This window comes from Anomaloglossus baeobatrachus, unplaced genomic scaffold (assembly GCF_048569485.1).
Source record: "Anomaloglossus baeobatrachus isolate aAnoBae1 unplaced genomic scaffold, aAnoBae1.hap1 Scaffold_2449, whole genome shotgun sequence".
Lineage (NCBI taxonomy): Eukaryota > Metazoa > Chordata > Amphibia > Anura > Aromobatidae > Anomaloglossus > Anomaloglossus baeobatrachus.
The window spans coordinates 41,478-102,425 of NW_027442065.1; the positions used below are offsets into that span (position 1 = coordinate 41,478).

The window sequence follows — 60,948 nt, forward strand, 5'->3', positions numbered from 1 at the left end:
AGCTCTTAGCACTGGTGTGGGCCATCACCGAGCGATTCCGCCATTATCTGGCGGCAGCCAAGTTCACCGCTTATACAGACAATAACCAGCTAACCCATCTGGATACAGCTAAGCTGGGTGCATTGGAGCAGCGGTGGGTGGCCAGGTTGGCTAACTATGACTTCACCATCAAGTACCGAGCTGGCCGCAAAAATGCTAACGCAGACACACTCTCCCGGATGCCTCACCTGTTGGGAGAGGGGCCGGACGAGGATGACCTCGAGGAAATCGAGTTGCCCGCGTTCCACCGGCCGCCAGCCGAGAAGTTGCATGTCTATCAACAACAAGTGAACTTAGATCCGCTGCCCAGCCAAGGGTGGCAAGAAGCCCAGGATCAGGCACCTGCTGTCCGCTTGGTCAAGACCCTGGTGGAACAAGGCTCCGCCGGAATAGACCCTTCCGCCCCCGCCGAGGCCCAACGACTGTGGAAGGAACGAGCCCGGCTGTATCTGCACCAGGGGAAGCTGTATCGCGAATTGATTAACCCGAAGACCCACGAGAAGGTCCGCCAGCTGGTGATCCCCCAGGCTAACGTGCCCACTGTGCTGCAGGCATACCATGACGGTGCCGGGCACTTTGGGTGGAAGAAGCTGGAGATGCTGTTGAGGGAGCGATTCTATTGGAGCGGGATGCGGGAGTCTGTGGAGGCCTGGTGCCGAGAATGTGGTCCCTGTGCACTGAGAAGGGACGAAGCCAGCCAGAAGGCCCCTTTGTGCCCAATCATTACGCATCAGCCACTGGAGCTGGTCGCCCTCGACCACGTGAAGCTCACCCCTAGCCGAAGTGGGTACACCTACTCTCTGACCATTGTAGACCACTATTCAAGATTCATGGTGGTTGTCCCAGTCAAGGACCTGACCGGCCGTACTGCCGCTAGAGCATTCCAGGCCTATTTCTGTCGGCCACACGGGTACCCGGAGAGGGTGCTTACTGACCGGGGCCCGGTTTTTGAAGCAGAGGTGTTTCAAGAATTCTGCCAGTTGTACGGCTGCAAGAAAATTCGGACCACGCCTTACTATGCCCAGACCAATGGCATGTGCGAGAAGATGAACCATCTGGTCCTGGGTATCCTCAAGACATTACCGCTGGAAGAGCGGAACCTGTGGCCAGAAAAGCTACCCGACCTGGTCAATATGTACAATAACATCCCTTCCAGCTCTACTAAATGTACACCGGCGTACCTGATGAGAGCTCGGCCCGGCCGGCTGCCAGTAGACCTAGACATGGGTTTGGAAGCCCCAGAAGCCCTCCCTTCGACTGCTGGATGGGACGCTCGGCGAAGGGCGCAGTACCGGCAGGTTCAAGAATACGTAGAAAAGAACTTGTGCCGGAGTCGGGGACAGCAGGAGCAGTGCTTCAACAGGAAGGCCCTTGCGGGTCCCTTTCAGCCTGGTGATGTAGTACTGAAGCGAAAGAGAAGAACCCATAAGCTGGATGATCAATGGGAGAAGACCCCGTATGTCATACAACCCACTGAATGGGAGAATGGGAAGGTCTACCAGATCAGTCGTGACCAAGGGAAGACTCTAGCCACGGTTTCCAGGGACCACCTGAAGAGGTGCCCACCACCGTTAAGGGTGGCAACTGAAGTCCCGGTTCTCAGACCGGTAGGGGAGAAAGAAAAGGAGGTAATCCACACCATGATGGGCGATTTCCCGGCAGATTGGCCTACGCAGAACGGCGCCGTGATTCTTCCAGTGATACTATTCCCACAACCCCTGGAGGAGAAAGAGATGTAAGTAGTCGCCAATGAACCAGCGCCCAGGGATGCACCTGTACCTAGCCCCCCTAGGTCTCCGCCTGCCGCACACGATGTATGGGAAGAGGAACCGGTTGTCTCCTCTGTCCCCTCACTTGTTACCACTAACATTGGGCCCCGTAGGTCCACACGTTCCAACCTAGGCAGGCCCCCGCTTAGGTACAGGGAAACCGACATTTAGGGGTGCAGACCATTGATTGTGTACATATGCGAGTGAATGAAAGCTAATCAACCGTTATTTACCTGATTGACACCGTGATTGAACCGGCCGTTGCCGGCAAGTTGTCCCCGTAGGGACCCTTTGTTACCGTTGGCATGAGGAACTCTTCATGGACATGCCTGAGAACTTGCAGGGCACCCACGAACTAGTGGGATTGTAAATAGTTTGAAACCTGCTTGCGGTTACCGCCTCCGGAGAGGCAGATTTGGAGGATGGGCATGGAGGGAAGAGATCGCCCAGGCCCGCCACTACCGCAACCGGTGGCGACCCTCCGGGGGTCAGGGGTCCCCCATGGACGTGGGGTCCCCTGAAGAGACCGTAGGGTGCGAGATACCGTACCCGTTCCCGCTCAGGCAGCCTGGATCTGGACTGGGGTCAAGGGGTGCTGCCCATTTTCTTAGGGACAGCATCAGGGCCAGGTTGCTTGGGTGGGAGAGCGGAAGCCGTCCGTTGTTATTAAAATGTTTTAATATGTGTGTTTGTAACGTTCAAGTGACCTGCCTCCCGTAAGGGAAGATTCAGAATACTTAAAACTTGTTGTTTTATGTTTTTACAGTTAAAAATAAAACCGGTGGTGGACGGGCAGCCCGCGGACGGTCTGCATTTAACCAAGGGGGAATGTGGCGCCCTGGACTAGCCAGGTCGTCACAGGTACTGCAACACACCCCCCTACCCTGAGACTGGCACATCAGCCGCACACAAAATCCTTGTTGCCTCCCTCCAGGGGCTAATGTCCACACCAGGTGGGGTGGAGCCAGGCGGTTGGCCCGACCCACTGAGGAGTTCACAGTCCTGGAGGCGGGAAAAGGAGCAGTTGAGTTTTAGGCAGTGGTAGTAAAGGAGCAAACTGACCGTGTCCGGGTGCGTGGCCCGGGCACATACAGCAAGGTTGGCAGACGGTGGAGCCCGTCTGCAGGAGAGGTGGATCAACGCGGAACCGTAGGACCGGGGACGGGCGGTGGCCCGCCGGTACCGAACCGGGGAGCGAAGTGAAGCCAGCACACACAGGCAGGGCCTGCGGACCCCAACCAGGCTTGGAGCCACCGTTAAAGGTCAAATCCGTCAGTGACCGGAACCCCAGGGGTTTCCTAGCAGCATAGACCCGATATAAGGCAACCGTCCGACCAGAAAAGGAAATACAGCTACCGCCACAGCTAGAGTTCCAAGGGCCAGAGCCTGCGGACAAAAGGGCTCCTCCGGCACCTATACGCTGGGGAGCGGGTTACCGGTGGGAAGCCATCGGAGCCGAACACATAAACAGGTGCAGGGAAAGGCAGCCGCCATCAACTGTCCGGGAGAAGCCACAGCAGCCGGCTGCGGGACCCGTCCATCCAGCCGTTTGGTTTACCAGAGACTTTGCGTGTATCTGTTGCTGAGTGAGTACACCAGTGCCATCCGGCACCGCGCCGCGCTGTCCCCGCGACCCTGCACCTCGCCTGCCCTGCGTCCCCGTCACCTCACCGGGCCCCGGGACCACCAACCCCTACCCACGGAGGGGGAAAACATCCCAGCTGCTCCCTAACAACGCTCCCGGGATTCCTGTCACCAGCAGCGGTGGTGCCCACCTTCACCACAAACCGTGGGTGGCGTCATGGACTCAAATCCCCAAACCAAACTACCCCCTTTCATTCACGGGCGAGGAGCGCCGCTCGAGTCCCCGGATCCGGCCCACCTCTCGAGCCACCGAGCAGCAGCAGCAGCGCCGAACCCGAGCGCAGTGAGCACGGCCCCTCCGCCCGCGACACACTCACAGAAGGGCTGCGCGTGGCCTCGGGGCAAGAAAGAGACGCTTGAAGCTGCTGGGTAAGTGAGGAGAACAGGGACCCCACCAGGGCCTGGAAGCGAGGTTATGTGGGTGCTGCGCTAGGACCAGGACCGGGCGCTACAGTGACTATATAAGGAAGCTCAGAATATTCTCTCCAACCGTATACACTAATTATTTATATTATTAAATGATTATTATATTATGGATCCTTTTTCTACAGTTACAGTAGGTACGGAAAGTATTCAGATCCCTTTAAAAGTTTCACTCTTTGTTTCATTGTAGCCATTTGGTAAATTCAAAATCGTTCATTTTTTTTCTCCGTAATGTACACTCTGCACCCCATTCCCCATCTTGATAGAAAAAATGAAGACATTTTTCCAAATATTTTAATAAGAAAAACTGAAATGAAATATCACATGGTCATAAGTATTCAGACCCTTTTCTCAGACACTCATACATGATGTCCATTTCCTTGTGATCCTCCTTGAGATAATTCTACTCCTTCATTTGAGTCCAACTGTGTTTAATTAAACTAATAGGACTTGATTTGGAAAGGCGCACACCTGTCTATAAAAGACCTCACAGGTCACAGAGCATGTCAGACCAAATGAGAATCATGAGGTTAAAGGAAGTGCCCAAGGAGCTCAGAGACATAATTAAGGCAAGTCACAGATCTGGTCAAGGTTTCAAAGGAATTTCTGCAGTACTCAAGGTTCCTAGGAGCACAGTGGCCTCCATAATCCTTAAATGAAAGATGTTTGGGATCACCAGAACTCTTCTTAGACCTGGCCGTTCAACCAAACTGAGCAATTGTGGGAGAAGAGCCTTGGTGAGAGATTTAAGAAGAACCTCAAGATCACTGTGGCTGAGCTCCAGAGATGCAGTAGGGAGATGGGAGAAAGTTGCACAAAGTCAATTATCACTGCAGCCCTCCACCAGTCGGACCTTTATGGCACAGTAGTCCGACAGAAGCCTCTCCTCAGTGCAAGACATATGAAAGCCTGCATAGAGTTTGCAAAAAAACCACATGAAGGACTCCCAGACTATGAGATTCTTTGGTCTGATGAGATGAAGATAGAACTTTTTGGTGATAATTCTAAGCGGTATGTGTGAAGAAAACAGGCACTGCTCATCACCTGCCAATCCCAACAGTGACACATGGTGATGGCAGCATCATGCTATGGGGGCAGGGACAGGACAACTGGTTGCAATTGAAGGACAGATGAATGCGGCCAAGTACAAAGATATCCTGGAAGAAAACCTCTTCCAGAGTGCTCTGGACCTCAGACTTGGCCGAAGGTTCACCTTCCAACAAGACAATGACCCTAAGCACACAGCTAAAATAAGAAAGGAGTGGCTTCAGAACAACTCTGTGACCATTCTTTACTGGCTGTTATGTCACCACCGGAGTCTGCTCCACCGACTTCTGCTCCAATCGCCAGGCGACGCCATGTTCCCACCATGGATAGTGCTGGTGATGGGAGAGGAGTTGATGCCCGTGGTTCTACTGAGCACAGGCTCCGCTCATCCACTAGGCTGGGTTTCCCTGGAACCTGCAGTACCACTGGCTGACTGTAGGTGGCGTGTGTCTTCCAGCTGAAGTTGCCATCATTCACCTGCAGCCAATGGGAAGACACCACACCCTTCTTATTCTCCCTCCTGTCATGTGACCACTGCCAGAGATAGTTTGTATTCCTGGTTCCTGTGCTGTTTGTATTTTGATTCCTGTGCGCTGACCTTGCTTGTGTTCTGACTACCCTTCTGCCTGTCGTTTATACGCCTCGCTGCCCGATCCGGATTTGACCTCTGCTTCGTTTGCTGATTACGTCCTTGCCTGCCGATTTTGTCCCTGTTCTGCAATTCCTGGTTTGACCCTGCCTGACGACTACTCTCTCGGACTGCAGCGCTCCGTAGGTAGTGATCACCTTGGGCCCTGTGTAATACCAAATTCCTGTATAGGGGTTAAAGGGTTTCAGGGGTCCTGCTTGGTGAGTAGCTTCCCTCTAGCCTGTCCATTACAGCCTGTCTGAGTCTGTGGATCCAGGCAGGTGTTATATTGGCACTGACCTAAACCCAATTGACCATCTCTGGAGAGACCTGAAAATGGCTGTCCACCAACATTCGCCATCCAACCTGACGGAACTGGAGAGGATCTGCAAGGAGAATGGCAGAGGATCCCCAAATCCAGGATCCCATGAAGACTCATGGCTGTACTTTCTCAAAAGGAGGGTGCTTCTAATCAATACTTTGCAATGGGGCTGAATACTTATCACTATGTGATATTTCATTTAAAAATAAAAAAAATTACATTTCTGTTTTTTTTTTTGTCAAGATGGGGGATGGGGTTCAGAGTGCACATTAATGAGAAAAAAAAAATCAGCTTTCTTGAATTTACCAAATGACTGCAATGAAACGAAGAGTGAAAAATTGAAAGGGGTCTGAAAACTTTCTGTACCCACTGTAAAAGTAAATATGCTCTCCTCATAATAAAAGCTTCTGAGAAAGGAATCTTAAAGAGAACCAACCAGCAGGATTTTCCTATATGAAGTAAAGGCAGTGCCATACCTGCACTAGGATGCTGTATTATTATACCTGTTGTAGAAAGATGGGGCTGAAATATCTGTAATTAAAGTTGCAGAAATACACTGGACTTTTAGTGACTTGTGCATTGAGAGTGGGCCTTTGTGGCTCCATCCTGCTCTGTTTACCCGCCCTGTCTGCTGTCCTGAAGGGGGGGTGCGGGGGAGAAAGGCCAGTGGGTGTCAAAAGAGTGATTGTCAAAACCAAAACATTAAAGCATTATGTCACGCCAGAGTGTAGAGATGCTTAACGTGCAGCATAAGACAAGGGTAACAATGGGAATGATAAAAAAAGGAAGGCCCTAATGATAGGGAAACTTAACAGGTGACACCTCCTGCAACTCACCTGAGTCTGTACCCTACGCTCCCTAATGTCCCTATATGGGTCCTTCTCCTTGTTATCACGTGCCTAGGCCCTTGCTCACCCTGAACACACCCTTGGTAGTGAGAAGGCCGGCGAGGACAGGAGTCTCACCACTGCAATAATATAGCACAAGGTAAAGGAGACAGAGAGAGGAAAAATAGACACAAGAAGGAAAAAGACTTCAAGCTCTTCCAATGCAGCTAAACACCACAGCTGCAATTGTCACAACTCCTCAGCTTCTTCCAGAGACAGGCTCCTTCTAAAGAGGTCAGTATAGAATGAAAATCTATAACTGTCGTCAGATCGTAAAATATGTGACTTTTCATAATGAAGTCGAGTGGTCACAAAACAGATGCACCTGAGATTAAAGGGGGCTTACACGCTGCGACATCGCTAGCGTTTGCTAGCGATGTCGAGCGCGATAGCACCCACCCACATCATACGTGCAACATTTGGTGCTCGCTGCCGTAGCGAACATTATTGCTACGGCAGCGTCACACGCACATACCTTGTCAGCGACGTCGCTGTGACCGCCGAACAAACCTTCCCTCAAGGGGGAGGTGCGTTCAGCGTCATAGCGACGTCACTGAGTGGCCGGCCAATAGAAGCGGAGGGGCGGAGATGAGCGTGACGTAAAACCCGCCCACCTCCTTCCTTCCGCATTGCCGGTGGACGCAGGGAATTGTTAGAGAAGCCATTTTGTCTGCTTGTACACCATATTGTCTGCTCTTATATAAGAATATGATGTAATTGATGTTCTATCTAGAACTTTTCACAAAAACAACATCTGCTATTTGCTAACTTGTTTCCTGGAATATGTCCTTTAACAAATATGTACTTTTCTTAGAATATACTGTCTGGCTCCCAAAAATCTGACTAATTCTGTCTCTTTTCCCAAAATATGTCTTATTGTTAAATGAGACTTGGCATAATACTTCTTATCACATCCCTTAAAACCCTTGCATCCTTTCAGCTCAATGCTATTCATTTCTATTATAATCATATCCGCTTACTCCTTGAAACTTGTACTCCCTCACATATCTCTCTGACATACTTCTGGCATGTTACTTTCTGGGAACCTAATTTTGGACAGTTCTTTGTTTATCTCCCAGAAGTATAACAAAAATTAACCTTGACCTATGATATTTGGTAACCACCTAAGATTGTGCAATTATATCACGTCTCATATTATGTAACCAGCTTAAAGGGTATAAAAAGCCCAAGTAACCAATAATAAACAGTGCTATACTGATTTTTAACAGATTACAGACGTCTTGTCTTGGTTTGTTGAAGCGTCACACTCAGAATCGGCCGATACACTACATAATACTCTCATAAGAGAGAGCCCAGCTCTGACAGTGAGTTTCCTCGTTCCTGCGGTGTCACACACAGCGATGTGTGGTGCTGCAGGAACGACTAACAACATCGTACCTGTGGCAGCAACGATATTAAGGAAATTAGCGACGTGTCAACGATCACCGTTTTTAAACGATTTTTCGATCGTTGGTCGTCGCTCCTTGGTGTCACACACTGCGACGTCGCTACCGGCGCCGGATGTGCGTCACTAACGACGTGACCCTGACGATATATCGGTAGCGATGTCGCAGCGTGTAAAGCCCCCTTAAGACTACAAAATGATAGGCAGGTAGGAAAGAGTCCTTAACCCCTACAGCACTAAAAGAAAGTAGATTCCTTCAAATCAAGTAGTAGACCTGTGAACAATAAGGAGCTGTGACCTTCTGATCCCAGACTCACCAGAGGTCTCCCCAGAGCGGGACACACTCATGACACATTATCCATAAATTCACTCAAATTGAAGTTCATTTTTTCTTGTTCCGTATTGGAGATCTATTCATATCCTTCTTATTGATTCTCCTTCCTCCTCTTCATTTTCTGAATTCCAAAATTCTCTGAATGATGTATTAGAATGACCATTGTCTCTTTAAATTATCAGGATTACAGTCTGGAGATTCCAGATCTGTAGATCTTTGCAGCGTCCGTGCAATAGTTATTGTGAGGGATTTTCTTCAAGATGTACCTTTGTGAAAGAAGGTGTTTGCCCGACATTGCGCTATGAGCCAAATGTCTATCATGGTGCAGAGAAAGGCGGCAATCGCTCTCCCCCTAGAAGTGGACTCCTGGGACAAACAGGGGACAAATGTGGAGTGGGAAAATGTGTGATCAGTGTTGGACAGAAATAAACTCCATTTTAGTATAGGTTATTACTTATGTTGTGCTCTGATCTGGAAGAACAGGAATTGTGAGCACTTTGGGAATGTCACAGAATGGATTGATAAAGGTATAACTAGGTTGTCCCCATTATTTAGAGGAATGTGATATGTGCATTGTGTAATGTTCAGCAGAGATTTGGGTAACAGAAGAATGACTTTCACTATCTGCAATTATTATTTTACTTGATGAAGGATAAATATAAATGTTATTCACTGATAAAGGGGAGAATAGATCAATAGAGAATTAATCAATAGATGTAAGGGGAAGAAAATAGAGAGTTGTCACAATTTCATCCATCATAGTTGGATATTTGGAAGACATCTGTAAAGCCCATGTCGGCCGGCGTCCTCGCACTCTCCTGCTCCCCTCCACCAGCGAGGACGCCGGTTCCCTCACCTGTCCAGGCTTTCTGCAATGCTGGGCCCGTCCCTGACCCATGCTGCAGCCTCACAGAGCGTCCGTACTCCTGATAGGCTCCAGGCCTGTAGGGTGCACCCGCACCCACACCCCCTTTCTTAAAGAGACAGCGTCCTCCTAACCCAGAAGGTCAGCTGGGAGGCTGCAGGTATTTAAGGAAACTCTGCCCTTTGAGAGTTGCCTGGGCAATGAGTTTGAGTTATTCATTTCTGTAGTCCGGTTCCCCAGCTCTGTGCTGCTGCCGCTGTGTTATTGTGCTAGTTCTGTTGCTTATACCTGTTTGCATTACAGTGTGCTGCTGCTGTATCCCAACCTGCTGCTGTATCCGAACCTGTTGCTGTATCCGAACCTGCTGCTGTATCCAAACCTGCTGCTGCGAGCCTTTACCCCAGCTGCTTACCAGGATACTTGTTGCTACAAAGTATCATCCCCTGCAGCCACGAGTATACACGCCGGTCGGCCTACAACATACCAGTCCGTTCATGTATCCATGCCAGATGCTGCTGCTGTATCATCCATCCGTCCATCCTGGATGGAATCTCTACACCAGCTGCTGTCCGAACCTAATACCAGAGACTGTCGCTCCCGTACCCCTGGGGCCGGCCGACGCAGCAGCAATCTTCCCAAGTGGCACCCGGACTCAGACCTGCAGCGTAACACTCTCATCAATAGGGGCTGGAGAAGACCAGGCTCAGGTCCGTAGTCAAGCCCCTCTGGGATTTGTGTGTGCTGCGGCCCAATGGGTTCACTAACATCTCTGCTCGCCCAGCGAACATAACAACAATATACACTTGTTACAGGCCTGTCCTGTCATCCACACTGTGCTCCGTACACCTCGTACACACACGGCTCCGCTCCGTACACCTCGTACACACACGGCTCCGCTCCGTACACCTCGTACACACACGGCTTCGCTCCGCACACCTCGTACACACACGGCTCCGCTCCGTACACCTCGTACACACACGGCTCTGCTCCGTACACCTCGTACACACACGGCTCTGCTCCGTACACCTCGTACACACACGGCTCCGCTCCGTACACCTCGTACACACACGGCTTCGCTCCGCACACCTCGTACACACACGGCTCCGCTCCGTACACCTCGTACACACACGGCTCCGCTCCGTACACCTCGTACACACGCGGCTCCGCTCCGTACACCTCGTACACACACGGCTCTGCTCCGTACACCTCGTACACACACGGCTCTGCTCCGTACACCTCGTACACACACGGCTCTGCTCCGTACACCTCGTACACACACGGCTCCGCTCCGTACACCTCGTACACACACGGCTCCGCTCCGTACACCTTGTACACACACGGCTCCGCTCCGTACACCTCGTACACACACGGCTCTGCTACATCCACACTGTAAACCCCTCCTGACCCCACACATAAACTTCCCCTCATCCAGCACCATGACAACCAGCACAGCAGAGTCCTGCATACACTGAGGAGCTGATCATGTGACCCTGACTCCTCCCCTCCATGTGACATCATCACAGGTCCTGTAAGCACAGAGCAGCCATATATCTAGTGTGCGGCTCTGCAGGTGGAGGTAGGTGCAGGGTATTATATATCTAGTGTGCGGCTCTGCAGGTGGAGGTAGGTGCAGGGTATTATATATCTAGTGTGCGGCTCTGCAGGTGGAGGTAGGTGCAGGGTATTATATATCTAGTGTGCGGCTCTGCAGGTGGAGGTAGGTGCAGGGTATTATATATCTAGTGTGCGGCTCTGCAGGTGGAGGTAGGTGCAGGGTATTATATATCTAGTGTGCGGCTCTGCAGGAGGAGGTAGGTGCAGGGTATTATATATCTAGTGTGCGGCTCTGCAGGTGGAGGTAGGTGCAGGGTATTATATATCTAGTGTGCGGCTCTGCAGGTGGAGGTAGGTGCAGGGTATTATATATCTAGTGTGCGGCTCTGCAGGAGGAGGTAGGTGCAGGGTATTATATATCTAGTGTGCGGCTCTGCAGGTGGAGGTAGGTGCAGGGTATTATATATCTAGTGTGCGGCTCTGCAGGTGGAGGTAGGTGCAGGGTATTATATATCTAGTGTGCGGCTCTGCAGGTGGAGGTAGGTGCAGGGTATTATATATCTAGTGTGCGGCTCTGCAGGTGGAGGTAGGTGCAGGGTATTATATATCTAGTGTGCGGCTCTGCAGGTGGAGGTAGGTGCAGGGTATTATATATCTAGTGTGCGGCTCTGCAGGTGGAGGTAGGTGCAGGGTATTATATATCTAGTGTGCGGCTCTGCAGGTGGAGGTAGGTGCAGGGTATTATATATCTAGTGTGCGGCTCTGCAGGTGGAGGTAGGTGCAGGTTATTATATATCTAGTGTGCGGCTCTGCAGGTGGAGGTAGGTGCAGGTTATTATATATCTAGTGTGCGGCTCTGCAGGTGGAGGTAGGTGCAGGGTATTATATATCTAGTGTGCGGCTCTGCAGGTGGAGGTAGGTGCAGGGTATTATATATCCAGTGTGCGGCTCTGCAGGTGGAGGTAGGTGCAGGGTATTATATATCTAGTGTGCGGCTCTGCAGGTGGAGGTAGGTGCAGGGTATTATATATCTAGTGTGCGGCTCTGCAGGTGGAGGTAGGTGCAGGGTATTATATATCTGTGTGCGGCTCTGCAGGAGGAGGTAGGTGCAGGGTATTATATATCTAGTGTGCGGCTCTGCAGGTGGAGGTAGGTGCAGGGTATTATATATCTGTGTGCGGCTCTGCAGGTGGAGGTAGGTGCAGGGTCTCTGTTATTTTGTTCTCCTTCATGTTCCTGTTTCTGTCGTCCTCTTTTCTTTGTTGTTATGACGACGTTGAAGTCAGTTTCTTACTTAGGAATTATTTTTTCTGTTTTTTGGAGGTTTTTTTTTTTACAGGATTTCATCTAAAGAAATAAACCCAATACCTTACACTGCAGTGCGGAGCCCGGAGGTGAATAAACTGAAAAGCAGCAACAAAAATGATAAAACTGGCACGAAAATGAGCATCAAAGTGGCTCCAAAGGGCGTTATGTAAAGGGTTAATGGCTCCGCACTGCATTGTACTTTATTATTGAGATTTTTTTTATTAAACAATACATTTATTATTGAAGACTTTTGTGAATATGGAGCAACAAATACAATTTCAGAGGAGACAAAAATATGAAAAGCAAATAGGAAATCTCCGCCGTCCGGCCTTAGAGCAGATATCTGCAGTCACGTCCTGTTATCCCTCTGTATTATACAATAAGGCGATAATCAGAGGAATCGTGTAGGAGAAGATCTAATAATACAGAAGAACCAAACAAGGGGAGGAAAAGAAGAGGCAGAAGGTGGAGGGGGAGGAAAAGAAGAGGCAGAAGGTGGAGGCGGAGGAAAAGAAGAGGCAGAAGGTGGAGGGGGAGGAAAATAAGAGGCAGAAGGTGGAGGGGGAGGAAAAGAAGAGGCAGAAAGTGGAGGGGAGGAAAAGAAGAGGCAGAAGGTGGAGGAAATCCCTGAGAGTGACGTCATCTATATGTTGTAATTGACGCCCCTAGGAGAATATATTGGAGCTGGCCCTACACCTCCCAGTAGAGCCTACCCTGCTATCCAGTGTAATGGGTTTATAAGCCAGGGCCTCCGCGCTTTTAGATATGTCTGGATTGTATTATTTTTATAAGCGGACACATTTTTTCATATGAGCAAAAGCAGAGTTTATATCTGCCTTTATTTCATCAGATGATGGTGTGTTTGAGCTTTTCCGGTATCTAGTTATCACCAATTTTGTTGCTGTAACAAAGTGTGTTATGAATGTTCCACTCTTTGGAAGGTTCGATTGAGTGTTCAGCAACAATAAGGTCTAGGACGGGGAAGAGCGTATCTCCAATCCCATCAATGAGGACAAAAGACGAAACGCTGAGACCTACAGAAGGAAAATCGTTGGACAATCCCATAGAGTGTGTAGGAGTGAGCCTCTGCCTCCACAGCCACTCCAGCAATGGTCTGAAACATTTGGAAAGAGCACATTAAGCTTTTGAGGAGTATAGTACCACCTCAGTACTGTTTTCATGTAGGCCTCTACATGTGAGCAACGTCGTAGGAATTTGTTCGCTAACGAAAGGGCGCACTTCCAGTCCTCCTCTGAAAATGTAATTCCCAAATCGTCCTCCCATGAAATAAATGGAGTCGATTTCACAAACACATTTCTATCATGCATAAATGAGTAAATCGGTTTTAGGTCTTTCAATGAGATGCTTTTGTTGCTCAAACTGTAGGTAAGACCTGAGTTGCCCCTCGCCTGCATAAGCGGGAGGTTTGCAAATAGTGACAAATGAGGAATTATTTGTGAAACTTGTTATTGGGAATCAAATATTCACGTTGTAGGGTTTCAAAAGAATGAATCCCCACTTCTGCCACCAGGAAGAAATATCAGTGAGATCTCTAGCAATCCACTGACTTAAGTCTAGATCTTGGATTAGGTACTCCAATGTGTCCAATGGAGCTACTTTATACAACAGAGCACCCGAAGGGCTCCCCACCCTATACATTGCTTTCCATACCGCTGCTGAATTTACTGTGGATGCCAAGAGAGAAACTTTATGTGCATAGGGTAGTAAGGAGGCATACAAGTCTACTGACCTGAGTGAGGCTATTTCTAGTGGAGTCCAATTGGGAACAGCTTCACCGCACCAGCATCTCATAATAGCATCCAGCTGTATCGCAAGGTAGTAGTATTTCAAATCTGGAAGACCCGGTCCCCCCAGTTTCTTAGTTTTATTGATTAGTGATTGGGATAGCCGGGGTTCCTTACCCATCCAGACAAACTTGTTAATCAATCGATGGGCTATCCAGAAAAAGAATTTTGGTATGTTAATAGGTAAAATGCAAAATAAATACAAAAACTTTGGTAACGTAAACATTTGAAAAGTGGCCACTGATCGCACCCACGAGATATCCTGTTTTGAAAACTCATCCAGCTCCTTGTCCACTCTTGTTAATAGAGGGCTATAATTGGTCTGGTACAGGGAATCTATCTGCGCTGTAAGGCGAACCCCAAGGTTGGAAATGTGTTCCTCCCTCCAATCAAAAGGAAATAGTTGCTTTAGGTTGGGTAGTTGCTGTTTAGGGATGTTAATGGGGAGTATTTGAGATTTATCCGTTTTTATCTTATAAAGAGAGAGCTCTCCATATTGCCCAATTATGTCTAATTCTTCTGTTAAAGATGTCCTTGGGTTTTCTAAGGATAAAATTATATAATCCGCATATAGTGGGATACGGCCAGATTTCCTCTGTACCGAGATTCCCTGAATGGTAGTGTTTTGCCTAATGGCCTGGGCTAGGGGCTCAAAGGACAAGATAAATATGAGATGAGATAGAGGGCAGCCCTGACTGGTACAGGTCAAGATTAAAAATTAATCTGAGTAGGTGCCACTGACATTTACTTTTGCAGATGGGGCGGAAATAGGTGCACCAATCGCTTCTACTATGGGGCCTGTAAATCCTAACTTTCCCAGAACTTCAAAGACAAAAGATCACCTTACCCGGTCAAACGCCTTTTTGGCCTCTAGTGCTACTAGAGGTGTCGGACTCTTTTTTTTTTTTTCTGTTTGCTATATCGATTAGGTTGATTATTCTCATATTTCTGCCCTGAATAAAACCAGATTGGACTGATGAGATTAGTGAAGGAAGAATGGCTTCTAGGCGGTTCGCTAAACATTTTGTCTAATTTTACTATCTGAGTTCAGGAGGGAGAGGGAAATTGGTCTAAAATTTTGTGGGACAGTTGGTGGATTGCCCTTTTTAGAAGGGTAATAATGGTGGCAGCTAACATTTCTTTTGGGATAGAGCCAGAATTGATGGTCAACTGAATTGTTTCCTGCAGGTGCGGAACTAGCAGGTCCGAGAAAGTTTGTAGTTAAAATTCGTTAGGCCGTCTGGGCCTGTGGCTTTATTAACTGGAAGGGACTTTATTGCGGTCGTTATTTCCGCTCATATTAGGGGATGAAGCTGTTCCGGTGAGATGGAGGGGAGATTTAAAGTTTTAAGAAAGGATACCATTGCTTGAGTTTAGGGGAGGAGGAGCTGGAGAATTTTGTTGGCGGTTATAGAGGGATGAGTAGTATTTTCCAAATTCCTTGGCTCTGTCATTTGGAGTACACAATTTTTTACCCAGCTGACACCCATCAAGCAGGTATGGTAATTTTGATCTCAGACTGAGTGCCTTAAGCCTCTTGGCCAGTAGTTTCCTGGCTTTATTGTCTTGCGAGTAGTAAAGGGCTCTGACTTTTTTCAAGTTTTTTTCATACTAGTGCAAAAGGCGGTCTTTTAATTGAATTCTAAGTTGCCTAAGTTCTTCCGTGTTATGACCCAAAAAGGATGCTTTGTTCACCTCATCTAGCTTCTTTATTTGAGAGAGTATGTTTTCTATTTTGGTCTCTCGTTCCTTTTTAGCTCTAAGGCCCAATTTGATAAAAAGACCTCGCACAAAGACTTTGTATGAGTTCCAGACCGGGAAATAATTGGTTACCGAGTTGACGTTCAAATCAAAGAATTCCTTCAAGCTTCTCATAATGTAGTCGATATTAGACTGTTTGGCTAATAAAAGTGGATTAAGCCTCCATTGTGAGAATTGAGGACCCATGTGAGCTTCATCTATGGTCAGGGTGATTGGGGCATGGTCCGATCAGGTAATCTGATCTATGGAGGACGAGATAGATATTTTCAATAATGACCGGCTTACCAGGAATGTGTCGATTCTGGAATAAGATTTATGAACAGCTGAAAAGAAAGTGAATTTGCCAGATATTGTATAAGTCCTCTCTATGAATGATTTTGGCAGAATATGTTGTTTTCTTCCTAGTGTCATGAAATCCAGGTTTGGGTCATAAATCGCTTTGAAGTAAATTAGGTGACCTTGCTTCACCCGGTTTACTTGTCGAAGTAACTTATAAAGAAAACCTGTTTGATTGTTGTTGGCGCATAAACCCCTACCACACTGTACGTTACATTATTAAGTGAGGCTATGTGAATAATAAACCTCCCCTGAGTATCGTGGACAGTTGTAAGTGGGACAAACGCAACCGAGGATTTGATAGCTATAAGTATCCCCCTTTGTTTCTTTTTGTAATGCGATTGGATTATCTCTGGTATTATGGGGTGATGTAATCTGAAGGCATCTCTCTCCAGGAGACGTGTTTCCTCGGCACAATAAATGTCACAGTGGCTGGACACTGCTTCTCTCCATATAAATTACCTTTTCTGGGGTGTGTTCAGCCCATTTACATTTAGGCAACAAAACTTAAGGACCATTGTTATTAGTAGTATTTTGGCGTTGTTGCTTGGTCTTGGTTAGACCAGCTCCTTGTATTGGGGTTATCTGAGCTGATGGGAATCTATTAGGAACCACGTCGCCCAGGGTATCACAAGGATGGGTGGGGCAGGGAAAGACAACCTGAAAGGAAACACAATTATGCTGCAAACACACAACATTCTTGAAAAATATAACCCCCCTCCCCGGACTATACCAATTTTTGTGTCTGAGGAGGGATAGGCAAAGAAACAATATCCAAGAAATCATAGAACAACTACAGCTCCATCAGATGCGTACAGAGTCCTCATCTGGCTAATATTACCACCTAAGCAGTTGTGTCTCTTTCTGCTGGACACTTCTTGCCACTCCTGATCTAAGCGTCGCGATTACTCCCCCTCCGCCGGATCAGGGTCAGTGACTTGAAGACCCCAGCTTCTCAAGAGTGTTCACTCTTCTACTGCAGACATCACCTTATGCCACTCATTTTTATACCTGATGAGGAGTTTCAGCGGAAAATCCCATTTGTATGTAATCACGTTCTCACGTAGTGCTTGGGTTATATGAGAGAGGGATCTCCTGTAGCGCAGAGTGGTGGCCGACACATCGGCGAATATTTTAATGTGTGAGTAGGGGGATGACAGAGTTTCTTGAAACCCTTAAAGGGAACCTTTCACCAGTTTTTGGGCCTATAAGCTGCGGTCACCACCACTGGGCTCTTATATACAGCATTCTAACATGTTGTATATAAAAGCCCAGGATGCTGTGTAGAACATAAAAAACACTTTATAATACTCACCTAGAAGGTCGTTCCGGTGCACAACAGTGGGATGGGTGGCGCCGTTCTCCGGGACTGGTGCCTCCCTTTTCGGCCATCTTGGTCTTCCTTATTCTGAAGCCACGGTGCATAATGCGTCTACGACTAGAGTTGAGCGCGGTTCGTGGTTCTCCAGTTCGCGGTTCGAGTGATTTTGGGGGCTGTTCTAGATCGAACTAGAACTCGAGCTTTTTGCTAAAGCTCGATAGTTCTAGTTACGTTCGAGAACGGTTCTAGCAGCAAAAAGCCAAGCTAATTACTAGCTGGCTTTCCGCTGTAATAGTGTAAGTCACTCTGTGACTCACACTATTATGAAATTTCAGCGCATAGTGTGCGGGAACAGCGCATTCAGATCACTGCTGCTGGGATAATCGCCATTTTTTTTTTTTTCCTTGTCTTCCTTCCCTAAGCGCGCGCGTGTAGTGGGGCGGGCCAGCATGTCAGCCAATCCCAGACACACACACAGCTAAGTGGACTTTTAGCCAGAGAAGCAACGGCATGTGTGATAGGATGTCCATGTCACATGTCCCTGCATTATAAAAACGGGTATCTGCCCGTCCGGACGCCATTATCTGCCTTCTGCGTCTGGGTGTCAGTCACCGCTGGCGTAGCTCCTGTCTCCGATACTGCTGTGTACGCTCTACACACAGCGCTATACAGAATAGGGATAGAAGTTTCTATTAGCCCTTGTAAGGGCTAATAACAGCAGGCTCAGAGCCATAGGTGACAGTCAGGTCCGTGGAAACAGATTTTAACAGCTACACAAGATGACAGCGTCTGTGTAGCTAAGCTCAGGGACTTCCTCGCTGCATTTCCCCATTAGGAGGGATAGAAAGTGAGGCTTCCTTTCCTGTACACTGACCCACAACCCTACCACTGTTTCTCCTGCCCTTTGAACACTCAAGCTCATTGTTACTTAGCCATTATACTAGCAAACACTGAGGAAACTTAGTGGCATCCTAAAAATGGCTGTTGGACTTCCATTAGTGTCCCACTAGTGCAAATCTATTTGCAGCACCTCTGCATTGCACACTCAAACTCATTGTTACTAAGCCATTATACTAGCAAACACTGAGTAAACTTAGTGGCATCCTAAAAGTGGCTGTTGGACTTCCATTATTGTCCCACTGGTGCAAAGCTATTTGCAGCACCACTGCATTGCACACTCAAACTCATTGTTACTAAGCCATTATACTAGACAAACACTGAGTAAACTTAGTGGCATCCTAAAAGTGGCTGTTGGACTTCCATTAGTGTCCCACTGGTGCAAAGCTATTTGCAGCACCTCTGCATTGCACACTCAAACTCATTGTTACTAAGCCATTATACTAGCAAACTATGCTGCCAGTGTAAGGGCCGTAGTTGCATTGTCAGGGATAGTTATTGTTGTTTATTCTGCTGTTAATAAAGATAGACCACCGCTGCAATCTACACCACCTCTCAATTTTTACTACCACATTTTAAATGCACAATCTTGTCGCAATCAAAATGAGTGGCAAAATGACAGATGCTGGTGGAAAAGGGAAGAGGCGTGTTGGAAAAGGAAAAAAAGGGTTTGTCCGTGGGGAAGGTGGCAAAGCTCCATTAACATCTGCTGAAGATAGACCATCTTCCAGCAAAAGTAAGATGTCTACTACTTACCGTGAACAATCCGATGTGCTCCCTTTTTTACGGACACGAACAACTGGAACAAAGGTAGATGATGGCCAAAAAAAGAAAATGCTTGAATGGATCTCAAGTGGTCCAACAAGTGCCCTCTCCGCCACCTCAACTACCGCATCCAAAAAACACCAGTGTTCTGAGTTGTCATCCCAATCACACTTGCTTTCCCCCAGCTCTGAAGTCTCCATCCGCCCTGCACAGTATGGTGGAACTGAGATGGCTGCAGAGCTGTTCAGTCACACTATAGCCTGAGAATCAGAGGTGTGCTCCCAAGCTACAGTGAGTACAGACCAGGAAATGGTCTGCAGTGATGCCCAGAACCTTTGTGACTCTGATTCAGGCGGTGAGGACCACGTTTCTGAGCATAATGTTGACTCTTATTCACAAACTGTAACACCTGTTGTTATAGACAATGAGGAACATACTGATGACGATGAGACGCAGATACCAGATTGGGATGACAACTTAAATATTTGGTCAGGGCAAGAAGAGGCTTGGTCTGAGGGTGAGGGGAGTGCAAACACAACAATTGATGAGGAAGTTCTAGATCCCACCTACTGTCAAACCACAGTCAGACACTCGAGGAGGTCAACAGAGGCGGTGGAGGAGGATGCAACTGACGACGAAGTTACCGTGCGCCTTCCTGGACAGAGTCGGAGTACTGGTAGCACGTCTACAACTGCATCTTCAGCCACCACTATGCCTCTGAGCACTAGTCGGGGTGGATCAGCAGGTCGCATGCCCTCTAAGCCTTGCCTAGCCTGGTCCTTTTTTGACATAGCAAAAGATCGCCCAAATTATGTGACCTGTAAAATTTGTCGTGATTCTGTTAGTAGAGGGCAAAACCTCAGCAGTTTGACAACTTCTTCCATGAATCGTCACATGAATAAATATCATATGTCCCAGTAGGAAGCTCACCATGCTGCAATGCGGCCTAGCGGAGCGAACCATCCACCGCCTACGCCTTCCAGTGCATCCGCGCGCTCTTCATCTTCTAGGACTGTGGGGACAGTTGTCACACCTGGTTTTCCACGTACAACTCCCACCACTGTAACCGCAACAGGCAGTTTGCTTGGTAGGTCGTCAGTTGGTTTGGAAGGGGAAACAAGTGCGTGTGTACAGCTCTCTCAGACATCGATAACACCAACGTTGGATGAAGGCAACATCATGTCTACGCCTGCACTTTCCTCACAAACCTGCATTTTTCCAGGGACACCCTACTCAACACCCTCTACACACAGCAGCTAGATCTCTGTCCCTCAGAAGTGGACAAATAAAAGGCCATTTCCTGTGACCCATGACAAAGCTAAGAGGTTGACTTTATCCCTCTGTAAGCTCTTGGCTACCGAAATGCTGCCTTACCGCCTGGTGGACACACAGGATTTTAGAGACCTTATGTCTGTCGCTGTGCCCCAGTACCAGATGCCCAGTTGCCACTACTTCTCTAAGAAAGGTGTGCCTGCGCTACACCAGCATGTCGCACACAACATCACCGCTTCCTTGAGAAACTCTGTGTGTGAACGGGTGCATTTCACCACCGATACTTGGACCAGTAAGCATGGACAGGGACGTTACATGTCGCTGACAGGGCACTGGGTAACTATGGTGATAGATGGTGAAGGGTCTGCTGCACAAGTCTTGCTGTCCCCACGACTTGTGTGTCAATCCTCTGTCTGTCCAAGTTCCGCCACTGCTTCTGCCTCTTCCACCTCGTCTGGGTCCTCCACCTCCGCCCCAAGCCTGCCATCATCATTCTAACTGCGCAGAAGGAATCACGCACCCCTCATTACTATGCTGGCAGCAGAGTGCAATGGCATCAGGCGGTCTTTAGCTTGAAATGTCTTGGAAATAAGAGTCACACTGCGGCTGAGTTGTGGGCAGCTCTGGAGACTGAGTTTGGTAAATGGTTGTCTCCACTCAACCTGCAGCCTGGTAAGGCCGTGTGCGACAATGCTGCAAACCTGGGTTAGGCCCTTTGCCTGGACAAGGTGACACACGTGCCTTGTATGGCTCACGTGTTGAACCTTGTTGTCCAGCAATTTTTAACACACTATCCCGGCCTAGATGGCCTTCTGAACAGGGCACGAAAACTGTCTGCTCACTTCCGCCGTTCAACCACCGCTGCTGAGCGACTTGCACCGCTCCAGAAGTCTTTCGGCCTGCCGGTTCATCGCCTGAAATGCGATGTGCCAACACGCTGGAATTCGACTCTCCACATGTTACAGCGACTGTGGCAGCATCGTCGAGCCCTGGTGCAATACGTCATGATGTATAGCCTGGGCCAACGAGATGCAGAGGTGAGGCAGATCACCCTGATGGAGTGGTCTCAGATCAAGGACCTATGCACCCTTCTGCACAGTTTCGACATGGTGACGAATATGTTTAGCGCTGACAATGCCATTATCAGCATGACAATTCCAGTCATTTACATGCTGGAGCACACGCTAAACACTATTCGGTGTCAGGGGGTGGGACAACAGGAAGGGGAGGAACTACAGGAGGATTCATATGCGCAAGAGACAACAACATCACCAAGGTCCAGACGTTCATCATCACCAACGCGGCAGGCATGGGACCATGGGGGACAGGGATCAACAAGGGCGCATGGTAGCAGGCAAAATGTTGAGGAAGGTGCAGGAGAACATGAAGAAATGGAGGACGAACTGTCCATGGACATGGAAGACTCAGCGGATGAGGGAGACCTTGGTCAAATTTCAGTTGAAAGAGGTTGGGGGGAGATGACAGAGGAAGAAAGAATGTTTAGCACCTCTATGCCACAAACACAGCGTGGACTTGGTCCGCATGGCTGCGCAAGACACATGAGCGCCTTCTTGCTGCACTACCTCCAACATGACCTCGTATTGTCAAAATTAGAAGTGATGATGACTACTGGCTTGCCACACTATAAGATCCCCGGTAAAAGTCCAAATTTTGTGACATAATTCCAGCCATAGAAAGGGACGCACGTATGCAGGAGTATCAGCAAAAGCTGTTACTCGATCTTAGCTCGGCTTTTCCACCAAACAACCCTGGTGCAGGGAGTGAATCTCCCAGTTGTAACTTGACTAACATGGGACGGTCTCATCATCTTCAACAATCTACCCGTACCAGCAGCATCGTATCTGGTGCTGGTAACAGCAATTTTATTGAATCTTTTCATAATTTTTTTAGACCATCCTTTGCAAGGCCACCAGAGACAACAAGTCTGACACATAGTCAACGGCTGGAGAGGATGATACAGGAGTATCTCCAAATGAACATTGATGCCATGACTTTGCAAATGGAGCCTTGCTCATTTTGGGCTTCAAATCTTGAAAAATGGCCTGAGCTCTCCATTTACGCCTTGCAGATCTTGTCGTGTCCAGCTGCCAGCGTTGTCTCTGAACGTGTCTTCAGTGCTGCTGGGTGTGTGCTGACAGATAAGCGCACGCGTCTGTCCAGTGACAATGTGGACAGACTAACGTTCATTAAAATGAACAAGTCATGGATCCACAAGGAATTTACTACCCCTGTGTCATCCTGGGGAGAGTAAATGCTTGTGGATTTTTAATGTTCTTGATGCAAATCTATCTGTGAAGTGTACAACTGGGGCACAAGTGCTGCCACTGAAGGGGTGGGTGTGTGTGTGGCCCAATTTTTGGAAAAAAGGGACACTCCTCTTGGAGTAACCCTTGCTTGCTGTGTTTTTTAAAAGGAGCCAAGATGAACAGAGCTGGGATCAGCAAAGACTTTGCTACCTACCCCGGTGTCATCCTGGGGACGGTTAAGTATGGCGTATTTTTGAATGTGCTTGATGCAAATCTACCTGTGAAGTGTACAACTGGGGCACAAGTGCTGCCACTGAAGGGGTGGGTGTGTGTGTGGCCCAATTTTTGGAAAAAAGGCCGACTCCGCTTGGAGTAACCTTGCGGTGTTTTACATGATTTTAGAAGGGCATGCCATGCCTATATCTGTGTCTCCTCCTCTTTTTCCTTGTAACGCTCTTTTGTTTTCGCATGAGTATATGTCCTTGTCACTTTCCCATGTGTTTGTGTTGTGAGTTGTTTGTCACCTTTTGGACACCTTTGAGGGTGTTTTCTAGGTGTTTTTATGTGTTTGTGATTGCCTCCCATTGTTTCCTATGCGGTTCGCCAAACCGGTTCGCCGAACCAAACTCAAACGAGACCTCCGTTCGGCGAGCCGAACCACAGCCGGTTTGCTCATCTCTATCTACGACATAAACACGCGCCGGCATTGAGATCCTACGCAGACACACTACAGTACTTTGATCTGCCCTGAGCAGGGCAGATCAAAGTGCGCCTGCCCAGGACCTCAATGCGCCGCGGCTTCAGAATAAGGAAGACCAAGATATTAGAATGCTGTATATAAGAGCCCAGTGGTGGTGGCCGCAGTTTATAGGCCCAAAAACTGGTGACAGGTTCCATTTTAAGAGCTCTTCCTTGATTTGGAAAAAATGAATGTGGGCCAGCTTATCCCTGGGAACATCATCTGAAAGGTGACTTGGTCGGGGCGTTTGAAGAATTATGTCAATTGTCCAGTCCAATGTAGAGCTTTTGGTAAGAATTGTTTTAATCAGTCCCTGGGCATAAGACATGAGATTAGCTGGTAGCACTTCTTCTGAGATTCCTCTGAATTTGAGGTTGCTACGGTGTGACCTGTCCTCAAGGTCCATTAGCTTAGCTTTAATGAACTGAAGGTCACCTGCCAATTCCCCGTGTGCGTCAGCCAGCGGATTGGGAGATTTTGCAAACTCACCCATCTTGTGGGTGATCATTTCACCCTACAGCAAATATTAATTGAGGGGCAGGGGGTTGGGGCAGAGCGAAGTGTTCCTGGAGCTGGGATTCTGTGGCTAGGAGCTGTGTGGGCTAGAAAGTAATTTCAAATAATGGAGCACATAATATGATGTTCAGGCCAGGGGTCTAACTGCTGGGGTCTCTCTGCTGATGATACTACAGGCCTGGGGACCCACAGGCAGAGATGTTAGTATCTGGCTTGGATTCTCTCGCTGGCGATGTTGGTATAGGCCTGGGGTCTCTCTGGTAATGATGGTACAGTCCAGGGTTCTCACTCCTTGGGTCCCTCTGATGATGTTAATACAGGCTGGGTGTCCCGCTAATGATACTGGTACAGCCCTGAGGTCACTCTAATATAGCTGGTAATATAGGCCTGGGATCTCTCTCTGCTGACTGAAATACAGGCCAGGCCTAGACTACTGCAATACTTTTATATTTCAGGTGTACGGGTAGCTCTTATGTATTTGGTGTTGTGTTAACACTATGCTCCCTGTCAGGAGCTCTCACCTTTCCACACAGCAGCTCTGCTCGTTGCCGGGGACTTCCCCTGCTTCAGCTCCTGTAGTCTAAGTGCGTCACTCAGCCACGCTGGAGTTACTTGTACGCGGCTCCTCTTCTCGTGGATCCACCGCTTCAGCTTTGCACCCCACCGTGGCCCAGCCACCCTCCGGAGCACCAGATGCACCTTGACACCCCAGTAGGACTCCAGAGAGGGCATCAGAAAACAGGTACCCGGGATCCACAGGCTGCAGTCGGCAGGCGGGCTTCAGATGTGGACAGGCGACTTGCAGGCAGCAGGAGCTCAGAAGGCGGTCAGTGTCTGGAGTGCTACAGGGGTCTTGCGGATCACGGAAGACAACCAACTTGACCCTGGGGTCAGATAGATCGCAGAGACTGGGCAGGGTCCGGGGATCCACACAGGTCCCGCTGACCACGGGCCGCAGGTTTCACCGTCTTCGGTCCTGGCTTGGATCCAACTCCAGGCACAGGGCTCTCAACACCGGCCACTCTTTGTATGTATTTACACTGCTCACCTCAGGCATAGTGAGTTTGACTGGGGGAAGGAGAGACGCTTCTCCTTATTGCAGGCCGCAGACCTCCACAAGGAGTAGGCCTCACCTTCACCATGACCTGGTGTATTGAAGTGGTCGCAGGTCTGACCGCGGCTGAGTTCCCATAATCTGCGCCAACAAAATCCCCAGATTTTATGCAAGGGTACATTTTTTTACTGGTAAACATTTCAATGACACACGCAGCTGGCTTAGCAGCACATATAATCAGAGTTTGCTATCCGGGTCTCTAACTTCGGACACACGGCACAGAACACAAAAAAACCAGCAATGATAAACAAGAATTCTGTCCCTGATTTGCCCTATAGGTTACATTACCAGTCCAAAACACAAGGAGGGAGGGCTCCCACGTAGCAGGCCTGGACTCCGGGTAAACAGCGGCGACTCCAAGGAGCAGAGATGGGGAAATCTTCAGCCCTCTCACCAGAGGACTAGCATACAGTCTCTTGGTATGGAGGAAGGAGACGGTCCGGAGGACCCTTGATTCCAGTATCACATCTGCAGCAGTTCTGGCAATCCCTCACACTTCAGCGATGGGGGCAGTCTGAGGCAGGTCTGCTCTGATACAGCTCCAGTGGCTCAGTGTCCTTTTTCCCGCACTTTTTTCCTGTACAACCAGTGTCTGTGGGAGGGGATCAGATTTTACAGTGTCTGCCCCTCGAGCAATTTCAGCACTTGTCCACAAGGTGGCAGCACCATCCTGTGTAATGTCAGTCTCCATGTCCTTTTCAGTCAAAAAACAGTCAGAGCTGCTTGCCTCATTACATATCCCCCCACTGAAAGGTTGGCAGTCCCTGTCAACATTCACAGGTTCCAGGGCAGCGAGGACTGAGGCTGTGGCAGGGGGAGGCTGAGAAGCGGGCCATACATACTGGTCCCTATAAGACTGCCCAGGAGGAACCCCAGCAGTGGTGCGGGTAGTACGCCGCAGAGGTTGATTTCCCTCCACTCTATCACCGGTTACACTCTCTACCTCCATCAGTTCCCTAGAGGGAGAGCCAGTCTGCGCAGGCGGGTAACCAGTCCCGGAGTCAACAAGGTCACTATGCTGAGTAATGTCAATGGTGTCAGTCATGTCAGCAGTGTCGTCCTCACCGGGTACTGTGGTCAGGGGGTCAGGCTGGGATCGGCAGGGGCGCAACATATTCTGGTGCAAGGTGCGAGAGTTGCCGCTATCTTCGCCCCGGACTCTGTACACATGACCATCAGGGTAGGGGCGCTCAACTACCCAATAGACTTCAGCTTCCCACTTAGCTCGGAGTTTTCCTTGAGGCTTCTTAATACGAACCAGGACTAGCTGTCCTACTTCTAAGGGTTCTTCCTGTACGGGGAGCGGGTCAGCATGTCTCTGGCCCCGGATTTGTTGGCCTACCAGTCGGTATACAGTTTCCATCTTCTGACGATGAGTGTGTAGCCAGGATGGATAGGTACCGCCGGTATCTTTTTCAGGACTGGTCAGGTTTAGGTCATGGACCCCTTTTCCTGGGCGGCTAAAGAGAAGGGTGTGTGGGGTAAAACCCGTCACAGAGTGGACTTGATTGTTGTGCGCCCACACTAGATCCGGGAGGAATTGGGGCCATTGGTCTTTTTTGTCATCGGCTAAGGTGCGGATCAACTGGAGTAGCGTCCGGTTAAAGCGCTCACATGCACCATTCCCCTGTGGGTAGTAAGGGGTGGTTCTGGACTTCTGGATCCCATACATCCGATGCAGCTCCTCGATAATTTGACCTTCAAAACAAGCCCCCTGATCAGAGTGCAACCTCTCCGGACACCCATAGACCTGGATGAACTGTCGACAGATGGCCCGCGCAGCTGACTCGGCAGTCTGATCTTTGGTAGCAACAGCGACTGCGAATTTTGTGAAATGGTCTACCATAACCAGACAGTATTGGTAGCCACCACTCGCCGTCCCAATCGACAGGTAGTCCACCATCAACAGCTCAAGGGGCCGGGATGTCTCAACTGTTTGGACAGGTGCACGCTGTTCAGCGGACTTGTAAAGCTCACAGGTGTGACAGGCTTGGCAGACATCTTCAACCAGCTTGCGGAGTCCCGGACAGTAGATGGACTGTTGGATCCACCGGAAGGTCTTGTCTATTCCAAAGTGGCCGTTCCTCTTGTGTGCTTCTCCCACCATCTCACGGGCCATTTGGGCTGGCACTACAACCTGTAGGCACTCCTCCAGCATGTGGGATAGGAAGATCCTCCGGTATAGCACTCCTTCTCTCAGAATCAGATGATCCCATTGGCTGAGCAGGGTGAGGGTACTGGTGGACAGTCGTGACCGCGTGTCAGAGGATGGCTTCTGCTGCTGCTTCACCCATTGTTTAAGTAGGGCACATGCAGCATTCCGGTCCTGGATTCTGCACCATTCCTGTGGGGACAGTGGGGACCCTACTGGAGTGCCAGCCTCATCCACAGCATACTGGCGGCAATCCATCATCTGCCGGGCTAATCTTGCGAAGTCAGGCATCTCGTCTCCTTCCAGCTCTTTGTCCCGGTCCTTAGTGGGCGAGGGGGATGTCCTTCTGGACAGGCTGTCCGCATTCTGATTTTCAGCCCCAGCTCTATATTTAATCTTGTAGTTAAACTTGGAGAGCCGAGCCATCCATCGCTGCTCCATAGCCCCAAGTTTCGCATTTTCTAAGTGGGCCAACGGGTTGTTGTCCGTCAGGACTAGTACTTCTGCCCCCGTCAGATATCCGGCAAATTTCTCAGTCATTGCCCACATCAAGGCCAACAGCTCCAGCCGGAATGAACTGTAATTGGTGGGATTCTTTTCACCTTCATGTAGGGACCTACTGGCATAGGCTACAACACGTTCCTTGCCTTCTTGTACCTGTGAGAGTACTGCCCCCAGACCCTGTAGGCTGGCGTCAGTATGTAATTGAAAGGGCAGGGTGTAATCTGCATATGCCAGGATGGGGGACGACGTCAAGGCACCCTTTAGAGCTTGGAAGGACTCTTCTTGGGTAGGCCCCCAATTGATGCGGCGTCCTCTGGGACTGTTGGTGGTCCCTCGAAGCAGGTCATGCAGTGGGGCGGCAAGCCGGGCGAAGTTCTTGACGAACCGACGGTAGTAGCCTGCCAGTCCCAGGAAAGCCCGGACCTCCTTGACAGTTGTGGGCTGTGGCCAGTCCCGTATAGTGGCTATTTTCTTCGGCGATGGTTGTACACCTTCGGCCGAGATCCTGTGGCCCAGGTAATTGATCTCATGCTGTAGAAGACGGCACTTGCTGGGTTTCAACTTCAGGCCATGTTCCCTTAGCCTCTGGAACACGCGGCCCAGCTTCTGTAGATGTTCTTCGAACGTGGCTGAATAGACCACAATGTCATCAAGGTAGATGAGGGTGAAGTCGAAATTGAAGTCTCCCAAGCAGCGCTCCATCAGCCTCTGGAAAGTTCCCGGCGCGTTGTTCAGGCCGAAGGGCATCCTGTCAAACTCGTACAGGCCCATGGGTAGGACGAAAGCGGTCTTTTCTCTGTCCTTTTCGCTCATGGGTACCTGCCAATAGCCGCTGGCCAGATCCAGGGAGGAAAAGTACTTGGCTTTCTTCAGAGTCGTCAGGGATTCTTCGATCCTCGGCAAAGGGTATGAGTCCCGGGTGGTGCAAGCATTCAGGCGGCGGTAGTCCACACAGAACCTCAGGGATCCGTCTTTCTTTTTATCTATTACCACCGGTGCAGCCCAGGGGCTCTGGCTCTCTCGTACCACTCCGGCATGGAGCATGGAATTCAGGAGGCTTTTCACTTCTTGGTATTGCTGGGGTGGTATCTGCCGGTATCTCTCACGGATAGGAGAAGCGTTACCCGTAGGGATCTCGTGTTGGATACTGGTGGTGCATCCAAAGTCGGTGTCATGCCAGGCAAAGGACGCCTGGTGTTCCTGTAGTAGTTTTTCCACCTGTGACACTTCCTGTTTAGAGTATTGGGATGTATCCAGCTGACACTTCTCTAGCAGCTCCTTTCCAGCTTCAGTGTCATCTGTGGCGGTGGCCATGGCGGAAACAGTCACTGTCCAGTCTCCCTCTGTCGATGGGGCAAACTGGAAGGGGCCCCTGGGATTCACCTCTGTAGGTAGGGCGTAGACTCTGGCGAGCTGGGTCCCCGCTTCTAGGTCGATGCCTACACTAGCCGTATTGCTCAGACGGACAGGGATCCTTCCCCTCTTCACGACAGCCAGAGTGCGAGCGACTAATGGGTTGAATTTTCCCTCCCTCGGGTGTTGCGGCTCAATCAGTACCTCCACGCCTTCAAGCGGTCTTGTCGTGCTAAGGGTAGCGAGATAATTGTCTCCTTTTCAGCCGGTAAGGTGATCCTAGTGTGGCGAGGCACGGTGATTGTGGCTATGGGCCGTTGTTCCTCTGCCATTTGCTGTAGGCTGCAGGCCCGAACCACTCTTCGGAATGCTCGGCAGGTGGCCCCGTGTGTGGTAACTTCCTGCCAGTACTTGGGTCCCCGCTTGGTAAACAATACCAGGTCCAGGTCTTTCAGGATGTTCATCCCAATAATCATGGGCGTGTCCGAACCAAAGCCTTCTTTGACCACGATTATCCCCCTCTTCCCAAGGTCCTGTCCACACATTTCGGTGCTCATCCAAGCTACTGCCGTTACTGGAATGGGTAGATTATTGGCCGCTTTGATCTTGATGACGGTATTCGGGTCATAAGCAGCCCGTGGTTGTAGATATTTCTCGTAAAACTGTTCTGAGATGGTGGACACCTGGGATCCAGTATCCATTAGTCCTTGCACGGCAACCCCCTCTAGCATTACTTTCAGTGTAGGGCTGTTTGATGCAAGCTTGCTCCTTTGTTGGCTCCTTTTCTCCGTGGTCTTCCCGGTCGAGTGAGCCTCCTCAGCCGGGGTGTCTAGTTTAAAGGTGCCCGCTGTTGAGAGGCATGGCTTGGCGGTTCTAGTGGATAGGCCTGGAGTTCCATCCGCTGTTTCGAGTGAAACTCCGCTTGCTGGGGTGTTTGAGAGTCCATTCGATGGAACGGCTGCGGGTCGGGTTGGAAGGAGTTCTGGGGGCAACGGTTTGCTCTGTGACGGGGGTCACCACATGTCCAGCACTTCCCCATAGGCCGGCTAGGTTGCCGTCTCACTTGCCTATCCGCCTGTTGGTCTAATGTGAGCTGCAGCACCTGCTTCTGTAAATCCGCCACCATCTGCTTCAGTTCCTCCGTGTCGCTGTTTGGAGTATTTGTACTGTACATGGATCTGCAAGTAGCGGTATAAGTCTCTGTTCTCGTAACAGGTCCCCTAGAACGTTCTATGGCTTCTTGTTTAACCTCAGCAAATGTAAGGGCTGGATTTATCCGGAGTAAGTCCTGCAATGAGCGGTTGAGATACGGATCTCTCAGTCCTATTACGAATTGGTCCCTCAGCACCAGGTCGCGGGAGGATGTACCAGCTAGATTTTCTCCATTTTTGCAGGCTTGTTCCAGCAGTACTTGGAGGGTGTTCGCATATCGGGGAATGTCCTCCCACTTGAGCTGTGTACGCTGGAAGAACATGTAGCGCAGTGTTCCCAGGTATCTGGTCGGCCCATAGGTGTTCTCTAGCACCCGCACCAAGTCATCTAATGTACGCTGGCCCCTAACCGTCTCCAGTCTGACCGTCGTCCATGCCTCCCCCTCTAACGTCAGCATAGCCATTTCCGCTAGGGTCTTAGGATCAACATTATACATTTCCCCCACTATCCTAAGTTGTTTCGCCCATTCAGGTACAGGGTAAATCTGTCCATTAAACTTTCTCACTTGATTTACAATAGATGCCGGAGGAGCTGTCTGACTATAAGCTACCACCGGGAGGGGATTTTGCTGGTCAGAGATCCTGCCGACTATGCCAGATAAAGTGGCCGCAGGTCTGACCGCGGCTGAGTTCCCATAATCTGCGCCAACAAAATCCCCACGCTCAGATTTTATGCAAGGGTACATTTCTTTACTGGTAAACATTTCAATGACACACGCAGCTGGCTTAGCAGCACACATAATCAGAGTTTGCTATCCGGGTCTCTAACTTCGGACACACGGCACAGAACACAAAAAAAACAGCAATGATAAACAAGAATTCTGTCCCTGACTTGCCCTATGGGTTACATTACCAGTCCAAAACACAAGGAGGGAGGGCTCCCACGTAGCAGGCCTGGACTCCGGGTAAACAGCGGCGATTCCAAGGAGCAGAGATGGGGAAATCTTCAGCCCTCTCACCAGAGGACTAGCATACAGTCTCTTGGTATGGAGGAAGGAGACGGTCCGGAGGTCACTTGAATCCAGTATCTCATCTGCAGCAGTTCTGGCAATCCCTCACACTTCAGCGATGAGGGCAGTCCGAGGCAGGTCTGCTCTGATACAGCTCCAGTGGCTCAGTGTCCTTTTTCCCGCACTTTTTTCCTGTACAACCAGTGTCTGTGGGAGGGGATCAGATTTTACAGTGTCCGTCCCTCGAGCAATTTCAGCACTTGTCCACAAGGTGGCAGCACCATCCTGTGTAATGTCAGTCTCCATGTCCTTTTCAGTAAAAAAAACAGTCAGAGCTGCTCGCCTCATTACAGTATCACCGTGGGTGGCCCAATAATTGATAGGGCAGACTCACACAGGTGTACTATGACCCTTTCTGCATTAAAGGGTGTTCGAGGAAGCTCTGCAGCAGCCTGATTATTCGGATTGGCTCTGGTTACTGGGAAGCTCGGTGGCCACTTTGGAATCTATTATTGTTTGTTTTTTTACGTTTGCTGTTAAACCTGTAAAAAAAACTGAAAAAAAATCCAAATAACAAAGAAACTTCAGCCTCGAATAAGAAGCTGGGCCAATAAGAAACTAACATCAGCATCGAGTTGTTCATTGCTGATGTTAAGCGATACTCGTGGGAAAATAAGGGAAATAAATGTCTGGTTTTACCGCACATATACCCTGCCCCCTGCATGGACTGACAGACGCTCGTCTGTCAGTGCTGAGAGCGCAGTGTACTGAGCGGTGACTAAAACCTCACCGGGGCCATCCCTAGGACTGAAAGCTGGACGCTGTCATAATATATGTTTATGGCCACATGTAAATATTTCTTAGCTATTTTGTAATACTTATTTTCTATATGTGGCTGTTTTTTTTTTACTTCATTGGAGCTAATAAGATTTGGATTGACAGTGGCATGTTCCTATATTTCACACATTCGGGTTGAGGGAGTTAGTTCCGCATTTAAGTATTTTTGTTTTCATTTTGCTTCCCTTGTAACTGGGGCTGATATAATGACATAGCAGTGATCACATAACCTCTGTGTATGGGCGAAAAGGCACCATCAGCTTTTTCTACCCTGTTTCCTCGAAAATAAGACCTACCTGGAAAATAAGCCCTACTAGGATTTTGGGGGATTTTTTGAGTATACTGAAAATGTAAGCCCTTGTTCCAACTTCTGTCCTCCCTACATGGGCCCTGAGGCCGTGTGAAGCTTGACAGGCAGCTAAACCTTTATCCGCCATAGCTTAATAAGGAGACTGTTGCTTGAAGCCTGTTTTTATTAAAGGGTTTATCCGGCTTATTTTGCCTTTTTCTTGTCATTACACTATTGGGCTACGTTGGGGCAGGTAAGTATATAGTAACTACCTATCTGCCCTGCTGTCAGCCCCACTGCTCCGGCTCAGAGCGTTCATGTGACCATTCCTGCCGTGATTTTGCTGCTTCCTGTGATGTCACGACAGGGAAGGAGCTTATGGTCGCTTGGTTTACGGGCATCACAGCCGACGTCATGTAGCCGCCCTGTTGGGCGGGTACATGGCGCCGGAGTCCCTGCCCCCTCCCCCACACCCTCCACACTTCCCATAGTGCAGGGTTCTCACTGACTGTTCACTGCATGCAGCGCCCATGCTGCTGGCGGGCGCAGGCTAAAGGCCCCCTTGCTGAACACTGCCTGTGCTGGGGCCAAGCAGTCAGATGACCGATTCCCAGGCGCTGCGCAGATGGGAGTGCTGTATACAGCTATGATCAGCCGCAGGCCAATCAGAGGCCAGCAGTGGATCATTGCAGTAGCTGTATGCAGAGCTCGGCTCTGTAGAGCATCCAGGAATCTGTCATCTGATATAAATCGCTGGCAGCTGCAGCCCCTGATGCTGCTTCTGGCGTGCAGGCCCCTTGCTCATCGGGGCCTCTGCAGGGGGATGTGCAGTCAGCGCTTTATAACAGATGACAGATTACCAGGCGCTCTGCAGAGCCGAGCTCTGTATACAGCTATGATCAGCCACCAGCCAATCAGAGGCCAGCAGGAGATTACTGGAGAAGCTGCATAGAGAGCGTGTCCCTGCACAGCGCCTGGAAATCAGTCCTCTCATATAAAGCGTTGACTGCATGGCCCCCCACCAGCAGCGATCAGCAAGGAGGGGGCTTCGGCCTCAAGAGCCAGGACACAGGGCACCGAGGGAACGAGGACAGGTGAGAAGGATTTGTATTTTCCTTTTTTTTTTCTTTTTGTACGTGTGTGTGAAGCATGGCAGACTAGGGGGCAATTCTACAGGAGAGAGCACTGCTACAAGAAGAGGAGCCCAAGGGGACATTACTACAGGATGGGCACAAAGAAAGGGGACATTACTATATTATAGGGACAGGGATGGCACATTACTATATTATGGGGACAGGGATGTGCACATTCCTATAGGATGGGCACATTACTATATTATGGGGACAGGGATGGGCACTTTACTACATTATATGTGCGATGGATGTGAGGTGATTGTGCGGTCACAGATTAGAGAAGCAGGATCACTGCTCTGTACTACCAATAACTGGATATACAGACCAGTGATATCTCATCTGTGCAGCACAATCACCTTACATCCACCGCACATATAATGTGTAATGTGCCCATCTTTGCTGGAGCGATGAGAGGTCAGTGCTGGGCAGAATACTGACAACCAATGAGTGTGCAGAGGGCGGGGCTGGACCGTGAGGCCGGGCGGTGCCAGCTCTCACTGTGAAGTTTGGCACAGGAAGATGTCATGTTTGGTTGAGCTGTATGTAAACAGTGTGCAGAGAATAAAGAGATAATTCAAGAGGAACAAAAGTTAGAAAACAAGAAAAAAGTAGGGATGTTTTATATAACAATACAGCACAGATTAGCTTAAACATTTTTTTGGAGTTTATGTCGGACGACTTCTTTTAAACGTTGCTAAATGTGTTTGGTGAAACTAGGAACAATGAGATTTGTACATTCAGCATGTGTATAATACAACAGGGAACATACATACAGAAGCCTGACAATATACATACAAATGGACAAGAAGCTTGAATCTAACTTAGTAAATGCAGATAGAATCCAGAGCTGCAGATGGCAACAAACATAGATTTCCTTACCAGCGATGCTATCACAAAGGGGATAAAATGGAGAATGTCCTCAGTATGTGAGTAATTAGAAAATGGAGACTTCCTACCCAGAATGCACCTCAAAGGGGAGGAGAAAAAAGGCATGAAAAACAAGGCTGGTGATGATAAAGTTTGGTCACTAGAGGGCGCTAAAGTACAACCTAGTAAAGAAACATGTAAAGCAAATCAAACTAGAAAGAATGCAGATTAACTGCAAATGTCAGAATAGCCCTACTCCAAAAAAACCCTCTGTTTGCGGTTCCATAAGGAAGAGTCCAAGCAACTAAAAGAGTTAGAAAATACAGCAAGAATTTTATCAAAGAAAGCAGGCACCCCCAAAAGAAATAAGACACTTCCCCACCCCCAAAAAAAACACACCCCAAACAATTACAGTTGACAAGTAGCGATGGTGGATGGGCTCTCACACAGAGATCTGTGTCAGTGTGAGGTCCCTCGCTGTTCCAGCCGCATTGCACCGCAGAGCTGTGTATACAGTGACAGAGAAGGCAGAGACAGTAACCATCTGTGCCTTCCTCTCCGTTGTTACATGTTTGTTTGTTGCTGTGCTGCTCTTTTATTTTTCTGCCCACATGCCTTATGAAGGATTTTTTTTTCAAAGATAACTCATAGTTTTTCATTTTACCACAAAATGTGCTGGAAATCAAGAAAAAATTCAAAGTACGGTGAAATGGTGAATAAATAGTTGGTGCAGACTACATCCGATTACACTGTTGTTACCCCCAGTGCGAGCCGATCAAACACTGCAAGCGTCTCACACCGAGCGTACCCGAGCACAGCGATACTCGCGAGAGAGGTTTGCATATGTAAAGCATCTGATCTCCGCACCTTGGAAAAGTCTGAGTTTGTACCAAACACTGAACTTCAGATTCGCTGATCTCTAGTGGTGAATAAAAATCAATTTTGTAGTAAAAATCAGTTTGTGTCGCCATTTTCCGACACCGGTAACATTATTCTTTTTGCGTCGATGGAGTTGAGTGAGGACTTGTTTTTGCTTGATGAGCCAACATTTTCATTGATACTTTCTAGATGCAATATGGATAATTGATCACTTTTCATTGTATTTATATTGCTATAAAAATAAGGTGCTACTTTTATAGGTCGGTTTTACTACTTACATAGCTCATTTCATGTTGATTTTTTTTTTTCCTACCCAAGTGATATTTTGGAGAGAAAAGGGAAAAAGAGTTTCTGGAGTGCAAAATTCAATACAAATTTATTAGAAAAGGTGACAATGAATTTGTTAAAATTAGTACAAAATTAAAAAGAGAGACCATGCCAAAGTCTAGCCATCCCATCATTCCAAGAACGATATAACACAATACATGGTGGCAAATCAAATGTAGGTAGGACATTAAAGCTCAATACTATTGCATTACAATATCTCCTTCACATAGTGTGCTTTAAAAGTATGCATAGTCAGAGTTCATATGATAGTAAATGTCATACCCACAGAGTGATGATATAAAACAAAGGCGGAATTGCCACAATGGTGGCTGGTCTCAGAGCACAAGGACCTCAAGCAAGCCCAATGTACATTTCGGTGGAACATTTTTTCATATCTTCATCAGGGGAGAGGTGCTGTAGTGTTGTTCCGCCAAAAGCTGGGTTTAAATGACCACCGCTGATATCCGGAACCAGGAAATTACCTAATGGCGGATGTGCAGATTCACCCGGCAAGTCTCGCGGGCCGTCCCGCCGTCACATCATCTAACGCATGCGTGGGAGCAAGGTCGCGTTACCATGGCTCCCGCGCATGCGCACGGCGTATGGACAGCGGTGGTCGAGCTGGCAAGACAAGCCCTAGAATTCATGCATGCGCACGGAAATAACCAGAGCAGACAGTTCATTATACAAGAAGGTAACAGACCCCACAGCGGCATCCATAATACACAGATGAAATTCCAGATATAACGTGAACAGTCCATGACATCCTTCAATCAGGTGAGGGTTTCCATATATTTTCCATACCTATCCCCAATGTCAGAACATAATAACTTTGCCTAAGTGGAGTAAACATACCCAGCATTATTAAAGGACCAGAAAAAAAATAAAAACAAAAAGGCAATAAAGAGAGAGGAGGCAATAATAACTCAGACAAGAACTGTGATGCAAATATCCAAAAACACAAAAAGGAGAGGGTTTATGGAGTGCTTAATCAAGCCAACTAGTCATTATAGAAATGAAGCGTAACTAATGGACTCATTCAGTCCCTTGGGGACCAAAGTGTCCAGTGTCAAAATCCATTTCTCCTCACACTGCGCCAGGCATTTTCTGAGGTCACCACCCCTGATCCCCCAGTCTATAACATCAATACCCCTAACTTTTAATTTGAAGGAGTCACAGGAGTGGTGAGACTGAAAATGCCTGCGCAGAGTTTTCAAAAGGGTTACTGAATTAGCTGCAGCAATATCCCTTACATGCTCCCAGGCTCTAATGAGAACCTCACGAGAAGTGAGACCCACATAGGTCAGGGAGCAGGCGCATATGGCAAAATACACAACATGTGTTGTACCACTTGTGATGTATTGTTTAATGTTATAGGTCCTCTGGCCATCCGATGAGTGGAAAGATGTACTGTAAAGGACATTGCTGTAAGCCAAACAATGTTCACAGGGGAAACATCCCTGTAAGGAACCCCGTGAACCAAAATGGTTAGTTCTCGGGGGGACATAATGACTCTTTACCAAGTAGTCCTTTAAATTCTTAGCTCTCCTAGATGTCATCAGTGGATTTTGTATAAGTGTCTCTGCGCAGGGTCAGTCAATAATACTGGCCAGTGCTTTTTCAGTATGTTTCGAATTGTTTCCCATTCTTGATTAAAAGTTCCAACGAATCTCTCTGGATCCTGTTTTTTTGGGGGTATATGTCAGCAATTGTGCTCAAGGAGTTTTTTTTTTTGTTTTTTTTGCTCTATTGTAGCTATTTCTTATTATCTGCAGTATTTTACATATGGGCTCATCTCCTTCCCATTCAGGTCCTTATAATATTGGATTCTCAGTAGAGATCTTCTATAGAAGAGAATTCTCCTGATTGCCCCGTAAAGGATGGATATGGACAGGGACAAGATGGCGGAGAGGATATTACACCTCACCCTAGAGATCCTCTTCCGGCTTACTGGAGAGGTGAGAGATTCTGATGACGTCACATTACACCATTCTTATCTATGGGAATAACAGATGGACAGAACTGGAGAGGTGAGGACTCTGGAAATGTCTGGAGTGAGATTTATTACTGTGTCTCTCCATAACCAGGATTACACAGTAGTGAAGAAGACCTCTAGTGAGCGCTGTCAGGCCCCTGTGTCTGAGGGATGGGGAAGACCCCTGAGCCCAATCACGGGGCCTCCACCTCACCCCCCGATACATGAGGACATCAATGACCAGAAGATCCTAGAACTCACCTACAAGATGATTGAGCTGCTGACTGGAGAGGTGACACTGCTGGGAATTCTGGGATATTATAAAGAAACGCTATGAAGGGATCGGGGGTGACGGTATCATTGTATGTGACAGGTTCCTATAAGGTGTCAGGACGTCACCGTCTATTTCTCCATGGAGGAGTGGGAGTATTTAGAAGGACACAAAGATCTGTACAAGGACGTCATGATGGACGTTCCCCAGCCCCCCACATCACCAGGTAATAGACAGGACTAAATACACACGGCCTATAATTATCTGTATGTAAGGAATGAATTCAGTCCCTGTATGTGTCTCCTCCAGGTCTATCCAGTAAGAGGACAACACCAGAGAGATGTCCCCGTCCTCTTCTCCCACAGGACTGTAAACAAGAAGACCCCGATGTTCCTCAGGATGTGTTTCCTCCAGTTCTATCCAGTAAGAGATATCTACTCATGTACTTTCTGCACTAATTTTGTGTTTACATTTTTAGACTTTCTGCTCTGGGTTTTTTTCAGCTGTATTTTCTTTGCTTCTGCTTCTTCTGCTGTTTGTTTCTAGTGCCTTCTCTATGTTGTTATGAAGGCAACTCAACAACCTACAGAGGGTTCATGAATACCCTGTTTCCCATAAAATATGACCTACACCGCAAAAAAGACCTAGCATGATTTTATGGGATTTTTGGAGAATGCTTGAAATATAAGCCCTACTCCATAAATAAGCTCTAGTTACACTCAGATCCAGCATTAGGAGGAGTCAAACGGCACAATTTCTCAGAACCCCCACTCTCTTAGTGACCCCATCAGTTGTATTCTAAGGTTGAGGATCTTTGATGACTTCAAAGTCATGTGACATGATGTAATCAAAGGTCTCTTAATTGCATTAGTCTAAACTGAACAGGACACAGGCTGGCATTAGGGGAAAGGGAGAGCAAACTAGACAATTTTACAGTGCCCCCATTCTCCTAGCGGCCCCAGTGTTTATATGCCAATTATAGGACTGCTTAAGGACCTTTTTGGCATCACATCATGTGACCAAAGGTCTGTTAATTATAGAAGTCTAAAGCTGAAGAGGAGACAGGCTTGTCTGTGTGTGTTCACGCCAATTATAACCAGCTTTGCCAAAATGGGCAGAGTTACAGCCGCACACTGAAATGCAAAAGGTTTCAACTACCAAATAAGATGTAAAATAATTATTGCTTTAGAGAATGTGAACTACTGGCAAACTACCCTGGAAGGAATGGAGACCCCTACAGAAGGACATTTGACACCTAGACCCTGATTCATCAAAGCAAATATGTCAGAATTCTGGAGGTTTCACCACAATTTTAACCAGCTTTGCCAAAATGGGCAGAGCTTGGTCAGAAGAAGGGTGTGATGTCACCGCTTCTCTAATTTATAACAAACTGCGGCGTTCCCTATGCCAGAAATCTCACTCCAGTCCCTGACATCATTTTTCAGTTTCCATCACTGGTCTTGATGAATTGGAGCCCTAATGTTTATCTGAAGGAAATATTGTTAGGGTGAACTCTTACAAAGTTCCATAAGTTGCCTACTGCCTGATTCTAATTGGTGTGAATCGAGTGCATGCTTGAAAAATGAGATCAGACACATAGTCCGATATTCATCTTTCCTCGACCAAGGTCAGCCCAGAAACTGCTTTATTTTAACTGAAGCATGCCCCGATATAACTCTGGAAAGGGGATGTCCAGTTGTGTTCATTGGTCAGTGGGTTGAACAATGTTTTAGTCCATGAGCTGATTGGTGGGCGTCATCGTAGGGGGGTCTATGTCATCTGGGGCCATCTTGGTGATGCTGATGGGCGGGTCTATGATGTCATCGGGGACCATCTTGGTTACCTCTGAAGACTGACTGGCTTATGTTTAGAGAATCGATTTAATTGAACACACTTCTCACAGTGTTCTATGTACAGAGGTTAATTAAGTATTTCATCTTATGGCTCTCCTCAACAGTCCCCCCTAAATACTTTATTAACCTTCGAATGCTAATACGTGCTGCTAATGTCAGTGAGGGAATATAGAAACAGTGAGATACAGGGGATAAAGAGGCGTCAATATGCAATTATATATATCCAATTCATTCCCAAAGATTAAATATTCAAACTCTGTATTTTAAATAGCTTTTTGGTAGCTTAAATCAATATGATATACCCTAAAACAGATTGAATATTTCACTTGTATAACATGTACCCACTGTATCAATATAATAATAATAATAAGGCCAGGTAAAGTCATGAGGAGATCTTGTCCAATCACAGACCCTCCACTGTCCAATTCACCCTCAGGCTAATAAAAATAAACGCATATTTGTCAAACACTTAGCTTGAAAGAATCCCAATTTGTTTCTCCCCTCTTCACAATGGCAGACAGGGGTTCATCAGGGGCATCCCCAGGTGAGGACCGATAGTGAAGCCAGTTTCCTAGCCTGTTCAAAATAGCTGCTAATCCCCAGATACTGTAAGAACTCTATAATGACCTCTGCTATAGAACATGCACTTTTACTACTTTTAGGAACTCCATTTTTACATACCACCAGCATCATGAGTTTTTCAGCAGTAACGTTTTCAATACTGGATATGTTTCAGAGTAAGCCTGAAAAGAAATTCTCACAGCACGCACAATCTCATATAAACCATGTGTAGGTTTATATGACTAATATGCAATCTCTGGAGCAGTAGAGCGGATGAGGGGGGTGTTTCTACGAGGTCTTTACAATTTTTCTACTTTATTAGGCACATGACTTACAAAACTGGCTGTTTCTTGTCCACCACTACACTTATAACGGGTTTTGTCACGTGTTCATAGGTTACCTGGGCCATTATTGAATAGAGAACTCATGGGGAGAAAGATTACCGCCCTTTATCCACAGACCTTCCTCAGTCATCTGGCTCTCTGTGTCTCACACTCCGTTCCTTGCTGAATCGCTTGTTCCTGTAAGGATTTAAGAACACGACGAGTCACAAATGTACCACCGAGGTATGGTACTGGTCTGCATTGGTAAAGAACTCTCAACTCTAGACTCGTTCACTGCTTCTTTGTTGTCTGCACCTATGCGAGCATCTCCTCCAGCTCTATCAGTCACTGGCTCCTTTGATAACAGGAGAGCCTCCACCTGGGCTCATACGCACTCTACGGTCTTTATAGGTTTATCACCTCACACTTGAAAAGATCTGCTGCCTATATCCACTGTTGACTATCTTACCCCTTTCTGCTCTACAAACCACAGCGATCGTAAATCTTCATCTCATTCTCCTATTCCAAAGTGAGAGGAGCGAGTGGTTCGATTTTTATTACCTCATGTTGCGTAACCTCAGCATATCCAGTGTAGAATCAACCAGCATATTGGTATCTGGATCCATCTACGGAAAAACTCAAAATCTGCATTAGCAATGGGCTCATCTGAGACATGTTCAAAACCTGACAATTCTTGTTACATTGGAGCAATCATGAGATATATGTGTGTCTGCTGTACCCTCCGTTACTGATAAAAATTATAAAAACAACTTAATAGAAAAACTCAATCGATGAACAAATTAAAACCTTAAAAATAGGTGTGACTTTCCACATCATCTCCCCCCCCCCCCTTTTTTAATCCATTATCCAAAGCATAATTAGATTCACCAGATAATTAGCAAGAAGAGCAGAGCAAATCGTATAGGCAATTGTGTGATAACAAAACCATTAAAATATAACTTTTAATATGTCACTAAAAAAATTAAAACACACACAACATATAGAATTAGTTGCATAGCAGCCAATGTATAGGACAGTAGAATATGGAGAGACACTTGTTAGACAAATATCACAGTGACTTCTCCATCCAGTTCCACAGATGAGAAAAAGCCACAAAAGGTGGAAAAAACACCAATGGTTACAATCAAATGCCAATTGTTATGAATAATAAATACCAAAGACCATGCTGTCCAAAAACAGGTGGGGGGTAATGTTTCAGCCTCACAGTACCCCTTAATGGCAACACCCTGACCTTAAACCCTTGGCCACTATCCCCTGATGATTATATGAATTATGAAACATGCCGGGAGGTCCAGGAGCATATAAGGCCAGAGTGTTGCCATTAAGGGGTACTGTGAGGCTGAAAAATTGCCCCCCCCCCCCCCCGCCTGTTTTTGAACAACACGGTCTTTGGTATTTATTATTCATAACCATTGGCATTTATTTATTGTAACCATTAGTGTTTTTTCCACCTTTTGTGGCTTTTTCTCATCTGTGGAACTAATGGAGAGGTCACTGTGATATTTCTCTAGCAAGTGCCTCTCCATATTCTACTGTCCTTAAATAGGTTGCTATGCAACTAATTATATATGTTGTGTGTGTTTTAATTTTTTAGTGATATATATTAAAAGTTATATTTTAATGGTTTTGTTGTCACACAATTGCCTATACGATTTGCTCTGCTTTTCTTGCTAATGTTTATCTGCACAGACTGCAAGACCCTGTTACCTGCTTTGGTTACAAAGCCTAAGGATAGGCCATCAATGTTATAGTCCCGGACAACCCTATTAAATATCCGGCATCTGTCTAACTATTTGATTTTCGTCTTCGAAAAAAAACCTCTTTGAAATTGTCTATGTTGTGGATCAATGTCACGGAGATGTTTGCAGGTTATTCAACTGTCATGGCAGCGTCACTATCTGTGGAAACTACACTCTGCCTGCTAACTTCTCTGATGTTTGTGAGCAGCGCAGGGAGATGCAGGCGTCTAACCACAGGCTTAAACAGGCTAGCAAGAGTTAAGGCTGCTTTACATGGTACGACCGATTGTGCGATTTGACAATCGATCGTACCCGCCCCCGTCCTTTTTGCGTCACGGGCAAATCACTGCCCGTGTCGCACAAAGTCAGTAACCCCCGTCACACATACTTACCTCTCGTGCGACCTCGCTGTGGGCGGCGAACGTCCACTTCCTGGAGTGGGAGGGACGTTCGGCGTCACAGTGACGTCACACGGCCGCCGGCCAATAGAAGCGGAGGGGCGGAGATGAGCAGGATGTCCGGCCAATAGAAGCGGAGGGGCGGAGATGAGCAGGATGTAAACATCCCGCCCACCTCCTTCCTTCCACATAGAGCCGGCGGCGGCCGCGGGAGGCAGGTGAGCTGCTCATCGTTCCCGTGGTGTCACACGGAGCGGCGTGTGCTACCACGGAAACGATGATCAACTAAATTAAACGATATTATGGAACCTAGCGAGCAGTACACGATTCACGATTTGTGAGCGATACTGCGTCGCTAGGAGGTGTCACACAGGCCGGCATCGCCAGCGATGCCGGATGTGCGTCACAAAAACCGTGACCCCGACGATCTATCGCACGATAGATTGTCTGGTGTAAAGCAGCCTTTAATCTCTGCTGGGCTACTTGCTAGTGTTTTTGGTCACATGCTGTGGGAAGCCAGTATCATTCTCTCCCCTCCTGTATATCCTGGCTGGACTATTCCATTAATGCCAGCTATAGTTTACCTTTACTGGTCTGGTGAGGTGTTGTGATGCAGACTAACTGGTGGTTGTTGTGCATTATTGCTGTAAGCGGTTGTAGTGTTAACCCATTGCTGTCTTCTGTTTCTGCCTTCCTGCTCTTGCTTTTCTCCTTAGTCTCTCACTGTTTATTTCTGTGAGTTTGCAATGTGTCCTGTCTTTCTTAATCTGTGTATCCATCATATCCCTGCTCCTATGGTTTAAAAAAATAAATGTACTTTCAAGATATTATCATTAAAAAATAACATTGTGTTTATTTTTAGCAGGTGACTGTATTGGGAGTTCAGATGGAATTCTAATATCTTCAGAATTTAAAACAGATGATGAAAGTATCATACATGATACATATGAAGAGCATGCTGTTGTCCCAGATATACCTCCAGTCCTTCCTCGGATATCTGATCTTTTCAAACAAGTCCAAAAGTCCGAATTATCACAGAATTGTAAGCAAAATAAAAGTTACAGGAGGGATATGGAACATGAAATGGCTCCTACAAGGAAGAAAACATTTTCATGTTCAGAATGTGGGAAATGTTTTATCAGGAAATCACAGCTTATTAGCCATCAAAGAACTCACACAGGGGAGAAGCCATTTTCATGCCCAGAATGTGGAAAATGTTTTACTTGGAAAATAACCCTTGCTAACCATCAAAAAAATCACTCTGGCGAGAAGCCATTTTCATGCTCAGAGTGTGGGAAATGTTTTATTCAGAGATCACTTCTTGTTAGACATCAGAAAATTCACACAGGGGAGAAGCCATTTTCATGTTTAGAGTGTGGGAAATGTTTTATTCAGATATTAGACCTTGTTAGACATCAGAAAATTCACACAGGGGAGAAGCCATTTTCATGTTTAGAGTGTGGGAAATGTTTTAGTCGGAGATCACATCTTGTTAGACATCAGACAAATCACACAGGGGTGAAGCCATTTTCATGTTCAGAATGTGGGAAATGTTTTATTCAGAAATCACATCTTGTTAGACATCAGACAAATCACACAGGGAAGAAGTCGTTTTCATGCCCAGAATGTGGTAAATGTTTTAGTAGGAAATTAAATCTTGTTTACCATCAAAAAAATCACACAAAATAAACAATTTTTATGTTCTGAATGTGGAAAATGTAATTTTCAGAAATCAGATCTTGTTAAACATGTGAAGAGGCCGCACAGGGAAGGAAACTTTTTCATGTTGTGAATAATTGAAATGTTTAAATTGTAAATCAAGTCTTGTCGACATCAGAAAACCAACAGAGCGGAGCAGCCATTCTTGCTTTCAGAATTTGCCAAATGTTTTTTATCATTAATCAGATCCTGTTGTTAAATGAGTCACACAGGAGAAGCCATCATGATGTACCATAATTCAAAGGGTTTTATCTAAAAATCAGCTACAATTGCTCAAGCAAGAATTTGTGAGGGAAAGAACCATTTTCTTTCTTTTTAAACGTATCGTATTTTTCGGACCATAAGATGCACCTAGGTTTTGAAGGAGGAATATAGGGAAAAAGATTGACACAAAAAAATGTGGTCATGAAGCACTGTTATGGGGGGGATCTGCTGCTGACACTGTTACGGGGATAAAATCCCCCAATTCTGTACTAATGTCCCCCATCCTGGGCCTCTTCCAGAAATATGTGTCTCCCATCGTCTTGTCTATGTCCTTCATCCTGGTATATATGTTACCCATCTTTATCCCATCCTGGTATATATGACCCTTGTCCTAGTATATATGTCCCTTGTCCAAGTATATATGTCCCCATCCTTGTATATATGGCCCTCATCTTGGGCCCATTCTGGTATATATTTCCCCCATCACGCTGCACACATAAGATGATGCAGCATGTGCAGCTGCACACATCATGTTACAGACACCGGTGCACGGTGTACTCGTCTGATGCTGGCAAGTGACTTCAGCATGTAAGCAGCGCATGACATTACTGCCATGCGCCCCCAGTTACACGCGGACATCAGCTGCCGGAATATTCACTGCTCCCCACACCCGGGATTATGGGCTTGGGGAGCAGTGAATATTCATTCTCTAATAGTAGACACATGTGATCGTCCAGCCACAGCAGAAAGCCGGCAGCTGAGTGATCATGTGTACCCAATATTTAACCCCTTCACCCCCGGCCACTAAAACACCCTAATGACCGGGCCATTTTTTGCAATTCTGACCAGTGTCACTTTGACAGGTTATAACTCTGGAACGCTTCAACGGATCCTGGCGATTCTGAGATTGTTTTTTCGTGACATATTGTACTTCCTGACAGTGGTAAATTTAGGCCGATATTTTTTGCGTTTATTTGTGAAAATTTAGGAAATTTTGCAAAAATTTTGAAAATTTCGCAATTTTCAAACTTTGAAAATTTATGCCTATAAATCTGAGAAATGTCACACAAAATAGTTACTAAATAACATTTCCCACTTGTCTACTTTACATCAGTGCAATTTTCGAAACAAAATTTTTTTTCGTTAGAAAGTTAGAAGGGGTCAAAGTTAATCAGCAATTTCTAATTTTTCCAACAAAATTTACAAAAGAATTTTTTTTAGGGACCACATCACATTTGAGGTGACTTTGAGAGGCCGAGGTGACAGAAAATACCCAAAAGTGACCCCATTCTAAAATCTGCACCCCTCACTCTGCTCAAAACCACATCCAAGAAGTTTATTAACCCTTTAGGTGCTTCACAGCAACCAAAGCAATGTGGAAGGAAAAAATTAAAATTTTACTTTTTAACACAAAAATGTTACTTTAGCCATAAAATTTTAATTTTCACAAGGGAGAATAGAGAAAGTGCACTCTACAATTTATTGTGCATTTTCTCCTGAGTCCGCTGATACCCCATATGTGGTAAAAATCAATTGTTTGGGCGCACGGCAGAGTTCGAAAGGGAAGGAGCGCCATTTGAATTTTTGAACACAAAATTAGCTGCACTCATTAGCAGACGCCATGTCGGGTTTGAAGACCCCCTGAGGTGCCTAAACAATTGAGCTACCCCACAAGTGACCCCATTTTGGAAACTAGAGCCCTCAAATAATTTTTCTAGATGTTTGGTGAGCACTTTGAACCTCTGGGGGCTTCACAGAAGTTTATAACGTTGAGCCGTGAAAAGAAGAAAAAAAATTTTACCACAAAACTGTTGTTTCAACGAGGTAGCTTTTTTTTTTCACAAGGGTATCAGGAAAAAATGCACCATAAAATGTATTGTGCATTTTCTCCTGAGTACGCAGATACCCTATATGTGGTGGAAATCAAATGTTTGGGTACACGGCAGGGCTCGGAAGGCAAGGAGCGCCATTTGAATTTTTGACTGCAAAATTAGCTGCACTCATTAGCGGACGCCATGTCGGGTTTGAAGACCCCCTGAGGTGCCTAAACAATGGAGCTACCCCACAAGTGACCCCATTTTGGAAACTAGAGCCCTCAAATAATTTTTCTAGATGTTTGGTAAGCACTTTGAACCCCTGGGGGCTTCACAGAAGTTTATAACGTTGAGTCGTGAAAATAAAATAAAAATTTTTTACCACGAAACTGTTGCTTCAACTAAGTTGCTTTTTTTTTCACAAGGGTATTAGGAAAAAATGCACCATAAAATGTATTGTGCATTTTCTCCTGAGTACGCAGATACCCCAGATGTGGTGGAAATCAAATGTTTGGGTACACGGCAGGGCTCGGAAGGCAAGGAGCGCCATTTGAATTTTTGACTGCAAAATTAGCTGCACTCATTAGCGGACGCCATGTCGGGTTTGAAGACCCCCCTGAGGTGCCTAAATAATGGAGCTACCCCACAAGTGACCCCATTTTGGAAACTAGAGCCCTCAAATAATTTTTCTAGATGTTTGGTGAGCACATTGAACCCCTGGGGGTTTCACAGAAGTTTATAACATTGAGCCGTGAAAAGAGAAAAATTTTTTTTTACCACAAAACTGTTGCTTCAACTAGGTAGCTTTTTTTTCATAAGGGTATCAGTAAAAATGCACCATAAAATGTATTGTGCATTTTCTCCTGAGTACGCAGATACCTCATATGTGATGGAAAGTAATAGTTTGTGCGCATGGCGGGGCTCAGAAGAGAAAGAGCACCATTTGACAGAAAAATTGGTTGGAATCATTAGCTGACGTTGCATTTGGAGACCTCCTGAGGTGCCTAAACAATGGAGCTCCCCCACAAGTGACCCCATTTTGGAAACTAGACGCCTCAAGGAATTTATCTAGATGTTTAGCGAGCCCCAAGGGGCTCCACACAAGTTGATAATGTTGAGCCATGAATACAATTTTTTTTTTTCACCACAAAACTGTTACTTGAACCACGTAGCTTTTTTTTTTCACAAGGGTATCAGGAAAAAATGTAACATAAAACGTATTGTGCAATTTCTCCTGAGTACGACGATACCTCATATATGGTGGAAAGTAATTGTTTGGGCGCATGGTAGGGCTCAGAAGAGAAAGCGCACCATTTGACAGCAAAATTGGTTGGAATCATTAGCGGACGCCATGTCATGTTTGGAGACCCCCTATGGTGCCTAAACAGTGGAGCTCCCTCACAAGTGACCCCATCCCCTCAAGGAAATTATCTAGATGTTTGGTGAGCCCCTTACACCCCCAGGGGCTCCACAGAAGTTGATAACATTGAACCGTGAAATTTATTTTTTTTAACCACAAAATTTTTGCATCAACCAGGTAGCTTTTTTTTTTTACAAGGGTATCAGGAAAAACTGCATCATAAAACGTATTGTGCAATTTTTCCTGAGTACGCAGATACCTCATATGTGGTGGAAATAAATTGTTTGGGCGCATGGTGGGGCTCAGAAGAAAACGAACGCCATTTGACTTTTCAAACGCACAGACGCGGTGCACTGATCGACCGCTACAGGACGCACATTCGGATGGGATACAAAAAGCGTCGGTGATACGGAAAAAAAGAAAAAGTCACGCCAAAAATTGAGTAGGGATGCCGATCCGTTATGTGCATCCCTGATCAGTGCTCGGCGGGACGCACGGACAGATGCGATACAAAAAGCGTCGCGGATACGGAAAAAAGTCACGCCAAAAATTGAGCAGGGATGCAGATTTGTTATGTGCATCCCTGATCAGCGCTCGGCGGGACGCACGGACAGATGCGATACAAAAAGCGTCGCGGATACGGAAAAAAGTCACTCAAAAAAATTGAGCAGGGATGCAGATCCGTTATGTGCATCCCTGATCAGCGCTCGGCGGGACGCACGGATGGATGCGATACAAAAAGCGTCGGGGATACGGAAAAAAGTCACGCCAAAAATTGAGCAGGGATGCAGATCCGTTATCTGCATCCCTGATCAGCGATTGGCGGGACGCACGGACAGATGCGATACAAAACGCGTTGGGTTACGGGAAAAAGTCACGCCAAAAATTGACCACGGATGCAGATCCATTATCTGCATCCGTGATCAGTGCTCGGCGGGACGCACGGACAGATGAGGTGTAAAAATGGACAGGATACAGGGAAAAAAAAAAAAAAAGTTATACTCACAGTACCCAGAGGAGTAGCAGGAGGAACAGAAGGCAAGCGAGATAGACAGCTGTACAGGAGCCACAGGCAGGACGTTGGACAGATCAGCAGAAGACCCAGGAAGGACCCAGAGATGGAGGCAGATGTGATCGGGCCAGTGAAGAAATCGGACGACCCAGTGAAGGCAGGTAAGAGGACGTCAAGGGGAGGGGGGAGAGCAGAGGGGGGCGCGGGAGAGCAGAGGGGGGGGGCGGGAGAGCAGAGGGGGATACCGGAGAAGCAAAGAAGGAAGGAAGGAAGCAGAATAGAGATGACAAAGGAGGCAGGCAGATCGCAGGGGGAGCAGATTAAGATGTCGGGGGGCAGATCGGGGCGTGGGGGGGGCAGACCGCGGGGGGCACGGGCAGGGGCCATAACGGGAGCGCGCACGGGCTGCAAGGGGAGTGGAATACTCACCTGGAGCAGGCGCAGAAGCGGTGACATTAGCGGCGGTAGCGGTGGCGTGGTACCACAAGTACCAGCCACTCCACGCTGCAGACATGTTGGGGGAGGCTCCCCAGACCAGCACAGGCCTGGGGAGGGCGGCCACCTGCAGATCAGACCGCCCCACTGCACACTGATTGGAGCGATTGCGCGTCATAGCACGATCGCTCCAATCAGTGCTGCAGGGGCTGGGGGCGGCATGTTTGAGATCCACCTATGATCTGCTGTAGCTGCTACAGCATCTCATAGCTGGATCTCATAGTATTGCACTAATTCGGGCATTATTTTTGCCGAAATCAGTGCGAATGATGTGGTTGGCGGTTCAGCTTTGAACAGCCAATCACATCGATCGTCGATGGGGGTTGGCGATGCCACCCCCCCCTGGGGTCAAGCAAAGGTCCCCTGCTGTAAGAAACAGCAGGGGACATCATTTGAAAGCCGTTGCTATGGCCACGGCAATCAAATGAACTTTAGGCAGTAAAATTACGTCCCTGGTCGTTAAGTCACGTTAAAATAAGACGTAATTTTACTGCCCGCGGTCGTGAAGGGGTTAAGAGAATGAAGATTCACTGCTCCCCATGCTAATAATGATGCCCATCTTTTGGTTGGCGCTGGCTTCATTGCCTAGAGGTGGGCGGGATTATGGCGTGGGGAGCAGTGAATATTCATTTTCTCTACTAATAATAAAATCCTCATAGGGGTTTGTTATAAGACACCAAATATAACAAAAACCACTGAAAATGTATTATTGAAACAAATAGACCAAGCAGCAAAACCCCATTATGAGCGACTTCAACTACCCCGATATAGACTGGGACACTCAAACCTGCGTATCTCAGAAAGGAAACCGGTTTCTGTCAGTAACCAAGGATAATTATTTGTCACAACTTGTGCCGGGCCCAACTAGAGGGACAGCCCTTCTGGACTTAATGTTCAGCCCTTCATGCTGATGACCTGGCCTCGTATTTCACAGAGAAAATAGAAAACATCCGCCGGGAGATCAGCTCCCAGCCACCAAGTGTTGTGAATCCCATCCCTCCCCACATCCCATCCAACTCACTTTCCACATTTGACCCAGTCACAGAGGAGGAAGTCTTCAGGCTCCTCTTTTCTTCTCGTGCCACCACTTGCCCTACTGATCCCTTTCCCTCACACCTACTCCAGTCCCTCTCTCCGGTTGTCAATACTCACCTAACTAAAATCTTCAAACTCTCTCTTTCTCTCTTCTGGTATCTTCCCCTCCTCCCTCAAACACTCTATCATTACTCCATTATTAAAAAAAACTTTCTCTTGATCCATCCTGCACAGCAACTACAGACCAATCTCCAATCTCCCCTTCATCTCCAAACTCTTGGAGCGCCTGGTCTATTCTCGCCTCACCTGCTACCTTTCCACTCACTTTCTTCTAGATCCTTTACAGTCTGGCTTCCGCCCTTTACACTCATCAGAAACTGCCCTTGTCAAAGTGACCAATGACCTATTGATAGCAAAACAACGGTGACCACTCTCTGCTTATCCTTTTTGACCTCTCTGCCGCCTTCGACACTGTTGACCACCATCTCCTTCTCTCTATGCGCCATTCTATCGGCCTAAAGGACACTGTTCTTTCCTGGCTCTCTTCCTATCTTTCTGGCTGCTCATTCAGTGTATCATTTGTTGGCTCCACATCTTCTCCTCTTCCTCTCACTGTTGGGGTCCCTCAAGGTTCAGTCCTTGGCCCTCTTCTTTTCTCCCTCTACACTGCCCCAATTGGTATGACCATCGGCAGATTTGGCTTTCAGTACCATCTTTATGCTAATGACACACTGTAAAAACATTAAAATTAATACATCTAGTTATCAAACACTTGATAATAGGACATGTTATATATGTTCACAGTTCTGTTTATATTGGAGGGCATAGTTTATTGATAACACTATTTAAATTAATACCAAGGTATCTGTTTTGAATATCTGTACTGAATATAGATAGATGCTGACATAGCATGGAATATATATATTCTTTGCAAACTGCTAGTGAGTGACACCATGTGTATAGTAGGATCTCCTTAAATAGTCCTTATGAGCAGCTGCATTGGACATATATACCATGACACTTCTCGGGGGGAGAGCAGAGAGAGAGGGGGATCGTGCCTGCAGAAGGACACATGTCGAGGCTGCTCTCTCACACATGGCATGCTTTCCTTGGATCCATTCACCCAAGACGAAGCAAGATGTGACTGCTCTCTCTCTCTGACTCAAGAAAAGATGAATGAATATTTCTATTGATTAGTATGGACAAATTGAACTCTTTTACGTAAGCTAACAAGAATATTATTTTTCTTTCCTGTAACTGAACTGCAACTTTATAATTTGGCAACCATTTTATTAGATATAAAATACATTTATTTTTTACACATTTTGAAGTCCATTTTTCATGCGTCTTATCATGTATTTGAAGAAAAATATATTTGAGTATATTTTTAACACACACAGCTATACACCTCATCCCCTAAGCTCACCCCAGCTGTACTACAGAACACAAGTGACTGCCTGACTGCAGTTTGCAACATCATGTCTGCTCTCTATCTGAAACTTGACCTTTCCAAAACTGAACTTCTTTTCCCTCCGTCTTCCAACCTTCCTAAACCTTTCATCTCCTTCTCTGTGTGTGGCACAACGATATGTCCTAGGCAGCAGGCCCGCTGTCTGGGTGTTATACTTGACACTAATCATTCCTTCACCTCCCACATACAATCTATTGCCCGCTCCTGCCACTTGCACCTCAAGAACATCTTTAGAATCCGCCTCTTTCTCATAGTGGAAACGACAAAAACCCTCACCGTGGCTCTGATCCACTCTCGCCTTGACTACTGTAACACTCTATTAATTAGTCTCCCCCTACCTAGACTCTCTCCTCTACAGTCCATCCTTAATGCAGCATCCAGGGTCACCTATCTGGCTAACCGCTATGCGGATTCCTCTGCTCTGTTCCAGTCATTGCACTGGCTGCCCATATATCACAGGATCCAATTCAAACTGTTTGTTCTCACCCACAAAGCTCTCCACAGTGCGGCACCCCCCTACATCTCCGCCCTCATCTCTGTCTAGCACCCCACACGTTCTCTACGCTCTGCAAATGACTTTCTACTAACATCCACACTAATTCAAACCTCCCATCTTCGCCGAATTGATTGGGACAATAGCCTCAAAAATAGGAGCAGGGAAAATAAATGGGAAATTTTTAAATCAGTATTAAACACCCACTGCAAGCTAGCCATACCCTACATAAATAAAAGGGCTAGGAACAGGAGAAAACAAATGTGGCTAAATAAGGTTGCAAAAGTGGCAATAAATAATAAGAACAAGGCATTCAAGAAGCTAAAACAAGAAGGCAGCGAAGAAGCATTAAAAAGTTATAGAGAAAAAAATAAAATGTGTAAAAAACAAATACATTTAGCAAAAGTGGAAACTGACTCATTGCTAAGGAAAGCAAAACAAATCCCAAACTATTCTTTAATTGTATAAACAGTAAAATGATTAAAATTGATGATGTTGGCCCTTTAAAGAACAATGAGGGTAAAATCATAGAGAACGATGTGGGAAAATGTTTTAAATACTTTTTTTCTCAACTGTGTTCACACAGGAAAACTGATTTGGGGAAATGCAGAGGGATAATGTAAACACCCCATTAAGAATTACCTGCCTAACCCAGGAAGAAGTGCAGAACCGCCTTAGTAACATTAAAATTGACAAATCACCAGGCCCTGATGGCATTCACCCTCGGGTATTAAGGGAGTTAAGTAATGTGATAGACAGGCCTCTATTCCTTATATTTAAAGACTCTATAGAAGCTGGGTCTGTTCCACTGGATTGGCGGCTAGCAAATGTGGTACCAATATTCAAAAAAAGGGTGTAAAAGGGAACCTGGAAACTTTAGGCCGGTAAGCTTAACATCTGTTGTCGGTAAAATGTTTGAAGCGTTTTTAAGGGATACTATTATGGAATGTCTCAATGTTAATAATTGTTTAACTCTATATCAACATGGATTTATGAAGGATCGCTCCTGTCAAACTAACCTGATCAGCTTCTATGAGGATGTAAGCTCTCACATGGACCGAGGAGAATCATTGGATGTCATTTATCTCGACTTCAGTAAAGCATTTGACACTGTCCCACATAAAAGACTGATAAGTAAAATGAGAAAACTTGGGCTCTGGGAAAATGTGTGTAGATGGGTAGGTAGCTGGCTTAGTGATAGAAAACAAAGAGTAGTAAATAATGGCGCATACTCAGATTGGGCCAGGATTACTAGTGTGGTACCACAGGGTTCTGTATTGGGCCCTCTACTATTTAATATATTTATTAATGATCTGGTGGATGGTTTACAGAGTAAAATATCAGTATTTGCAGATGATACAAAACTATGTAAGGTAGTTAACACAAAGGAGGACAGTTTGCAACTACAGATGGATTTGAGTAAATTGGAGAATTGGGCTGAAAAATGGCAAATGAGGCTTAACACTGATAAGGGTAAGGTTATGCACATGGGAAGGAGAAACAGATGCTACGATTACTTACTAAATAGAAAACAGCTGGGGAAATCAGACATGAAAAAAGACTTAGGCATCTTAGTCAATAAGAAGTTAAATTGGAGTGCCCAGTGTCAGGCAGCAGCCACCAAAGCAAATAGGGTGATGGGATGCATTAGAAGAGGTCTGGGGGCACGAGATGAAAACATAGTTCCCCCTCTGTACAAATCACTCGTCAGACCACACTTGGAGTATTGTGTGCAATTTTGGGCGCCAGTGCTCAAGAAAGACATTACTGAACTTGAAAGGGTTCAAAGGCGGGCTACTAAAATAATAAATGGAGTTGGTGCATTACAATACCCAGAAAGGTTATCAAAATTAGGTCTATTTACTCTAGAAAAGAGAAGACTTAGGGGAGACCTAATAAATATGTACAAGTATATCAGAGGGCAATGCAGAGATCTCTCCCATGATCTGTTTGTACCAAGGACTGTGACAAGAACAAGGGGGAATTCTCTTCAATTGCACGAAAGAAAATTTCTACATCAGCATAGAAGAGGGTTCTTCACGGTAAGAGCAGTGAGGCTCTGGAACTCTCTTCCTGGGGAAGTGGTGATGGCCAACTCACTGAATGAATTTAAGAGAGGAATGGATGCTTTTCTTGAAAACAACAGTATAGAAGGTTATGAATAGCATAATATTACAGGTAGATAGTTGACCCAGCTTAGGAGTCGGGAAAGAATATTTTTCCCTATGAAGAAAATTGGCTCTTACTCTGTGGGTTTTTACCTTCCCCTGGTTCAACACTGGAGAACAGCGACACTAAAATAGGCTGAACTAGATGGACATAAGGTCTTCCTTCAGCCTTACAAACTATGTTCCTATGTTTGATGACTTCAGAGTCATGTGACATGATGTAAACAAAGGTCTCTTAATTGCAGGAGTCTAAATGAATTTAATAGAAGACAGACTGGCATTAGGGGAAAGGGAGAGCAAACTAACCCATTCTCTTAGCGGTCCCAGTGTTTATATGCTGATTATAGGACTGCTTAAGGACCTTTTTGACATCACATCATGTGACCAAAGGTCTGTTAATTATAGAAGTCTATAGCTGAAGAGGAGACAGGCTGGTGTGTGTGTGTGTGTGTGTGTATGTTCACACCATTTTTAACCAGCTTTGCCAAAATGGGCAGAATTACAGCCGCACACTGAAATGCAAAAGTTTTCAACTAAAGAAGATGTAATAAAATTATTGCTTTAGAGAATGTGAACTACTGGCAAACTACCCTGGAAGGAATGGAGACACCTACAGAAGGAGATTTGACACCTAGACCCTGATTTATCAGAGCAATTATGGCAGAATTCTAGCATAAATCACTTCAAAAGTTCTCAAAACCTTTTGTGCAATACAGAGGTGTGAAAAAAAATTGTGCGACTTTTGGAGGTGTCCCGCGAATTTTAACCAGCTTTTGCCAAAATGAGCAGAGCTGGGCCATAAGAAGGGTGTGATGTCACCGCTTCTCTAATTCATAACAAACTGCGGCGTTCCCTATGCCAGAAATTTCACTCCAGTCCCTAACATCATGTTTCAGTGTACATCGCCGGTCTTGATGAATTGGAGCCCTAATGTTTATTTGTACAGACCCCAAGACCCTGCTACCTGCTTTGGTTACAAAGCCTAAGGATTGGTCATCAGCGTTATAGTCCCGGACAACCCTATTAAATATCCGGCATCTGACTGTAACTATATTTTATTTTCGCCTTTCAAAATATTTTTTTTTTCTAATTGTCTATGTTGTGGATCAATGTTACCTGTTTTTGCAGGTTTTGCCAACTGTCATGGTGACGTCAGGATTTGTGGAAATGATAGATTCTGGTACTCTGCATGTTAACTTATCTGATATCTGTGAGCAGCGCAGGGAGACGCAGGTGTCAAACCACAGACTTGGACAGGCTAGCAAGAGTTATTCTCGGCTGGGCTGCTTGTCTTTGATCACATACTGTGGAGGAGAAAGTATCCTCTTCTGTATATGCTGGCTGGACTATTCCATTAATGCCAACTATAGGTTACCTATACTTGACTGGTCAGATGTTGTGATTCAGACTTACCGGTGGTTGTGCATTATTGCTGTAAGCTGTTGTGGTGTTAACCCTTGTATTTTTGTTGCCTTCTTGCTCTTGCTTTTCTCCTTAGTCTCTCACTGTTTATTTCTGTGAGTTTGCAATGTGTCCCGTCTGTCTTAATCTGTGTTTCCCATCTGTCTTAATCTGTGTTTCCATCATATTCCTGCCCTGTCTTTATCTGGTGGATAACAGATTAGATCTGGTCAGGAGAATAGTAAGGCATGGGACTCTCCATCTTCAGGGGTAACCCAATCGTTAGGAATACCTTAGGGTCCACTAGTGTGAGGGACCGTATACGAGCCCCCTGTCCTTCATTATCCTGCAGTCACATTGTGGCAATCAATGAGATTATTTACTGTAGCACATTCCAGAGAACTGGAGCAATAAATGCGAGATTAGAATTAACAAAGATGTAACTCTTAGGCTGCTTTCACACTTGCGTTCATCGCAATCCGCCACTATGGAAAATAGCGCAGTTCATTAACGATCTGTGTTATTTTCCATAGACTTGTATTGACGACGCACTGTGACACAAGTGCATTGCATCTGCTGGCCATCGCTGAGTCGGTATTTTGACTGAGCGCCAGGCGGAGGGAACGCAGCATGTAGCGTTTTTGGTGTTGTCAAAACAAGGCACCTTGGCGGATTCTGTTGGAATCCGCCAAGGTGTCTAATGATTGACTATGGTGGCGGATTCCGCCGCAATGCGCTAAGCGGCGGAATCCGCTGATGGATTCCGTCACGTTCTACTGAGCATGCTCAGCATGTCCAGCAGAACGATCTAAATCATTTAAAATCACTCCTGGTCTCGCTCAGTCGGTCTCTGTCTGTCAGTCTCTCTCTCTCGGTCTCTATCTCTCTCTGTCGGTCGGTCTCTCTCTCATCCCCTCTCTTATACTCACCGACACGGCGCTGCACAGCTGTCACACTGCTCTGGCGGCTTCGCCTGCTTTTAAAAATGCCGGCCGCTCATTATTCCATCTCATATTCACTGCTTCCCCCACCCACCGGCGCCTATGATTGGTTGCTGTCAGACGCGCCCCCACGCTGAGAGACAGCTGTCTCACTGCAACCAATCACAGCCGCTGGTGGGCGTGTCTATATCATGCAGTACAATAAATAAATAATTAAACAAAACGGCGTGCGGTCCCCCCCAATTTTGATACCAGCCAAGATAAAGCCACACCACTGAATGCTGGTATTCTCAGGATGGGAAGCCAAACGTTATGGGGAGCCCCCAGCCTAAAACTATAAGCCAGCAGCCGCCCGGAATTACCGCATCCATTAGATGCGACAGTCCCGGGACTCTACCTGGCTCATTCCTAATTGACCTGGTGCGGTGGTAATCGGGGTAATAAGGAGTTAATGGCAGCCCATAGCTGCCACAAAGTCCTAGGTTAATCATGGCAGGCATCTATGAGACACCCCCAAGATTAACCTGTAAGTGGAAGTAAATAAACACATACACCTGAAAAAATCCTTTATTTGGAATAAAAGACAAAAAAAACCCTCTTCTACCACTTTATTAATCCCCCAAATACCGCTCCAGGCCCGACATAATCCATATGAGGTCCCACGACGCTTTCAGCTTTGCTACATCAGAAGCTGACAGGATCGGTAGCAGAACACCGCTGCTCTCTGTGAGCTCCACGCACTAACTGAAGTGAATCACGCTGTCAGCGGGGATGTCACTGAGGTAGTGTCGGGGTGTGTGCGGTGATGATGGGGGTGGTAGTGCCTGTGTGTGTGCGGTGATGATGGGGGAGGTAGTGCCGCCAGTGTGTGCAGTGATGATGGGGGCGGTAGTGCCGGTGTGTGTGCGGTGATGATGGGGGCGGTAGTGCCGGTGTGTGCGGTTATGATGGGGGCGGTAGTGCCGCTGATGGATTCCTGCGAAATAACTCATCCGTTGGGTCCGTTAGCAACACAAAAATTGACGGATGCGTTGTTTCGACACAGCAACAGACCTGGCGGATGAGACACAATGCAAGTGTGAAAGCAGCCTAAGGCTATGTGCACAAATTGCGTAATTACATGCAGTTTCGCTGCGATCTGCACCACAGCGTAACTGCATGTGCCCTGCATCCCCAGCATAATCTATGAAGATTATGCAGGAACCGTGCGCACGTGGCGTTTTAGAGCGCAGCGCTTCGGCTTCTGCCCGAAGCGCGCGTTCTAAGAAGTGACATGTCACTTCTTTCCTGCACTTTGCCTGCAGGTCCCGCTCTGTCTATGGGAGGAGCTGCAGGCAGAGCGCATGGAATCGGCTTTTTTTTCACTACGGACTGTTTCTGCAGCGATTTGAAGTGCATGTGTGCTGTTCAGATCGCTGCAGAAATTTCTGCAGGGCTAGTACGCAACGTGCGCACATAGCCTTAGATGTCGAAATTGGACAACAGATTCAGAATAAATTTTATCCTAATTTTAATTTCTGATGTTATGGTTTAAAAACATAAATGTAATTTCAAGATAATATCATTAAGAAATAACAACTGTTTATTGTTAGCAGATGACTGTATTGGGAGTTCCGATGGAAATCTAATATCTACAGAATTTAAAACAGATGATCAAAGTATCACACATGATACATATGAAAAGTATGCTGTTGTCCTTCCTCGGAAAGCTTTACCATATGATCTTTTCAAACAAGTCCAAAAGTCTGATTTATCACAGAATTTTAAGCAAAATGACAGTTACAGAAGGGATGTGGAACATGTAACGGCTCCTACAAGGAAGAAACCATTTTCATGTTCAAAATGTGGGAAATGTTTTATTCTGAAATCAGACCTTGTTAGACATCAGAATATTCACACAGGGGAGAAGCCATTTTCATGCCCAGAATGTGGAAAGTGTTTTACTCGGAAAATAACCCTTGCTAATCATCAAAATATTCACACAGGTGAGAAGCCATTTTCATGTTCAGAGTGTGGGAAATGTTTTATTCGGAAATCGGATCTTGTTATGCATCAAAAAATTCACACAGGGGAGAAGCCATTTTCATGTTCAGGGTGTGGGAAATGTTTTATTCGGAAATCGGCCCTTGTTGAGCATCAAAGAATTCACACAGGGGTGAAGCCATTTTCATGTTCAGAGTGTGGGAAATGTTTGATTCGGAAATCGGATCTTGTTGAGCATCAAAAAATTCACACAGGGGAAAAGCCATTTTCATGTTCAGAATGTGGGAAATGTTTTATTCAGAAATGGAATCTTGTTGAGCATCAAAAAATTCACACAGGGGAGAAGCCATTTTCATGCCCAGAATGTGGAAAATGTTTTACTCGGAAAATAACCCTTACTAATCATCAAAAAAATCACACAGGGGAGAAGCCATTTTCATGTTCAGAGTGTGAGAAATGTTTTATTCGGAAATCGGATCTTGTTGAGCATCAAAGAACTCACACAGGGGTGAAGCCATTTTCATGTTCAGAGTGTGGGAAATGTTTGATTCGGAAATCAGATCTTGCTGAGCATCAAAGAATTCACACAGGGGAGAAGCCATTTTCATGTTCAGAGTGTGGGAAATGTTTTATTCAAAAATGGAATCTTGTTGAGCATCAAAAAATTCACACAGGGGAGAAGCCATTTTCATGTTCAGAGTGTGGGAAATGTTTTATTCGTAAAAAGGATCTTGTTGAGCATCAAAGAATTCACACAGGGGAGAAGCTATTTTCATGTTCAGAGTGTGGGAAATGTTTTATTCGTAAAAAGGATCTTGTTGAGCATCAAAGAACTCACACAGGGGAGAAGCCATTTTCATGTTCAGAATGTGGGAAATGTTTTATTCGGAAATCAGACCTTGTTAGACATCAGAAAATTCACACAGGGGAATTTTCATGCCCAGAATGTGGAAAATGTTTTACTCAGAAATCAGATCTTGTTGAGCATCAAAAAAATCACACAGGGGAGAAGCCATTTTCATGTTCAGAGTGTGGGAAATGTTTTATTCGGAAATCGGATCTTGTTATGCATCAAAAAATTCACACAGGGGAGAAGCCATTTTCATGTTCAGAGTGTGGGAAATGTTTTATTCGTAAAAAGGATCTTGTTGAGCATCAAAGAACACACACAGGGGAGAAGCCATTTTCATGTTCAGAATGTGGGAAATGTTTTATTCGGAAATCAGATCATGTTGAGCATCAAAGAATTCACACAGGGGAGAAGCCATTTTCATGCCCAGAATGTGGAAAATGTTTTACTCAGAAAATAACCCTTACTAATCATCAAAAAAATCACACAGGGGAGAAGCCATTTTCATGTTCAGAGTGTGGGAAATGTTTGATTCGGAAATCAGATCTTGTTGAGCATCAAAGAATTCACACAGGGGAGAAGCCATTTTCATGTTCAGAATGTGGGAAATGTTTTATTCGGAAATCAAACCTTGTTAGACATCAGAAAATTCACACAGGGGAGAAGCCATTTTCATGCCTAGAATGTGGAAAATGTTTTATTCAGAAATCAGATCTTGTTGAGCATCAAAGAATTCACACAGGGGTGAATCCATTTTCATGTTCAGAATCTGGGAAATGTTTTATTCGGAAATCAGATATTGTTGAGCATCAAACATCTCACACAGGGTAGAAGCCATTTTCATGTTCAGGGTGTGGGAAATGTTTTACTCAGAAATCACATCTTATTGAACACCAAAACACTCACACAGAAGAGAAGTAATATTCTTGTTCAGAGTGTGGGAAATATTTTACTCAGAAATCATATTTTAATAACCATCAAAGATCTCACACAGGGGAGAAGCCATTTTCATACCCAAAATGTGGTAAATGTTTTATTACGAAGTCATGTCTTGTTTACCATCGAAAATATTAGATAATTCACTAATCTCAGTTTACCCACTGCTTTATTTACTAAAAAGTGCAGTATATCAGAGTGTATATAATTGCATTTCAAGACCTGTTTTGTTAATAAATGCTTGTAAAATATATATACTTCATGGCTATCTTTATTATTTAGATGTGATGATTTTTCCTCAGAACCTCTGGAGTTGAGGCAGAGCTGTAGACATTTCAAACAAAAATAGTGAGGGGATGTCACAGAGGTGTCATGGTCGGCAGACAATCCAGTAGCAGCAAGTGT

The 60,948-nt window shown here is 46.4% G+C and overlaps 1 protein-coding gene across 2 annotated transcripts; it reads left to right on the plus strand.

Moving 5' to 3' along the window:
• Positions 1-37,334: 37,334 nt before the first annotated feature.
• On the plus strand, positions 37,335-60,639 carry LOC142262374 (uncharacterized). 2 transcript variants are annotated; one of them, XM_075332171.1, is made up of 6 exons: positions 37,335-37,478; positions 37,608-37,992; positions 38,076-38,189; positions 43,524-44,045; positions 57,869-57,886; positions 58,646-60,639. In XM_075332171.1, exons 2-6 carry the CDS (start codon positions 37,908-37,910, stop codon positions 60,436-60,438), a joined length of 2,532 nt encoding a protein of 843 aa, XP_075188286.1. In that variant the 5' UTR covers positions 37,335-37,478; positions 37,608-37,907; the 3' UTR covers positions 60,439-60,639. The 2 variants fall into 2 exon arrangements, 1 of the variants encoding a protein (XP_075188286.1); XR_012729777.1 differs by lacking the exons at positions 37,335-37,478; positions 37,608-37,992; positions 43,524-44,045; positions 57,869-57,886; positions 58,646-60,639 and adding an exon at positions 40,576-41,383 and having other exon boundaries at positions 38,104-38,189.
• The last annotated feature ends 309 nt before the right edge of the window (positions 60,640-60,948 follow it).

Excerpts from the sequence above, each read along its gene's own strand:
- LOC142262374 (XM_075332171.1), top strand. The coding sequence starts at position 37,908 with ATGGAGGAGTGGGAGTATTTAGAAGGACACAAAGATCTGTACAAGGAC. Across the intron at positions 37,993-38,075 it reads CCAGCCCCCCACATCACCAG|GTCTATCCAGTAAGAGGACA; the intron begins GTAATAGACAGG and ends TGTCTCCTCCAG. Across the intron at positions 38,190-43,523 it reads GTTTCCTCCAGTTCTATCCA|CAGGTGACTGTATTGGGAGT; the intron begins GTAAGAGATATC and ends GTTTATTTTTAG.